The 72,089-nt window shown below is 43.4% G+C and overlaps 1 long non-coding RNA gene across 1 annotated transcript; it reads left to right on the forward strand.

Annotated features, from left to right (window-relative positions):
• Positions 1–19,603: 19,603 nt before the first annotated feature.
• On the forward strand, positions 19,604–56,441 carry LOC149873629 (uncharacterized). Its single transcript, XR_016439868.1, has 3 exons — positions 19,604–19,741; positions 24,749–24,893; positions 56,395–56,441. It is a non-coding gene; the product is annotated as an uncharacterized LOC149873629 (long non-coding RNA).
• The last annotated feature ends 15,648 nt before the right edge of the window (positions 56,442–72,089 follow it).

Consider the following 72,089-nt stretch of genomic DNA (forward strand, 5'->3'; position numbering starts at 1 on the left):
TAGGAAAGGAAAGGACTGGTGAAGCACATCGCTGTCCCTTTGAAAATGATAGGCATGGAGGAAAAATCAGCCCTTTTGTTGACATCTCTATGTTTTGGGGTGACAACATAGATGCTTTAGCCAGGAGGATGATACAATCAGAAAAAGGCTCTGGGGCTGGGTCCACATGAGCGGAGCATACCTTTACAGCAGCACCCTGCGCCCTGTCCAGCCAGGGAGTGGCATGTGGCAGGGGAACAGGCAACACAGGGCAGCGCAGGGCCCAGGCCCGCCTGCTCTTCCATCTCTGTGTGCTGCAAAGCCTCAGCCATCTGCTGCCTGCTCCCCTGTCTCGAGGAGCTGCTCTGCATCTGCCTGGGGTGCAGGGTGCCTCAGCATGGGGGATCTCCAGTGGACCATTCATGTTGAGGCATGAGGAGACAGGGGAGCAGCCAGCCAGCCCAGGGTTGCCTTCTCCTCCATCTTGAGGCACATGCAACCAAGTCAACCAAGGAGCAGCTGGCTGGGGCACAGGGTACCTCAGCATGGGGGATTTTCTGCATTTGTCCTGGTGCTCACCACTTTGACAGGGTTTGCGCCACTTTTTTCCAGGTTTTGGGCGGGGGGGGGGGGTTTGTTACCAGGAAATTTCTCTGTGGCGCTGCTTGCAGTGCCACAAACCACATGTGCCTGCATGTCTGGATCCAGCCTGGGTAGGTTAGATTAATGAGTGGCTATGACAACAAGGTGCAGCCTTTGGAAAAGCAAGAGCCTAGCTACCGTTGTCACTGTAATCTAAGGAAAAAGATAATACATATGATGGGTTTGAGGAAAGTCTCTAAGTGCCAAGCCACATGCTTAGATTTGAATATCATTCCCCCTTTTCCTGAGTTTCAGTTAGTTGCAGCGGGTTCTCCTCAGCCAGAAAAAAGTGCACTGTTTACTGTGTACCCCCCAATGCTTATGTATTGAAATTTCCTGTGGTGGCAGGCACTGCACTTGATTCATGGCATTCACAGAGATTTCCCATTAGAAACATTTGTAATATCCATTGAAACAGCCAGGTCAAGCAGCATTACAGGGTTGGAACTTGGCCCCTCATCAACAGGAAGGAGATAGGATTGCAGTAGCCCTTTACTGCAGTTGCTCTTTTCTGCATTTTGCAACATATCATCATTACACTCCTTCCTATCTATACATCTGATCCCTTTTCTTTCCCCCTTGGCTAATCCAGTCTAGTGTCCACTGTTAATGATTGATCACAGTGACCTGTCAGCTGATGATTATTTCTTAGTAGGACACTAGCTCCCCGGAAATACTCAGCCTCAAGTTATGCATCTAGAGTACAGGACAGAACAGCTGTAAGCACAGCATGATTTTAAATCACAACCAACACATTTATGATGGTTTAAAATTGGCCAGGAGAATCGGGGGGAGGGCAGGAGGAGGCAGGTTATATATCTTCACACTGTCCAGTGTTAATGCAGTAGTCCTTTATCTTTTTGCATTTCAATTAGGGCCTCTGTGTGTGTTGTTTAATAGGAAAGATAGTCACAGTAATGCACTACTAGAAATTATAAAAGGGTAATTGCTGTATGGAAATAAATGTCATTAATGGAGGCTGACAACCAACAATGTAAAACCACAGTGAGCTGTATATTTAGCAGTGTGGGTTCCCTGCTGTGGGGAGAGGTGAAAAGGAAAGAGAAGCATCATATAGAAGAGAACTAAAAAGTATCATTTACTGGTATGTCATTTCTATCCCATTGTTTCCCACTGAGAATATGCTAGTGAGAAAAACAAAACCACTGTGAAAATAACAAATGAATGTATACATGGGCAGATCTCGGATTTTGAGAAAGGGGGTGTAGATGGTGTGGTGCATCATCACGTATAACACAATGCATACTTTTCTCCAGGTAAAAAGGAACTAGAAGCTTTACTAATAATCTAGCCTGGAGCTAGATTATTTGAAGATCTAAGCAAAAAGAAATATAATTTTATTGAAATGTGGGTTAATTTGCTATATCATATATTATGTATAAAAACACAACAGACTAGGCAAAAATAATCATAAGATGTTCTTTCTTTAGTCCTGTTGTCATTAGAATTAAATATACAACTCTTTCAGCTTCATAAAACACAATCTAGCCTTCTTGAGCATCTTGACAGAGCATCCATTGCCTCCCTGAATGTTTTTTCCACACCTGAATTGATGTTCACCTGAGTTAATGTTTCCATACTTTAGTGAATATTTTTAGCTAGAGTTAAAAACTGTCTGCAGGACTGTGACAGGAGCTATTATGTTATCAGGGGCAGCTGAGACAGTGTAGTTGCAAATAGCTTGATTACTGGAACATGAAGACCATTAGCAAAGGAGAAAGAATCACTAACTCCTGAGGAATGACGAGTTTGGAAAGAATCAGGTAGTTTATAATGAGCCATGAAGTCAAGTGACTCCCTCACTGCTGCCTGAATAGAAATGCTGCTGCCACTGCCAGGAAGTTGGTTTTAAATTTTGGATAGACCAGGAATCAAAGGGAAGTGTGTGACTGCACCACTGCACCTTCCCTGGATATATATGGTTTCTGTATATGCAATATACATAATTACACTCTCCCCAACTCAGTGCTCTCCATTTCCAAAGAATATGTATGCAATATATTTACTTTTATTTGTAAGATCTACTGATTAAGTGCCATGAATCATAAATCATAAATAATATAAGGAAAAACAAATCTTATTAGTTATGGAGGTAAATTGTATTCTTGACACTAAGGCCCTAATCATAAATCAAACTTGAGACTGTATTGTAAACTTAAGGAAAAGGCCCTTCTGTGACCATTGACTGCTAGCAGTCTGGGAGCCATTCAAAACACTTAGTTTATAGTTACATTCAGTCACGTGTCAGATGATATGACTTAACATTAAAAGATTATATAGATTTCATAGACATTAGGGCTGGAAGGGACCTTGGAAGATCATTGAGTCCAGCCCCCCGCCCAAAGGGCAGGAAGTCAAAAGCTACGTTAAAAGAACATTACATCTCAAAGTCAAGTATTTAGAAGTTAGGAAATGCCAAAATTAAGGTTCCCTGTGCAGTTGTGACAGGTGCCAAATTGTCTGATGCCTGGAATAAAGGTGAGGCCCGTCAGAGTCAGACATGTTAATCTGTACAGGAGGCTCTGTAGCTAGATACTGTAAAAGGCCCATCTCCTATGTATATAGGGAACTAAATGGGGCACATGACCCACATTAACCACTGGATTTCACTTTCAGTCTTTTTGTGCCTGTTCATTTTGGCCTGCCAAATCATAGTTGTGTAGCGAATGGGTTGTTGCCTATGGGGCCCTGCCTTGTTTGTTGCAGCAATTGCATGATGTTTGATGAATGAAGCAGGAGAATAAAGGACAAGAAAACTACAGGCATCTACCAGAAGACTTGAAAACAACCTAGAGTTGCTACAAACGTTAGCAAGGACCTCATTGTTAACTGGTGAGTTACTGATATGGCCTTTTATATAAATTCGGGAGGGCAAAAAGTTCAGCTGTCCTAACTGAAAACAAGGTAATTCTATTGGGAATGAGCATCTGGGAACAAATGCTACTTAGTTAAAATTATGTTCTGTTATTTAATGGAAATTACAATTAACAATTGTACAAATCACAACTGTAATTTAATTAGAAAATGTCCTTGGGCAAGAGCAGGCTCAGGTACTAATGTTTCTGAATAGTATCAATATATTTTTTCCTATATATTTGTGGCTTATCCTTTCTGAATGTCATGCCACTTTTCTGTCTTCTTTGTGTTGCATAATTTTGTATCTTTCTATCTGATATGAACAACATCACTTCTACTTCTAGTGCCTTTGTGTTTTTCTTGACTTGTGTCTTCTCCCTGAAAAAGGTCTACATTAGCCTTTTTTTAAGTACAGATGTGTCCTTTGATATTACTCAACACATTTTGTCAAAGCACTTATCTTCTGCAATGCTCTTCAGTCCCAAATTGTATGTCTAATATTTCCTAAAGCAGTCTGCTGAATGAGGCAGTGGATGAGGTAATGCTTAATTTCTTTGGTATGTCCATGTTAGTTCGTTTTCCTTTCTCTACTCATCAAAAGATTGAGGGAGAAAGTTGTGAGGAAAAAGTTTGGCAAGATGGAAAGGCTGGAGTATTGAAGTAAGGGAAACATGGTGAATAATTCTGTTCTTGCAACAGGAAGCCCTGCTGTCAATTCCTAAGAATCTACATTAATGTAAGGAGATATTTGTTATTGGTGACAGTCAAGGGTATAAATTTCAGATCTCAAGCTGGTTGTCAAACAATTAGCTGTACTCAGAACAAAATTGATCATTTACACCCATGGTTCTCAACCTTTTCAGACTTGAGGCACCCCTTGAAAAACATTAGCTTGTAGTTTTCAACCTGTATTCTGACTACAGAAAAATAACTGAGCAATTCTTCTGTGAGCAATTCTTCTGTTGGAAACAACTCAGAAAGATCATAACAAGTCAGAATGTTTTTGACACTCTGACCTATCTGAAATCTTTGGCCGCATCCAGACAAACAGGGGCGTGTGCTTGCAGTGAGTGCCACAAGTTGCCTTAGTGCATGCCCCTGCACGTGCGCTTTGTTGTGGGGCAAATTGTCCCAGAATGGGGAAACTGTCCTTGTCCAGCTCTTCCTAGCTTTTCAGCCAGGGAGAACTGAAGGTTGGGTCCAGAACTTGTGCCATTCCCAGCAGTCTTGGCCTGGTAGTATGCTGGGGCAGCACGGAGGCCTGTATATATGTTGTCCTGGATGGCCCAGCGTCCATTTGTTCCAGTGCACTTGTTTTGTTTGCATTGTGCTGATTCTTTCTCTGGGGTATTTTTTACTACTGGGAAATCATGGTAGCAAAATTTACCACCCTGCGTATTTGCAGTGCAGCTCAAATTTGCAGTGCAGTGCACCATTTGCGGTTTGTGGCACCACAAATTGCATGACCCTGTTCATCTGGATGTGGCCTTTGCGTTTGTCTTGTGAAACATACATGGGAGTTTGCATGCCTAACTGCTAATATTGAGTGACACCCCCTGGTACCCTTAAAACTATCAGCCATGGCACCCTGGTTGAGAATCCCTGGTTTACACTGAATGGTGACCTTGATGCCAAATCGAACCTTTGTTCTGTTGATGCTGGCTGTGGAAGAGTCACCTTGATCCCTATGCTGACATGCAGTTTCCAGCAAGAGCTGCTAACTGTGTATCTGTGTTATGAATCCCTATTGTACAATAACATTTCTCCTTCTGGGGCATGGCTATGATGAAATTATAGACAATGATAATGGAGCTTTGCGAATATTGATTGATGACAGGCAGTTGTTGCTGTTCCATCACTTGGCACTCATTTTGCATAATCCCTGTTTGTGCACTGATGTTTATGATAGGAATCTCGAGCAGGCTGCTGAAGAGGTAGCCGAGAACACCTAATCAAATCTATTCATGTAGATGGCTGTCCTCTGGTACAAAGACTCTGTGCATTATAAAGCATTTTGTAGCTCAGCAAAACAGGCCTCATTGTTCTCTCACCAGTTTTTAAGAGCAGGAGGCAAAAATGGACTTCTCAGTTCGGTTGTTTCTGCCAATGAAGCCATCATTTTTTAGAGGACATTATTAATAATGTTGTGATAGTGATGGCCCAGACAAATACTTCTGGAACTGGGCTGGTTTTCATTAGTTTTCAGTCTAACTCACAGTATGATACACTCACTAGGGTGAATGGAGCAGCTTCTTTTGAAGGAGATAAAGATATTATACTTTAGCTTTCCCACCTCATTGTGTTTGTCATTGTACTTCTTGGTTCCAGCTGGGCCTGGAAGTAGCGGAGCTAAAAATAAAAATATGGTACTGCATGCATTTGCAGGCAGCTACTCTTTCAAGAAAACCTCTGGTCATGCCATTTCCAGTCCAGTTTTAGGAACCACTTTGAAGCTTCCTAATTCTGTGGTGTATCTACATGGAGAACCTAATACTCAATCCTTTTGTGTCTTGATATAATGGATAGCAGGAGTGTAAACTTCCAAAAACCCTGAGACACATACAACATGAGTTGACTTTGGAATGGCTTTCACAGAACTCACTAGAGAGTTGACAGGAATCAAAGAAGGTGTATATTGGTTTTTCAAACAAAGTTTTGGGGTCATCCCAGTACTTTGAAGAACATGTTCATATCCTTATACAAATGGATTCTGGTGTGAAAAGAGATGGTCATGTGCTTAAAATACTGAGCCTCAGGAGATCTGAGTCATATTACTGGCCCTATTATAGACTTCATTTTTGACACTGGGCAGTTCTTACTCTGCCTATGCTTCAGTTCTCTATCTATAAAATAGGAATAATAATAACTTGGCATGTTATAAAAACGTATCTATCCCTATCTGTGAGGTGCTTAAATAGTATAGAGAAAAGCACCCAGTAGTAACCTACAATGATAAAAAGCTGGCATTGCTTGTTGCATATTTCAATCATTTGGTGACCTCTTAGATCCACCAGAATTACCCTCCCCTAAATGATTAGAATTGCACTGGATCTGTCCTGTTAAAATTATGAGACTGTCTTCTGTGTAGCTTGAGGAATTTGTAAACATCAAAGTTCCCTTTACTAGGAAGTATAAATAATACTTCCACCATTCCCATTGTAGAATCATACTTTGCCCACAAGATATTATGCACACATGCAAAACCTGTGTAGTGAAACAGTTTAGGCTGTGGTAGAATGCAACATACCTGACACAAAACCACAAAAACAAGGACATGAAAAGTTACTTCCTAACAATAAGTAATCTCCCCTCCATCCTGAGACTTATACCATGCCTACAACTATCGGACACTAGACTGTCCTGCAGCCTAGACCCAGGAAGTGTAGACTCTTCTTTGCCATAAAACCCCAATAAATACAATATGTTATCTCTCACCTTCACTTCTCCCCATGGCCTTCACCTCATTTTTCCCTTCAATCTCTTAGTTGTTTTTATAATAGATTACTGGTATTGCAGAAACCTCACTGCTATGGGACCAGGATCAACTTAGTTCACCCATTTCTTTGTTGTGTTTCAGTCCACCCTTTCTATATAGTCTGCTCCCAATATTCTGCACAGACCACTGCTTCTCATCTTGGTGTTGCCAAATCTTGTGAGGGACATTGTGGTGCTACGAGATATCTCAGGAGATGATCCATGATTTGCTTCTCCTGACAAATGCATTGATCAGTTGCATTGAGGCCCCGTGATTTCACGAGAAAGTTGTATCTGCCAAGACCTACTCTCAGCCTGTACAGGCTCTGCCATGTGCATGGGTGCTAACTCCTCACTGGCTCCATTCAAAAGCTTTGTTGCCTAGTTTTTCCCATTCTTTTTGCCAGTAACATATTGCTTCCATAAGAGCTTTTTTCTTACTGCATCTAAGTTCTCTTCCCACTTCAGAAGAACCTTAATGTGTTTCTTCAGTCATGTAGTAGGACTGATGAGCTCTTTTGGCTCTCAGGAGGCCAGTATCCTGGGTACTATTTGATGTAATGTCTTTCAGGCCTGCTTTCGACATTGAAAAAGTATTTCAAAGTAAAACCTTCTGGCTGCAGATAACTGGGCAGAAAGAGGAGGACAGTTTTTGGGAGGAAGAAACAACAGTGAGCTGGAAAAAAGTGGGTTGTTGAGTTGGGGTAAGATTTAGGGGTTGTAGAAAGAAAGGAACAAGGAGTAAATGGGTATGAAGAGGTGGTGGTGACAATACAGCCTAAGAGGTATTTAGGACCAATTGCCTGTTGTCTTCAATTTTGCTTTAACAAAATAGACCACACCCACAGAGATGTTTTAAGTTTCACAGAAATTCAAAGTATGCCAGATCTTTTACTGTAATGTGTTCATATTTCACATGATTTGGATGATGACCATATCTTGGTCTCTCAGAGATCAGGGCTTTATTGTGCCAGGCACTGTACAGACTGTTTATTAAAAAGACAGGCCCAGCCCTGAAGCAAGACTACAGAGAAACCAGCTGTCACAGCTGGCAGCCACCAGAGAACTATATATGGATTTAAAAATGAAGGCAGAGCAGTACACTCACTGACATCATTATCTGTTGCACAGCAATGATTTCCTGAGGATGTGAGCAGCAGAAGCCATGAAATTGACAGTCTGCCCACGTCATCTCACCTTCAGGACAAACCACACCTGATACAAAGAGCAAAGCTTGCCAATCATACTATTAATAGAAAGTGTTGTAATCCCATATATGACTAAAACACCCTACTGCATATATATCCTTGTGTGTAGAAACATTGTTCCAGGCTGTAAGGTATATTTCATTTTCTTCTTTGATCAAGATGGCTTAGAATACATTTTAGAGTAAAAAACATACATGTCTATAAACCAAGAGTACAAAGCTGTCCTGGCTGCCTGTTAGACATTCAGATGGCACTCATCACCAAATTCATGTTTGACCCTTTGCTGTCAGTGGAGTTGCACCAGGGCTAAATTTGGTCTGCAGTATTTCACCAATGTAGAGATATGGAACCAGATCCTGAGCTGATGTAAATAAGTGAGCCAGTTTAAGCCACTTGATCAATGGGTGCACTGTGCCTGCAATAAATGGGCCCCATTTGATTTTAATGAAGTAGGGCCATCTTAAACCAGTGCTGTTTTTTTCCATGAAATTAGAAAGCAAACTGTGAAATTAGCAGCTGCTACAATGGTTGCTCACTCTACCAGCACAACAGCATTGTATGAAATTAATGTAGGTGTTTCCTGTAGTCTATCATGAGAGATTGTAAACTAGTTTCCATTGAGGTTTAACATTTGGGGTTAGGATTATACAGAACTATGTAAAAATCAGTACCACAGCAAGACCTGAGGTGTGGGCTCCAACATGATCTTTGCAATGGTTCTCTTTAAGTTCAACACTTCTTGTTTTTAAATGCATATTGATTTATTGAAGTAAATAATCTAGCCACTGTTGAATCAAGGCACAGCCATTAGTGAATTAATTGGGCTAGTTCAAAAACTAAGAAGTTTCTCAGTGAAACATTTTTATTGAAAAAAATATTTGTTTTCATCAGATTTTTTTTTTCAGCTAAAGCTTCTGATCAGTTAGCCTAATCAGAATTATTTCTATCCCAATGATACAGATAGGGAAATTGCAGTAGAGAGGGGTATAATTGGTTTTGTCCAAAGTCCCACATCCAATCAATAGCAAAACTGGGAGAGGAAAGTAGGTCTGTTGATTTTGCCACAGCTCATTAAACCGTTCTTCACCCTTCTGATGATAATTATCCCAAACAGTATAGTTTACAACAATTAGAGAAATGTTTGAGCTATTATTATAGAAAAGTATAGAAAAAACAGCTGTTGGAAAAGGGTTTACAGACACCAAATGGAGTTACAAGTCTTATTTTCAAATGCAGTTCACAATTTATATATGAGAAGAAATACTTCTTTGCAATTTGGGGGCATTCCATACAAAAGAATTAATTAGGAACATGTTGCCAGCATTAATGCTTGAATAGTGCTAACTACAGCCATGTTAAAAATTTGCCATGTTTTTCACAAAAGGGGCCAATATTTCACACAGTGGCTTCTCTGTCTCATGTGTAGGGTTTTTGGAATGACTGTGCTATATACCCTTTCCTATGGAATTGTACTATAGATTGTTCCATTACTGCATTGTAAGGGATGAACATAAACTGCCAAACCCTTGTGAAACCCTTTGGAATAGATCTACTGGAGCATAGAGGGCTGAAAACTGCCTTCACACAGCAGTTCAGGATTTCCCCAACCGGGGAAAACCACAACAGGCTTGCAACTACTTAGCTGTAGATCAGCTGTTCCTGGCATCTTGGCATAGTGGACATTCCAGGGTGGGTTTGGATTGGGTTAGGTTGGGGATATCAGTGTGACAGAATGTGGGATTGGAAGAAGGCTGGGTGAGATTTTTCATGCAAATACTTTATTGATTGAAAAATGTGGTTTTCAGTTGCCTGGAACTATTTGCAAATTCAGGTCAAATTTGACAAATAACGTTGGGTGAAAAATGAAAAGAAAAATTGACAAAACTTGAAACATCTTTCCAGCAATTTTAAAGCAATGTTTCTGACTTGTTATTTAAAACGGCGTTTTGCTTAAAAATTTGAGTGAAATTTGAGAATTATATATGCATTGAAAAGTTTGAAAATGAAGGGAAGATTTCATGTGGAATGAAATATTGTGGAATGAAATTATGTGGGTTTTGTGTTTAGGTGAGAAAAAGAAAACATTTTTTTTAGTTTGACTCCTGAACCAAAAAATCAGTTATTTGCACAGCAATAGGATGCCATGTACTCCAAATACTGTGACTGTCAGATTGGCTTTGTAGGAGCCATTATCTGCCAGTGCAAGTCTTCCTTTTGTCCAGCAGCCTCTAGTTCTGAGGAGAATGGACGCTGGAAAATGGGTGGTAGCTGATTTTTTCCAAGATTAGCCTCCTGTGGTTTCTAGGGGGTCTTTGCAGCACAATATAAGGATGATATAATTTTTTTAGACTTTTAATTACTTGAGCATTATGGCCAAGTGTACATTATGTATGTAGGTGGTTGGTAACTAATATTTAATTCTGTGGAATTTCCCAATCATGGGAAACTCCTACATTTGCATTTGCTAGTTTTGAACTGACTATCTAGTCACCCATATGCTACAGAGGAAAGTGTAAATTTTAGTAAGCATATAAATAATAGCTATTGCACTTTTCTGCTTATATTTTCTAGGAACATTTGTAGAGTTTGCCAAATTCCAGCTTTCACGCTAATCCCAGCTGCTCATTTTTCTTTTGCAATTTATCTCAAGCTGGCTCCCAATTCCTGGGATGATCAAGTAGACTCACTTTGTCCCTCTACTGTAGATGCAAGCCATTGACAATTATATAATTAATAACATCCTGTCATCATGTCCTTTTCTTTATGGGGCCTTCAAATCAGAAGTGGTTATTCACATGTGAAAAAGGCTGTGTGCTGTAATTCTAACATTTTTGAGGGGTGACAGCTGAGGAAAAGAAAATTCCAAAAAAAGAAGGAAAAAAACCCAACCCTTCATAATGACAAAAACAAAGCACTGGTGATTTAATCTGATCATGTCACCTCTGATGAGAAATCTCAATTTCTGGAGGTTTTTATTTCCAAGGAAGTTGAAAATTAGTCCGGTGGGAAATGATTCCTTCTCAGTGTAACTATTTAATTGATCTATCTGGAACTCTTTAACAGTGTTACTGCATTCTAATTAGAATTTACTTCTAAGCAGAGTCAGTTTTGATTGTAATTGATTTAACTCAGCCCTATAGTAGCTTTCTTCAAGAACCCTTCCCTACAAAAGACTGCACTATATTGCAGTTTCTTGGCTAATGGAGTTGCACAATCTTTAAAAGTCAATTTGGCCACCTCTGATTTCACAGATGATAAGATATTCTGCAGAATGAGTAGTAGGATGGAGAATAGACTGTATGCGATTTCTGTTTTACCACTACTCAGGCTGACGGATTTTCCATAGGTCCGGAAGGGCCAGTTCTCCTAAGGCTAAATATTAGACTTGAAATGTAGAGACTGTCATATTGGGCATTTCTTGCATTTTCTTATGCTCTAATTATCATGGCTGCAGATTTCCCTGTCCTCTTATGGGAAAGCTCATGGGAGGGAGCAAAGTAGAGAGGAGATATGTAGTTCTTGTATGCAGGATTTTCTCTATAGGTTCTCCACTGTCAATGTCTATAGGACTCTGTCACTATCAACTATCCTTCCTGTCTTCTGTAGAAGGTAGACACTGAATGAATCATTGAAAAAAACTGAAAGTGTCATCCAGGGAGTCTGATGCCCAGTTATGCCTTGCACTAACCTCTAAAAAGAGGGTTTTTCTGATGAGAGACAAAGGGTGTATAGTAAACCAGTGAGAACATATACCAAATTTGTCTCACAAAGATGGACCCTCTTGGACGGGACTGCCACTTTCAAAGAACGAGGGAAAGCCTGTGTAAACTGTACAAAAACATAGGACCTATCTGGAAACCACAAACACTGGAATAGACAAAATGCTTTTGCACAGTATTTTTGCTACTTGCCTCTGACCTTTAGACACTCTACTACAAGTTCTCTAGTATACAAAGATTTGCTAACAATATGGAAACCATTATGCTTCATATATTTCATACAAGCAGAGAAGTCATTTAGGACTTTCAATGAAAAATAAATGTAGCCTTGAAGCAGCATGAGTGCCACATGCAGCACAGGTAGCCTCTGTGTGTGGCATGTGGCAGGTCATACCTCCAGAGTGTCTATGTGCTAGAGGCAATGTGTGCCATAGATTTCTTGGGGAGATTTGCTTGGGATTTAGCTCAGTTGTGCTTCTCTGTGACTTAGAGCTGAGGCCAGTGGACTTACAGTGGTAGAACAGAATCGAGCCCAAAGACAGGAATCATTTCACCCATCACCAAATTGTGTTACTGACAGCATGATCTTTATGTATGCAAACAGGAAGCTGTTTATGTTAAAGTAACAAGGACCCCCTCACCCTGTTACTGCGGGAAGGCTAGGAAGCCAGCAGAACCAGCAAGGGCCCTTTAGGAGAAGAGTTTTTGTGGTCTATGCAAAGGCACCTAGCAGGGCTGGGACTAATGAGCAACCCCTGTACTCAGACCAGCTGACCCAAAGGGGCAGGGCTCAGGGGGTAAATAAGCTTGCCCTTAGGCAGGAGGCCTGAGAACTGAGAGGGTTGGATGATTCCTGCTAGAAGGAAAAGTTTGAATGGACACTAAGTAGATGTGGAAGGTGCCGTTTTCCCTTTTGTTTCTGGCTAGTTTAGAAGCTTGGGTAAAGATTGTGTCTTTACTCCTGAAGCAGGGGCAGAATTTTTCCTGTTTTTTGGAATGAATGCCTGGAGGACCAGGAGTGACTGTGAAGGAAGATGGAGGTTGTTTTGCATATTCCCAGTGTGTTTTCACCCCTTGAGGGTGAGGGGTCATACACAGAGAGAAATAGGTAGGAGGGTCTTAATCCTTTTAAGGCTGGGGGAACTAGAAGGGCCAGAGCCTTATTGTGGAGCCCAGTTCTCAGCTGTGCTGCTACTGCATAACCAGGGTTGGACTAAGCGGGCCCAGGGCTGAAGAAAGCAGCTGGGGTAAATTAGGCTACAGCCAAGAAGGTCAAGCCCTGGACAAGTACGAAAGCAGGAAGCCAAATGGCCCAAAGGAAATGCTCCCCTGCCCAGACTCTGGATGTGCTTGCTTAATCAGTTCCATCAAGACTTGGCAGGAGAGAGAGGGTGATAGATCAGAGGAGCTAGAAGAGGAGAGGGGGCTTGCTAGCTAGCTGCTGGGGTGCACAACCCTCCTCTGCAGGGCTAGGCCTGCCACAGTTAGGACACGAAGATTTCTTTGCCCAGTGAAAAATGCAAAAGGACTTTAAGAAAGGATCTAAAGAAAGCAGAGAATAAAGTTATCCATGTCAACATCTAGCTAGGAGACTTCTGCTTCTGTACAATATGCTCCAGGATCTCTAATGAGTACAGGTGAGTAGCACTTGGGTGTTTCATAGCTCAATTGTCCAATAGTACAGTGACCCCTAACAAATAAAAAGGAACATTGCTACCTAAACTACTTTGCATTGCTGTGGATTTGCTTTATCCACCCAGCAAAGTACTGCCTGCACTTGATTTTGTTAATCTTGTGAGCTGTGATAAGACCTTAGTTCCAAGTGATACTGCGCAGTCAGCGTCACCATGAAGCTGTGCAGGGATGCTACTGTGCAGTAATGCTGGTTATTGCACAGTCATTTAGTACTTCTTGTTACTACTGCGCAATAGCTCGTTACTACTGTGCAGTACCGTCACTTCACGGTTCATGCCCTGCAGTGCTACCACATGGTAGGAATGAGCTACTGTGTAGTCAGCATCACCATGAAGCCATGTTGGAATGCTACTGTGTAGTCATTTAGTACTTGGGTATGCAGGTAGATGTGGCCAGTATCTCCAAAAGCATTGTTGGTTTAAAACAGGTTTGGCATTTTGGTGTCTTTATTTTTTGTCTCTATGCCTTATTCTAAAGTGAGGGCCTGTCTGTCTATACCACAGTGACTGCTATGATTACTATGAAGTATAGACTAGAGATAGAAAAACAAATCTTTTTAAAACAATATTTACATCTTTTAAATGATATAAAGAAGCTTGGACACAGCTGCTGCTGGGAGCTGCACTGGGCTCCCAGAGTCTTCTGACTGAGGGGATGGGGAGAGGAAGCAAGCCTAGCAGACAACATGGCCCATGTGAAGCCCTGGTCTGGGAGGGAGGAAGTACCTGTGAAGGAGCAGCTAATTGCTTAACTAAGATGAGGCTTCAGGCTGCTCCTTGTCTTTGTCTTAGCTATGGGTACTGGTCCTCCTCACCCCTGCCTCCCTACCCTGCTGTCTTCTGATTTCTGCTAGGGCATAGCGCAGCTCTCTTCCCCACTTCCCTGCCAGACTGCTCCAGCCCTGAGTTAAAGGATAACTGGTAAGTTAACTGGTGAAACTAATCACTTCACTTACCAGTGACATGATTAATTGTTTAATCTTTCACATCCCTAGCATAGACACACCTGAGCTAGCTTTAAACTGACTAGCTTGAGTATGTGTCAGAGCAGAGGTGCTTGGAGCAGCAGCTGTAGCGGGGCTGTCAGAGGCAGCACGTGGGCCAGCAGTGTGGGGGTTACTGTTTTTGCACCCCTCTCCCCCAAGCTGGCATTCAGGACTGGTGCCCTGGTTGCCTCTCCCCACCTTGGATATGCTGCTGGCACTAGTACTTGGTGTAGCTGTGGCAGCACAGTCTCAGTGACCTGGCTCCTTGAGTGACTCACATTACTGCAATATAGACATACCAGAAGATTCCTCTACAATGCTGGGAAATGCTCCAAAATGATATGCCTACCATTAATATTACACAAAGGGATTTCAGAAAAAAATGGATGCTTGGGTTTGCTTCTCCAGTGTCAGGGGAAGACTCCCTTTGGCTAAGTACAGACATCCAGAAGCCCAAGCCTGGATTGATTCAAACTTTGCAGGCTAGTTTAACCTGCATAGGCTGAACTGGCAGGCAAATGAATAGACATTCACTTTTGATTCCAGAAATGCAACCACATGCCTGTAGTAGCTCAGGCTAGAAGCTGGAGGGTACTAAAGTAAGCCTTCCTTCCCTTCTGAAGTGGCTGGAAGGCTGGAGCGAAGTTGAGCTGAAGGGGTGAGTGGCTGGGGCCTGGCAGTCTTGGGTACGATTGGGGAGGGGTTTAAACCCCTATCCTGGCCTGCAGGGACCCCAGCTGGGGTGTGCCTGGAGGGGGAGGGGGGAAGTAGCTTTTGCCAGGTTTTTAAGAGGGAGGGAGCATGGCCAGACCCCAGCTCCTGGCTGGCACTGAAGGGTCAAGCAGCAAAAGCAGGGGCATGTCTAGACCTGGACCCTGGGCCTGAGGTGAAATGGTAGAGGGAGAACTAATCACAGAGAAGCAGGGCTGGCAGAGGACTCCAGAGGTCCTCAGGTATCTAGTCCACTTGATCAGAGCCCTGGCCATATCATCCCATACAAGGTTTGCTTGCAGTACCCAGAACTGAGAACATCTGCTGGGGTGCTCTGTACTGCTGGGGGGAAAAAGCCACCAAGTGGTTCCTGTGGCCTGTTTTACACCCCTGCCCCACAGTGTGTCCCATCACTGTGCTCCTACATCCCTGAGCCCAGAGACAGTGTAGTGTGAATCCTACCCCCCTGGCCCCACAGCAGGGGAGGAGGAGAAGGGGGAGAGCCCTGCCTGCTGCAGTGGCTCCATGACAGCCCAGCCTAGCCTGGCCTAGGCATGGGGAGCTGGGATCAAACCAGGTACACAGCTCCCATGGCCCCAGCCTGAACTGCAACTGGCTGGGAGGGGCTTTGCCCCTCTGTGCCTGCCTTCAGCAACACCCATGGGGTGGTCCAACTTAGCCCCACAGACCCAGCCCCAGCCCTGGGTGAGGCAGGCAGATGGCAGGGCTGAGCTAGGATGTGCTGCAGGGGCAGGGCCCTTCCCAGCAAGGCCTGGCCTGGGCATGGGGAGCTGGGAATAATTGAGGTGCACAGCTCCTGTAGCCCCAGCCCAAGCCACAGCCAGCTGGACAGGACCCTGCCCCCATGGCCTGGCCCAGCCCAGCCCCACCATCTGCCTGCCTTGCCTGGGGCTGGGGCTGAGCTGGGCCAGTCTGTGGGTGCTGCTGAGGGTGGGTGCAGTGGGGCTGGGGCTAGGTCAGGCTGGGCCTGGCTCAGGCCATGGGAGGAGGGCCCTTTCCAGCTGGCTGTGGCTCGGGCTGGGGCTGCGGGAGCTCTGCACCTGGCTTTTTCCTGGCTTCCTACACCCAGGCTGGGCCAGGCTGTCATGGAGCTGTTGTGACAGCCAGGACTCTCCCCTCCTCCTCTTCCCCCTCTGTGGGGCGGGGAGGGGAGTTGTGCTACACTGTCAAGGGGCTCAGGGCTGGAGGGATGCAGTGCTGTGCCCCGCTGTGGGGCAGGGGGGAAAACCAGCTGCAGGAAGCCCTTGGTGGCTTTTTTCCCCCAGCAGTACAGACCCCCCTGGTGGATGTTCTTCGTTGTGGGCACTGTGAATAAACCTTGTATAGGAGGGTCTGGCCAGGGCTCAGGCAGGGGCTGGACTAGACACTAGAGGACCTTTGGAGGTCCCTGCCAGCCCTGCTTCTCTGTGATTTCCCCCGTTCACCTTTCCTCCCTTTCTCCCTGCCCTTCACCTCAGGCCCAGGGCCAGGGTCTGGCTAAACCCCTGCTCTCACCGGTCAAGTGGGGAAAGCCAGGCATACCTCAGCTGGGGTCCCACACTGGTGGGAGATGGGAGGGAGGATTAAACCCGACCTTCCCCTCAGGCTACCAGTGTCTGGCTACGCTATCAACTCACCCCATTCCTGCCACTTGAGCAGCAAGGGGGGCACTCTGGAGCAAGGTTTTCCACCCTCATCCCAACCCCCTTCTTGGCCAGCTGGAGCAGTGATAGTGCTCCAGCTAGGGAGACGAGGGGTGGGGCCAACCCTGCTGTGCTGGAGCAAACAGCCCAGCCCAGGTCTACAAAGCATCTTGGGATGCTGAGGGACTGTGATTTAACTTGAACCAGGAAGGAGTCTGGGACAGAAGTTCCATAAACTGGTTTGACCTAAATCAGTTAAGTCTGGTACTACATTCAGCCAGGTTTATCTTAAACCAGTTTTGGCCATTTTACGTGTAACTTCTGTCCCTAGCCTTTGAGTCTAAAAAGCCATAAGGATCTTTGCCTGGCTGTGATACTGTGCAAATGCTCTTCTTTTATTGCTGAAATGGAGTCACTGTAACCACTTGTGGTTCTGTGATGTGACAGTTGTATGTTTTTTGTTTGACTTTGAACTCTTCAACTAAATGGTTTTAGAAAATGTATGAGGACAAAAGAATTCTGGGTATAATTTAACCCTTTCTGTTTAAAAGAAAAAAAATAGAGAGAATGACAGTGTTTATAGAGTACCTTTCTTTACCACATGTCTGGTTAAAGCAACAGGAACACATTAAAACTAAATTTCTCTTTCTGCCCTGACTTTTTAAATCTTCTTTGACTTCAGTGGGCCAGATTATCATTTATATCAGCATAAATCCACCCAACAGTGAAGCTGTTCCAGATTTTAAACCAGCACAACTAGGAGCAGAATTTAGTCCTCTGTTTAAAAAGTGTGTAATAACCTTTGGTCTATATAGTATTATTATTAATATCTTATTAAAGCATAGTGCATTGGCATTTAAAAACCAAATAAAGCTATATTTTAATGTTTAATTTCAATGTTTTTTAATTATGCTTGCCATTGGCAGACTCAAAGAATACTGATTAAACATTAGTCAGATAAGGAGATTTGGGACAGAAAATGAGGTAGACTTTTATCTGAAAAATGATTGCATGATGTATTAGCTAGTAATGAAGGATTATATGCAAAGTATAGAGGTATAATATATTCCCTGTGACAGGCCCACATTTTAAAGTTTAATACGAAGAAATCATTTCAGCAAGCCCATTATTGATTCAAGTGCAATGGATATTAAAATGTCAATCAGTTCCTTTAAGTTATGTCCACAGTTGTCTGGGAGAGCTGCCGATTTCATTATGAGAAGGCTATAACTTATAGCCAGATGAATTAAAAAGAAGCTTGGCATATGAATCTTGTGATCCACAGCTGGGCCAAGGTAAATGCAGATTTGTTATAGTAAAATAGTTCTATAACCTATGTGGCTTATTGGTTCTGTCCTGGACAATTGTATAACAATCATCAATTAAGCATAAGGAACCCAAACTAGAAGTCCTTACTTAGGCAAAACACAGACTGATGTCAGTTTTTAAAATATAAATTCACCCATTTTATTTATGTGTGTGTATATATATTTCTTGTGTTCTTACTTGCATACCCCCCACAGACGCCTATTCCCCAGAAATCAGCCATCTAAAATTGGAGCATACGTTTTAAGGAAGGAAGTTGATCTCCACACTGCAACAGAGGCATGGGGTGATGTAATAGGGGCTGGGGGCTGTGCTGCCTTCCCTCTCAGCCACAGGCAGGAGGGCTCAAGTCTGTTACTCAGAAGTAGGGCTGTGCAAAGATTTGGGTGCTGATTTGATTTGGCCCAATTTGGTGGCCAAATCTCCAAATCAAAACGGGACCAATAAAAAGGTCCAAATTGATTCGAAGCTCTCTGAGCTTCGATGATTCAGGCAGTCCCTACTGGCTGCAGCAGGGAGCTGGAGCCAGACTCGGAGCTGGTAAGTAGGGGGCGAAAGAGTGGGGACTGGAGAAGGGGGGAGGAGAAACATGGGGGGGGGACCCCCGCCAGGCCTCATCCCCTGCCCGCCCCAGCTCTGGCCCTTTAAGTAGGGATTGCCTCCTGCTGGGCAGGAACTGCTGAGTTTAGGGTGGGGAGGGTTTGTTTTTCTTTCTTAAAGGGCCAGAGCTGGGGTGGGTGGGGCAGCCATGGAGGGCTGAGAGAGCGGGCAGGGGCTTGTGCAGAGCCCCCCATGCAGTGTGGGACAGCAGGGATTGCCACCCTGCCTGGCAGCCCCATGAGTTGGGGCTTTTTTTGAAGTGCCGGGGAGCTGGGATGGGCGGGGCAGCCATTGCTGGGGCTGGGAGAGTGGCCGGGGGATGGGCCTGTGTGATTCAGAGATTCAACAGCAGCCGAATCTCTGAATCGGATTTGGCTGAATCGATTTGGGACAGTGATTTGAATCGCTGTCCCCCGAATCGGCCAAATCCAAAGCAAATAACCACTTCACACGGCCCTTCTCAGCAGCACTCGCCCTCCGGGCAAACTCCACAGCTAAAGCTTTATCTCCATCACAGGTGCTGCTGAATTATCAACAGCTTTTGGTCAAGTAGCAAAAAAGTGTGGTAACCATAAGGACTGGAACACACATAATTTTTCTGCTCAGGATTTTTGTTACTAGCTTCCAAACTTTACACACTCCACTACAAATTCTCTAAGTGTACAAAGATTTGCCAATACTGTGGAAACCCATTGTTTCATATATTTCATTCAGGTAGCCCATTTGGCAGCAGCAATATCAAGATTGAAGCCTGAGCTGTGAAGCTGGCAAGGAGAGAGTGAATAGAGGTGATGAGTTGACTTTGTCTCTGCTGTATGTGGCCTTCATTCAGCCATGACTCTGGAAAATCTTTTTTTCATCATTCTGTCCTCCCAAAACAAGGTATAGTGTTATATAGGGACGTATGGTATGCAAGAAAATATGGTGTGTGTGCTTATACTTAAAAAACAAAAAAACCAAACTACTTATCATTTTTTAATATTGGATTGAGGGATGCACAGACACGTTGTCCAGTGCGAGATACAGCCATCTTACCCTCTGCTGCTTTGGAAGACTGATTTTATCATACTCATTCTGCACACTATCGGTGATGATGTTCTGCCTTAGGCAGTGCCTAGCTGCTGATACTTAAGGGGAAGGTGAAAAGGGAATCTATCTTTCTGCAACTTCAAATTCCTGACATTTCATAGAAGATGGGGACAAGACTATGCTGAGCCCCCAGGAGGACAGCATGTGGCCTAAAGCATAAGATCTGATTACGTTTTTCTTATTTTGAATTATTAGTTATCTCATTTATATTTATATTAAAATTCAGCCATTGAATTGGGCAATCCCACTTCTTTCAGCAGTGAATTCCACATGCCAGCAATTTAAGACTAAATGCTATTAACTGGAAGAAAAAGATGGCCTTGTGGTGAAGGCATCAGCTTCAGAGTGTAGTTTGTACTCTGATTCCTAATATAGACTTCCTATGTGACCCTGGGCTTGTCACTTCTGAGCATGTTCATCCTTAAAGGGTGTGTCATTGTTTGTAAAATGCCTCAACATCTTATTTGGAAGAAGGCATATACTGTACTTATTTTCAGCAAGTGACTTACTCACATTACAGGACAGCACAGATTGAACAGTGTTCTTTGTATCTTGCATACCAAAGTTTAAGAAATCCTGATCCCATAATAGTGCATGGGAGGTTTGCCAGAGACTTCAGTGAGTTTAGGATTTAGCTCAGTGCAAGAATTAAAAACTCATCTGACTCCCCTCTGCTGGCAGACTGAGAGAGAAATTTTCCTAAAGCATGTGATTAATTTCTACTGCTTGGCTGGACATAATCTATGCTCATTCTCATTCCAGTGGTCTCAATTCTCTTGTGCTGTGTTGAATGCTTTGACTATTCAGTGGACTTCTCCATTTTCCCACAGAGATCTTCCTCTCTCCCATATGCATTTGGTTTCACTATTTGCTTTGTAAACTACTGATATGAGCAAATACTGAATCATGTAGCAATGGTAATAAAACCATCAATTGTGCTCAATAAAGTTGAATAAATAAAGTAACTTTACTCAATAAAGTAACTTTCAGGTCAACTAAGCTTCCAGTAACTATTCATTTTCACATGCCTGTTACACAGGGTAAATGTGTTGTCATCTCCTCTGTGGGTATAAATAGGTATGCTGCAGGCATTGGTCAAAGTTTAATCAAGCTAGCTCAAATCCTGCTAGCATTATACCAGAAGTAACATGGACTTCAGCAAGAGCTATTTGCCTGAGTATTTACGCATCTTACCAGGTGTTTTTTGCAGAGTTTTTGATATCTCCTTCTCTCTCTCTCTCTGCATCTATTTATGGCTTGATAACAAGGTTCACAAAAATGCATGAGGTGTCCAGTAGAAATTTCTGGCTGGTATACACTAAGGACTTTCTCCTTGAAGAAAGTCTTTTATCCTGGGATACTGTGGACCAAGCAGGCAGGCATGCCACAAATTAGTCCTGTACTCTCCCTAGGTTCCAGTGCAATCCCTTTCCCCTGCCCAATCTATTGCTCGGCTTTGTGGACACCCCTGATACAGACAGGATGGGTCCATTGTCTCACTTTAAGTACCCGTGAAATATGTGAGATAAAATGTGCTATCACTCCCCTGGAACAATAACTATGTAGATCTGTAAGTTAATCACTTGGGGGCAAACCTGTCATCTGTCTGCTTTTGCTGGCTGCCTACTGGCAGAGGAGGGACAGTGCAGTTTGGAAGGGCAATGTGTATAAAGGGCTATGTGGCTCCTCTTCTGTTTGTCGCTTCAGATCACTATGTTACCAGCTCAGGTGTGAGAGGCATCTGAGCTCTAATGGGAGGCATGAGGTACGAGAGGCAGCCAAACTAGCTAGCCTAGAGGAACAGGGTTATAGGCAGTACCTGAGTAAGAGTCTAAGTTATCTCCCGGGATCCTGGTTTTCTCTCTCTTTTTTAAACCAAAAATTTTTGAATACTATATATATAGTAATATAATATGACAGACAGGATCAGTCTATTGTCCCACTTTAAGTACCTATGAGATAATGTGCTAACACTCTCTCCCCCTCCCCCATGAGACAATAACTACTAATATATTAGTAGCATTTCATCACAGAAAAGTGTGGATTGGAGGGGTGGGGGGCTAAACAGAAAATTTTGCTCTTATCAGAGGAAACCAGGATCCCTGGTTATCACAGTAATGAAGAGATTCTTTGGCTTACCTTTTCTCCTCTCTGTCTTTATCACTGATGGGAAAAATTTGAATATAGGCCTTGATTGGAAAAGCTAGCCTGGTGCTAGGTAGATGGTGTGAAGGAATGTGCATGGCATCTTTATTTCTGTAGCAGGAAGCTGAGATAGATGGGAGTAGGGACTGTGGTTGGAATGAATCGGATAGAGAATTCTTTGGGGTAAAATGTTTCTTAATTCTAATTTTCAAATACTATTTTTTCACCTAATTTGAAAAGAAGCAACTGGGGTCCTTTGTTACTTTTGCAAGTCATGTTAGTTTTAGGGAGTGGAAAGAATCTCTTGCCCATCCTGCCCCTGTGTTTAAAACTATTCACAGAGCTTACTTAAAGCTTGTAGGAAATTACTAATGTTGAACAAGGCTGTACTTGGTTCTAACAGACTCCAACCCAAGAGATATGGGAAGGGTTTTTGTTCTTACATCCAGTCCCCAATATATACTAGGCTTGTGTTCTGAAGTGCTCAATAAACAGCAGGCAAAAATTTTGCTGAGATAAGAGGAAGGAGAAAAATTAGCCATATGTTGCTACAAAAGGTTTCATAGTTGCTAGGGTTGGAAGGGACCTGAGCAGATCATCAAGTCCGACCCCCAGCCTTGGCAGGAAAGAGTACTGGGGTCAAACGACCCCAGCAAGGTGTTCATCCAGCCTTTTCTTAAAGACCTCCAGGGTAGGAGCCTGCACCACTTTGCTTGGAAGTTGGTTTCAGATCCTAGCCGCACTGACCGTGAAGTAGCACCTCCTGATGTCTAGTCTGAATCTACCCTCTGCCAGCTTGTGACATTTATTCCTGGTCACTCCTGGCAGTACTCGGGGGAGCAGGGATTCCCCCAGTGCCTGCTGGTCCCCTCTGACTAGTTTGTAACAGGCCACTAGATCCCCTCCCCAGCCTTCTCTTGTGGAGGCTGAACAGGTTCAGGTCTCATAGCCTCCCCTCGTAGGGCCTTCCCTGCTACCCCCTGATCATACGAGTGGCCCTCCTCTGGACCCTCTCCATGCTGTCCACATCCCTCCCGGAGTGCGGCACCCAGAACTGGACACAGTACTCCAGCTGCAGCCTGACCAGTGCCACATAGAGGGGGAGGATCACCTCCTTGGACCTGCTTGAGATGCATCTGTGGATGCATGACAAGGTACAATTGGCCTTCCTGACTGCATCCCCACATTGGCGGCCCATGTTCATCTTGGCATCAGTGTTGACTCCAGGATCCTTTTCTGCCTCTGCAGTGACGAGAAAGTAGTTCCCCAGCCTGTAGGTGTGGTGCTGGTTATTCCTCCCCACGTGCATCATCTTGCACTTGTCAGTGTTGAATCCCATCCTATTCTCATCCGCCCACCCCTGTAACCTGTCTAGGTCTAATTGTAGCCTATTCCTCCCTTCTAGCGTGCCCACATCCCCCCACATCTTAGTGTCATCTGCGAATTTGAACAGGGTGCTTCTTACCCCCCTCATCCAAGTTGCTGGTGAAGATGTGGAACAGTGCGGGTCTGAGGACTGAGCCCTGGGGGACCCCACTGCCCACATCCCTCCAGGTTGAAAATGACTGTCCACTACCACTCTCTGGGTGTGGCCCTCCAGCCAGTTGGTGACCCATTTGACTGGGTCACTAATCAAGCTAGTCACTAGTCAAGGTCTGACTGCATTAATGCTTTCTCAATGAAACCATTCTTGTACAATGGTGGTGCTCAACCTTTTGGCCCTGTGGATTGGATCCAGTCTGTGGGCCTCATCTGGCATGCACCAGATTGGGGCCTGGGCCCACACACCAGATCATCACTTGAGCCCCAGCTTCATTCCATATTGGGCCCAATCCCTCAGTTTAATTGTCACCTTCTTGTCCTCCCCTTCCCCCGCTCCTCCCACTAATCCTACCCCACCAATTTTCCAGACCTTTGTGGGCCAGACTGAACAGCTCTGTGGGCCAGAGGACTGAGCACCCCTGTATACACAGTTTGAATTGGGACTATAGCTATATTTCAGTATGTTTGCAGTGGGTAGAACAGTTAGCACAATAGTAATCTTTAATGAATTGTGCTAAATAAAAATCCCAGAGTGAGCATATTAACTCAGATGACCTGGATAAATACCAAATCCAATTCTGTCAGGATGATATACCCCTTGCAGTCTACTGGATTCCTCATTTCCTGTTCAAATCCAGTGGGTATTATTGTGCGTCACAGATGTTACTGTGTTTCAGCCCAGTTGCCTGCTTTTCAATGATAGATGAAACAATTTCTACATAGTTTCTGTTTCACCTTCGGTTTGAGAGCACTATAGGAATGAGTGGTACTGTACAATTAGGATTATATGTTTGTTTTCCCACATCAGTGAGTCACAGGGACTCCATTTCTCCTTACCGGTCTAATCCCTGCAGCAGCTTTGATATTCTGAGGAGACAGATTTTATCTTTGCTTTGTCATTGGCAGGAGTACAATAATCCTGAGTCCCTCCCAGATTAAAATGAGAGGCAAGCCATATTTGTTCTTTTAGGCTAACTCTTCTTGGCAGAGACATTACCTTAATGTGCTATGCAAGCACCTGGACTTTGGGAACATCATGTGTTCACAAAAGCTTTTAAGTATGTGAAATCCCTGAAGATCTTTAGGTCAAAGCTTCTTTTTTTCTTTTCATAGGCTTACTCTGCAGTTATCTGCTGTGACTTTCAGCTTGGCTGTGTCCTGGATTTGTGCAGAGCTGAGGGATGTTTTCTACATGAATTGCGCTGTATAAATAAACTGATGATGACAATGATGAAAAATGAAGACATTTACAGCAAAGGTGCATTACCCAGTTCTTAAGTAGAAGGTTTCTTTAAGCATAATTGTAAAAAATAATTTGGCCACATGGGCTGACATCAGCAATAGCTTTTTCTATAGGAATAAGATGATTATAAAAATGTTACATGGTATACCCATCAAATGTCTTTTAAACAATTGCCCATTGAAGAGCCCTTCAATTTATGGTATATGCACATCTGTTTTAATTCTTGGTGGTTATGTTTTGTTTTCCTTCGTTTTATAAATGAAGTGAATTTTAGCTGGGTTAGTGACGACCTATTTGAACAATCCCAGGGGAACAGAGATCTTAATTTATCTCTGGAACAAATACAGCATGGTAAGCATCCTCTGAGGGCTCCATCAGCACTATTTGACCCTGAGTCAGAAGCACCTTTTTTGGGGGGGTGATGGGATAAGGTCTCCATATGCATGGGTGTATTCAGGATCATGGTGATGGATGTGCGGCCACACTCCCTTTGGCTGTGTGGCACATGTCCAGAGAAAAGAGCTCATTGCACATGTGCCACATAGCTGAAGGGGTGTGACTGCAACTCCTCCCTGTGATCCTGGATGCCCCTGAGCTCTCGTAGCTCATTGGCATGTCAGGGCTGCTCCTGCTGGGAGCTCCACATGTGCCATAGTCTGTGCAGGGTCCCTGCTTTCAAGCAGCTCCAGAGCCCAGGGGTTAAATGTGGCTGCAATTTTTTTTTTTCCCCTCCCCACCCTGAATTCAGCAGCAAGGGACATGAAGAGGGGGAAAAAGCAACAGTGCACACAGCTCCTCCCGGGCTGCGGAGCTGCAGTAAAAACACAGGCTGAGTGTTGCAGCTGACCACTCGTCCCCTTCTTTTCCCTGCTGCTCAATTCAAGAATGGGTGATGGGAAAGGAAGAGCAAATGGCAGCAGTACTCACCTGCTGGGCTCTGAAGTTATATGAAAGCAGGGACTGAAGGCAGACCCTGTACCAGCAAGCTGGTGAGCTCATATTGCTCCTAGCACATGCAGACCTCCCAGTAGGAGCTCTGCTGACATGCCAGAAAGCTCTGAGAACTCACTGCACCTGTAGTACACAAGGCAAAGGTGTAACCCCACTACTGCTCCCTCCCCCCCCCCCCCCCCCGGGATCCATCTTTGTCTATAGTCTATCCAGGCTTGCCCTGTCAACTGTAAGCTAGGAATCAATTTGTGGTGGTAACTTCTGTGGTATACAAGTAACCATTTTTAGTGAGGTCCCACTTGTATCTCAAGGTTCACTTGGGCTTTCAGTCAATCAGTGACCACAGTTGTTGTGTTTTGTGATGTGTATTATGGTAGTGGCTAGGCAGCCTGATTGTGGACTGAGACCCCTTTATGCTGCGCTAAACACAGAATGAAAAGACAGTCCTTGTCCTCTAGGCTAGGGACAGACATTACACACAAACCATTCTAGGTGATGAGACTCTGGTTTAAACCTGTAACAGAACAGGTGTTTAGTGCACATAAACCAGTTTGAAAATGGCTGAAACTGGTTTGAGATAAATATGGCTGAATGTAGTATCAGACTTAACTGACTTGGCTCAAACCAGTTTATGCAATGTGTAACAGGGACTCGAGGACGAGTCCTGTTACTCCTGAGTGGAAGACTTAGCAGGCGGAGAAGAGAGGATCACACCTGGGATCCATTTTGGCAATCATGCCAGGATAAAAGGGGGATAACCCAGGAGACCTGTTGCCTATGGACATTCATGAGGAAGCAGGAGCCAGGAGCCGAGTCTACGTTCTCTGAGTGAGGAGGCAGACACAGCAGTGGACCAAGGTAATTGAGGGCCTGCTGAGGCCAGCCATTCATGGGATGGACTAGAGAACCCGCTGCAGCTCACTCCTTTGCCCACATCCAAAAGACAGACAAAGAAATGGGCAAGACTCCTGCTCCTTGAGCGGCCAGCAGGGAAAAGCCTGGGATGGTTCAGGTAGACTTCCCTAATCAAATCATCCTTCTGGGGCCTGGCCATGCCCTCCCTCAGCTCAGCACTATGCAAAGGAATGGAGGGCTGCTGTAGTGTCCCCTGGCTTCTAGCCTGAGCCACTACAGGCATGTGCCTGAATTTTCTCAGTTCAGAAAATGCCTGTCTGGTTACGAACTGGTTCAGCCTAGCCAGGTTAGACTAACCTGCAAAGATTGAATCGATTCAGACTCAGGCTTTTTGAATGTTTGTCCCTAGCCCTAAAGAGCCTAAGCCAGTAGTCTAGAAGTGAAAGCCTCCCTATTCCATTCCTTAGCTTCCTGCAGTCTCCAGCTGTCAATATTGTGGTTGATTTTTTGACAGAACAATTACACAGTTTTCCAAGTCATTTGATTGGGCTGGGCCTGATATGGAAGGCTGCTTTATTGCTATCTAAGGCGAAATAACAAGTATCACTCTGTTAAAGGTCAAAAACAGCAGGCAGGAAGGTAATGATTTGAAGTTACCTGACACCCCAGCTGTGCATAAAACACTGCTCTTTTTCACCTCTGTGTGTCTGAGATTTTTTTTTAAAATTTTTTTGCCGCTTGGTGAGAGGTGTTAGTGCCTTGCTTCAGCATCTTGAATCCATACTTCATTAGCACAATCGTACCTAAGGTGCAATAGCTTTCTCTTAAAATCCTCTCACTTGGGCCACTGCAAGGTTTACTAGCTCTGTGGCAGCTGTTAATAACTACATATTTGTCATGTGCTGCTTAATTAGTATACAGCGTGAATCACAATACTGAAAAAAGGGACGAAACTGAGGTAAATGCAGTTGATATATCAATAGCACTGCTGTGAGCATAAAATGCCTCCATGTATTAGCCTTACAATACTAAGGTCCCTATTAATATAATGTATGGCTGTATAAGTTCAGGGGGAGGGAGGCAGCATTAAAGCTGACATTTCCCTGCAGGCATGAAGAATGAAATATTAGTCTGACCGTGGAGTGATGTTTCTCTTTCTCCTGATTTGATACCCACCTGGGTGATGATACCTTTATTTGCTATCAAAAAAGAGCAAATAAAGAGCACATCACCTGTCTTGCCCTAGCCAAATCAAGAACAAAGGTTCCCATGATTATAAAGGACTGGAGTTGGCAGTATTTGAGCCCAGCTGGATCTACTTGTTTAATTTATTTACCATGTGGCTTCCGTAAATGAATGCTATATTTAACATCACCTATATTTTGCTAATATGGACATCACCATTCCTGTATACTGTTTCTCGATATGTTTGTGCCTACACTGTACTAGGTTTTGTATGTATGCCAAATATGAAATGGGGCCCATCTCAAAGAATGACAAAGCAAGTTTTTACCTGCCCTTCTCTACAGCCCATATCAGAGATGTGGAGTGGAAGCACACAGCAATTAATTGATTTGTCACACAGGAAATCGAGGGCAGAGACAGAAATAGAAATGACATCTCTTCAGTTCCAGTCCTGTACCTTAAACACAAGACCAGCCGTCCACTGCACTAAAAACATATAGGAAGGATCAGCTATATGATAGTTTAGGTTGGGATCCAGTAATCGCAGATCTGGACCCTGAGCTGGGGGTGGAGATGGGGGGGGTGGGGATCTCACAAAGATAGATAAGAAGATAGATGAAGAGTGTGCAGGAAAAACAGAAGGGACCATGGACAGGATGGAGAGCCAGGAGGATTACAAACACTTCATCAGTGTGGGCCCTGACTTGTTGGGGGAGGGCCTCTGGTGCAGTGAGGTTCCTATAGACTAGATTGGATCCAAGTGCCTTTTAGTCTCAGTTCCATACTGTATAGCCACGTGACTCTGCAAGTGGAATTTTCCCCCTTCTCTCCTGGAGTCAGCTGTGCCTGTGGGCACTGGTCCCCAACCTGTGGAGGGCTCTCAGGTCAAAGAACTCCTCTTCAAAGGGCAGATTCAGGTTCTGGAGGGCAGCAGTGGGTGAGGAAACTCCAATGGAGTGGGCAAAAGGGAGTGCCAGAGCTGGTACAAGCATTCAGAGGTTTCTCTGTGAATAGCCTGAGTCCATATAAGGTATTCTTATAAATATGCATTTTTACAGCAAACTCTCCTGCTTGTTCCCTTAATGCACTGATCTAGGAAAAAAGACTGATTCCCACGGGGTTTTTCTTCCTCCAGAAAGTGGGGGAGCTTTGGGCTCATCCTACTCAAATACTATGGGAAGGCATAGGCCAGAAGCTAGTCTGCAGCATAGATGATGGAAGTTCAGGGTGCAGTTACCCACTCAGGATAACTATCACGAGAGGAAAGATGGTCTTATAATTAGACAACTAAAATGGGACTCAGCAGATCTGAGAGTCCTAATTCCTTCATAGCTCCACGTCACATCAAGCAATTCACCTAATCTCTCTCCAATAGTGCTAATAATGTTCCTCTGTCTTGTTTATTTAGACGTAAGCTTTCTGAAGTGGACTGTCTCCTGCTCTGTGTTCATGTGTATGTGCGTAGGGCCTAGATGTCAGCTGCAGCTTCTGCACATTACTATCTTGCACGTACAGTCGAATTGTATTTCCCTTGGTGTATCAAAGTGGCAGCCTTCTAACATCTACCACGCCAGGTTTGTGCCTCCTCCCCCTCCAAACACAAATATCTGTGTGTGATCCAATTACAATTATACCCTATTCAAGTCCTGAAAAGCAGTTAATGCAAAAATTGGGCGGGCCCTCCTGCTTGTTCCTTTTTATGACTTAGTCTCGAGGCTTATATGATGGTATGTTACAAAAATAGGTGGATTAATGTTTTTTTCAGGGACTTGAGTTTAGTAGGATCTCTTTAGGTGAGTTCTAAATGATGCTTACCCATGGATTAACCAGGGATGAATTTTATCCCATTAGGGGAGTCTGATGATGCAGGTAATCTTACCTCAATTATATCACCAGAAAGACAGGCTTTGTCTTTGTTAAAAAGCCAAACAAAACTCATTTAATCCAGATTCTATGACTGAGCCTTCTTGTAGCACAAAACATAGCTCTCTACTATGCCATAAAAAGTGTTGGTGGTTAGTGAACACCTTGAGCTCCTGAGCAATTTGATACACACTTACAGAAAGTTAGAGCTGCTCAAAATATTTGTTGCGAACAGTTTATTTGACAGTGTTTAGATCCTTGATTCTGTTCGCAAACTGAGAATAGAAAAGGACAGTAGCTCTTTAAGGGCTGGTAAAATTCTTTCCATGTAGTAATAGAAATCACCTCAAAAATCACCTCCTTATCCAAACCCACTTTGACCTAGCTTTGTGCCACATTTCAGTTGAAACGGTATTATAGTGATTTGGGGTTGGGAGGAGGCAATTTTTAACATCACTTTGTGGGACTTTTGGAAGCCATCATAATATATCCCAAATCTTTCCTAACCATCTTATCAATCAATGAATGTCTTTAGAACCAGAGGCATAACCAGGAGAGTTTGTCCCTGTGCAAGCCACATGGGAATGTGGGGGGAAAGGGGGTGCAGGTGGGGAGAGCGCCAGGGGGTTCCAGGACTGGAAGGTGGGCAGGAGTCTTGCCTATGTTGGGAACTCAAAAATGCTCCCCAGTTGTTGCTGCCACTGCTGTAGCATAGTTTATCTACCCTAGCTATTGCTCTTTAAGGGCTTCTGCTACAAGAGTGATGCTGTGAGGCTGTTCTTGGTGCCAGAGTGAGGGCTCTACAGGGATGAGGGGAACATTCTGACACCCTTTCTAAATTGGTGCCTTGCCGACCCCCTAGTTACACTATGGATTTAGCATTTACCCCTGGCTCTGAACTGCTGAATGTTATTTGTATTGCCTGTGCAATAACTGACCATATAGTTTCATGTATTAGATGGCATCTGTTCCAACTCCCCTGCTCTCTCCCTCTTCCCCCCACCCTTTGCTTCGGCTGAAATCTTGACAGTATATGAAAAACAGACATGGAAGTCCTTAGACTAGTATGACAACAGTATGGCTTGAGATGGGCTCTTATAGGCATAACATCATTGACATAACAAGGCATGGAGTGAAACTCTTTTTAAGCTTAAGGAGGGCAATTCTGGGGAGGGCAGGGCATGCATGCTATGCTGTTTTAGTCATGGTAAACCTTTAGAAAATATTAATTAGAAGTAGCAGACTCTTTCTTTTTCCTATTTGTTGTTGATGTATTTTAAAGATAGGAGTTTCAAAAGCACTGAAGTGGTTGTCATCTTCTCCCACATGGGGGTTTTCACCGCTGACTTCAACAGGAACAAATTTAACCCAAAGCTGAGTGCATTTAGAAAGACCTTCCCTAAAATACATGTAACATATGGTCAAATGATATGGTAAATACAGACCTGTGTTGGTATGCCATACAACTCTCCACAGTAATGCCAAGAACAAATGGTAAAATAAATAAATCCAAGCCTCTAAGTCTAAAACATGGTTTTGTACTGTTATTTCCAAATAATGTGGATAGCATTAGGACCTCTTTTAGGAAAATTTGAGAATAATCCTTTAATACGAGAACAACTGTTTACTATATGTCTACTACACTTCTGACTTCAGTGGGATTATCTTTACTGTGCCACATTGTGGAGGGAAGATAGAGGGGCTTTTCAGACTGAGAAGATTTAGAGTGGGGAACTGAGGAGTATCCACAGCTGGGTAGAAATAATTAGAGGAACTATATGCTAGGTTATTGTTGATGGTATAAAGAAAAATCCAGAAAGGGATGTTATCTTAGATTGACCTCCCTGCATCTCCCCACCTTCCCACACCCACTCCAATGTTTATAGGATGTAGGCTTTCAGTATTTCCTCAGTTAATTTTCTGCATAGACTAATAATCTACTTTAAAAAGCACTGTCCCCCCTGGAAGCAGAAGTGCCTGGTGGTATTGTTACTAATAAAGAAGGAAATTGAAATAAACAGTAGCTCTTATTTACATGTCTAACCAGGGCCCTGTTCCTGTACTGTGTTTCTTCCCTCTTCCTCCTGCAGGTTCACAGCGCCTGTTCTTAGCCTGCATGAGGAAGACCATGTTCCTACGCATGCAGTGTGTCAGCGCGAGCTTGTAACAGTACTACAGGTTAATAATGTGATGTGACTGACGATCTTGTTATTTGACAGCCTGTCAGCAAATACAGGGCATGAGAAATACCATGTCAGAAAGCAGTCTCTTTACCTTCCTAGGTGAACTTACACTGATCCTGACACTACCTTCCCTCCGGCAGTCTCAAACAGTTCACAATAATTCCATCCACACTCCTAACAAGATCATTTTGCTGTGCCGCCAACAGGCTTGTCAGCTCTCTTTCCTACTCCCTCCCTCACTAAGCAGCCAGTACATTTTGCACCCCTAGATGAGTTAGGGGGAGTTTTGAAGTTTCTGGAATAATTAGGACCAGCCCTATCAAGGTTGTGCAGGTTGTAAATCAGGGTGGAACTTCATTCTTTTCTTCCTTTTAGGTCCTAATTTGGAATAGATCTGAAAGTTAGATGGTTTGGACCGCACTGTACTGGCAACCAATGCTAAACACATTGCTGTCTTGCTTCTGGAAGGATTGGAAACTAATGTGCATTCTGTATCACCCTCTATATGCTTGACACAGTAACAGGTGACTTTCTATCTGGCTTAGAGAGTTAGGTCCTGAAAGGAAAAGATTAAGGGAAAGGATTGGAGGTTCTGGGTAGGAGCCTTCCAGATCATGACTGCTTACTTGAAATTATGCCACAATTATTTAGATGGCTGGTAGCCTAAAAAGGCAATAAGCAAGTGGTCTTCCTTCACATCACAGTTGGCACTACTTGACACTTGTGGAGGCAATTTGAATAGAAACTCATTAACCATCTCACCCTAAGCTGGTCGTCCCAAGTCAAGACTGAGGCATGTTCCTGAGCCAGCGTATGGAAGCTTGATAGGAAGGACTTCACTCTTCAGGGCTGTTCATTCAAAATGTTAAACAAATGAGACAGAGAGGGACAGAGATGAGATCTTGTGGAGATTTGTAAAGCTGAAAAACTGATCATTCAGGGGGTTCAGCACCAAGAGAGTGGTAAGATATATATGTTTAATTAGAAAAATGTTGGCTTATTTTTGAGTCTGGGCTATCTCCTTTGGAAAAAAGGTACAAATGCTGGGAGGTCACTCAAATGGTAGCATGGGGTGAAGTTCACACTTTAAATGGCATTATTTATCTCTGAGTACCTGGTGGCCAATAATCATGGTTTTGGATCCTGGTGATCATTAATTGTTGTGGATTTGCTCCCCTCAAAATCAGTTTTAGTGTTTTTGCTTTGAAAACAACAGTTTGCAGCTAAATAACAGTTTTCCCACATGTGACAATGTGATTTATAGTTGCTGGTTTTGACAGCAATAACATTTTTTCCACAGTTTCACTATGATATTATGTGGTGTCTGTGTGGTAAAGAGTAAGGAGTGCAGTAAAACATAAGGAAGGAAAGGGGGTCAGGAAAGACACTGCAAAAAGAGGATTTTTCTACCCACCTGGATAAAAAGGGCCTTTTCTGTCAGTACAAAGTGCTAATGAGCTGTAGAGTCAATGAAAAACAGTGGCAGGTGAAAAATACTTTGCCCCTGCCATGTATAGCCTATTTCCTGTAGTGATCTCCAATAAATCTGTAAATATTACATCTCGCCCAATTCTCTGTGAGGCAGCTGAGCAGTGTAGGATCCTTTTCACAGATGCATGCATTGATTTCCAAAGAGGTTGCAAACCAAATCTTCAATTGGTTTAATTAGCATAGTGCAAGTGAAGTCTATGGAGCTGCACAAACTTAAACCAGGAGAGGATCTGCTCCTAAACTATTTATGCATTGTCATACAGTGATATAGCAGCAGAGCCACAAAACTCATTCCCAGTCCCTATAAACTAGAAACTACCTACTTTCATTATTAATAATAGCAAACAACATTAGGGGAAATAGACATGATGACCTAACAGGGCTTTTCCAATTCTTATGTTTTGCCTTTCACTCAGTTTCACTTGTTGATGAAACTGACAAAGCAAAAGGATCTGCTGTGAGTCAGGATATGCTGTTGTTTCCCAGCAGAGTAAAGGTGCAAGCATGTGTTATCCAAAAGCTGTTTGTCCTAGCTTCGTTAACTAAATGAAGTACCTTTCTTTGTGCTAATATTTATGTTCTCTCTACTGCATTTGCCTCTTCAGTGTAAAACAAGAGTCTATAAACAGAGGTGCAGCTAGTGAGATGTCCACTAATCATGTGCCTTCCAACCCTGAACTATGGCATTAGAGACTGTAGAATGGCCATAGCAGCTATGAAGACTACCATACCCTCCTCACAGAGTCACAGAAGTTTAGGGCTGGAAGGGACCTCGTGAGATCATCAGGTCCAGTTCCCCTGCTCTGGGCAGGAAAGACAGCTGGGGTCAAATAACCCCAGTCCAGTGTGTGTCCAGTCTCCTTTTGAAGATCTCCAGGGTAGGTGCTTGCACCACCCCCGCTGGGAGTCTATTCCAGAATAGTCTGTGCATGCTATGTCTGTGCTTGTAAGCTAAAAATACCTAAGAGAGGAATCCAGTCACTTTCATTTTGAAACTGTTTTGGGAGGCTAGACTTGGTAAATTCTGATCTGTTACAACAACACAGTTCCAGAATATTTCAGCTGAAGTAAGAATCTGGCCTGTAAAGTTGAATGACAACCTTGGACTGGTTGAAGGTTGAATGACAACTTTCTTATCTCAGAGAGGCCATTACTTGGCCTGTCATGATGACTGTCAGATGACCACAGGTACGTTCAGTTATGCCTTTCCTGACAGGATGTGTAATGAGTCATGCAAAGGCTTTGATGGAGCATCACAAAAAGGATAAAGAAGATTTTCTTTCTACAAACAGATGCTAATTACAGTTTCAGATAGGTATCAAGGTCAGCTCAAACCTCAATGAATGAATGACCTGTGTAAGGCGAATTGAAGTCCCATAGAGCCCGTCCTTGGAACCCTTTAACTTCTTTGTGTAGCCTGTGCTATAATGGTTAATTGTCTTGGGACAAATCATTCATTAGTGTTTATTGGTTTACCTGTGCTGTAGTCAATGAAGCTACGTCAGTCTGCAGCAGGTGAGGATCTAGCACACATTTTTTGGGACCACAGTTCATGGGGGGTTGGCTTAGCCACCCTTCTGCTCTGTTAGCATATTCAGAATGGCTCAGAGTCTCCGGAAACATGGCAATATTGCTCCGTGGCTAATAGCATTTGTATACAGCAGCTGTGAAACAGACTAGTGCCACATAATTCAGGATAGATTTTCTTGTGTTATAAAGCACCTATGAGTTTAATCAGCCAAAAGCTGGATGAGCTGAACATTCAAGGCACTCCATTTTTGTGCTGTACCCACCCACTTAGTGGTCTCAGCCCCAGTGATCTGGGGAGGTAAAACACCAGTATTATTATAGGTTCGTAATGCCTTATGCTGATTTTCTTACTGCCCCAGCTCCCAGATGGCTCTTCAAGCAGCTAATAATTTCCTATTCTGTGGAACATATTCAGATTTTAAGTTTTAATTAGAAACGTTTTTTCACCTTCTCATTCCCCTTCCATTCAGCTGTCCTGCTTCCTCCAATCTTTCTACTTTTGCATTGATCCAGTCAGCTTTGTATTTCTGGAAGGTGCAGTTTTGTATTTGCAGCTCCTATCAAAAATGAACTTGTAATACTGCCTTTGGGACTAGTGAAAAATTCATTAAGAAGCAACACATTGGGCCACAGCTCAAGGATTTCAACCCTCAACTTAGAAATCATAACTGTCATACAAGTTTCAGGAGCCTTAGAAGGCCTCTTTTGGGGATTACTGGTTTTAGGACATGTTTCTGCTTGGCCTCAGCCAGGGAGGAAATTTTGAGTCGATCCATAATGTCTTTCAGAATCTCATGGCCTGTTGCCTGCATTGCTTTAGCAAAAACTCAACCAAATAAACAATAGAGGGGCACTAGCTCTGGGTGTCAACTTAGGAAGGTGTTAGAATCATCTTCCACTGTGCAGAGTCTGTGCCCTGGTGGCAAGAGCAGCCCCATGGGGCACATCCAGACAAGCACAAACATACGGCCTGCAGCACTGCACACTGCGTATGCAGGTGCTCCCTGTGCTGATAATTTGTAACATGGGTGGGTTTTTTGACACTGGAAGATCCTGGTGTCAAAAACTCCCCGTGTCTTAAAAAAGTGGGGTGGCACATGTGGTGGCAGCATGTGCCGCCAGAAACCAGAGCCTGGCTGGCAAGAGCCAGCTGCCAGCCAAGTTCTGTGCTGCCGGTTTGCCATGGCTGCAGTCCCTGGAGGCCCCCAGGACCTCAGATAAGGCTGCTGAAGCCAGCCTGGCCCCAGCTTACCTTACCTCACCTGGGGCAACATGCCACGTGCCGGAGCACATGTGTCTGGGCATTTCCTGGGGACAAGAAGTAGTAGCACATATTATGCCACTGCTGTTTTTTCGCCAGGGAAGGGCATGTTCCTGTTCATGGGGACGCACCTATGGTGATTCAGAAAGAGCTGCTTTAAGAATAAGAGCCAGGTGGGGCAGAGCATATGGCAGTGGGATCAGCAGCAGATCCTGGTATGGGTAAAACTCTTGCCCTCTCCCCCACTCTCAGAACCACAAGTTCCCCTGCACTCAAAATGACATGCCCTCCGAGCTCTTCAAACTGTACCCCTTCATGCTTGCAACCCATGTGTTCCCTCCTCCTCTGAACTGTTCCCCCTGCCATTTCTTGGTAACGTGTGAACCCCCACAGGCTCTTGGAACCATGTCTCATCCTGCTTTCCCACAGGGCTTGCCCAGGGCACAAACTCAGCTTGTTACACGTCTGCAAAATGACATTGTTTTGAAAAGGCTAACTATGTGCTGAACAATTCAGCTCCTAAGAACTGATCTCCAGACCACACAATAGTTGGGATGTTTAAAAATTCATCTTTTCCCTCTTGTTCCCCCTTGTGCAAAATACTAGGAGAATCATGGGGTTGTTGTTTTACCAGCTAACTTGGCAGCAGATTTTCATGAGGGGAGCATGTGCGCACGTGCATTCTCTCTCTCTCTTACATCTTTATACAACCATACTGTGGCTACCTGGATCTTAGATCCAGCTGCTGGGGGATTCTTGAGCTGGATTATATGCTTGCTCCACATCCATGCCAGTCAGTAGAACCAGGTGTTAGCACCAAAGGGGGATATCATGCCCTAAAAAGAGACAGAGGGCTGGAAGTAACCACTCTAAACTCCTGTGTCTAAGTCAACCCTGACAGATGCCTATCCAGTCTTCACTGGTATTAAGTACTTACTATTTTTTATTGATTGCCAGTGGTGTGCTTCATGCTGTATAGGATTCTTCACAGTAGTTCTGCAAGGTATCATTATTTCAGAACTAGGGAAACGTGGAATGAGAGATGGAGAGACTTGCCCAAGGCTACAGAAGGAACCTATGTCAGGTTAGAATCTAGGCCCATGTGATATTGTCATGTGTGCTGTCCACTAGACCTGGCTCCCCTGCCTTTCTTCCTTTAGCACCTCTTCTTCAGTGTTCACTGGTGCATACTTTCTTAAAAGCTTTCTTTCTAAGCGACTTCTCCATGACAAACAAAGCATGAAAAATGCAGCATGAATAATAGAAAACTCCCTTTCTCCTGAAAGAGATAGAGACACACACACAGTGTGCATCTGGTTCTATCCTGAGTACACAGTAGGGAAGGGAAAACTAAAGGGGATTATAAACCACCCACACACTTGCCTAATTCTGGCTTTGGCTGCAGGCCTCACTGACAAAATTTACAGTGGCACAATGGTTGCTGTAATTTGTATCAGTTTGTACTCCACCAGCACAGTGAAGTAAGTCATGGAGTGTAATAGCACACCTTCCATGCCTGTCTACAAAAGATGGCATCATACAGCTGTTATATGAGATGTAAGCTAAGAGGGAAACTCAGGATGAAGTATTCTGCAGCGCTAGGGTTGAGTAGTGTTTGACTCTTGGAGCGGGTCCCCATGTGCAGGGGTGTGTGGTTTGTGGTGCCACAAACTGCATGTGGAGAATGTGAAAACATGCGCCACATTGCAAAATTTGGCCAGCAATGCTCTGGTTGCTGGCTGTGCTCCATGCTACAGGATATGTACCCCCGCTACACCAGAACTATACCAGGTAATACTGCTGGGGCCGCCATAGTTGCTGGCCCCAGCCTCCTCTACACCTACTTGGGACAACTTGCTGCACACAGAAGTGCACATATGGGGGCATGTGATAGGGCTCAAAGCAGCTGCACAAATTTGTGCCACTGCTATCTATGACTCTACAAGCACACACCCCTGAGATGCTAGTTTACTTTTAGCTGCAGTGTAGATGCATGGACAGGTTCTTGTTTGAATTTTGGAAAGCTCCTCCAAGGCTTGAATGAGCATATTGAAACTCTGTACCTAACTCTCCCTGTAAAACTGGCTGCCTATCCATTCCTGGTTAGAAAATTCTTTAAAAGCTCATTTCTGCACTTTGTCTCCTTACTCTGTTTGCCTGCCAAAAACAAAGACTAACTTCCTAGCTTGGCAGCTGCTTAGTGTGTGATGTCATTTTAAAACTGCCCTGCAGTTTGCTTCAGTATTTGAACTATCTAGCCCCGATTCAGTGTTTATGACTGCATCAACCCATGAGGAATATCATCTCAAAGAATTGGGCCTCTGTTGGCACAACAATAAAAGCAAAACATTCTCAATCAGGGAAGGAGCTGTGCCAGGAGACCCATCCCGGAATTACCTGCTGAGTTTCCTAATCTACACTGGCAGGATATCAAGTCCCAAAAGCAAGAGAATGACCCATCATGTTCTTCATTCACATAGTTGGACCACAGACAATTATTATTTTCCCAGGGGTGTGTGAGCCAAAACCCCATTGCTATTTTTAGTAGTTAGACTGTAACACTTTTCTGGAGGAGATGCTTTTTGTTCCACTGCACAGTACCTACCACAACCAGGTCCTGACTAGTAACTGGAACTCCTAGATGTCACCATTGTGCTGTTATTGATTACTGATCGCACTGTTAGTTCTGTCAAATTAACTAAATTCAGAGAGATTTCCAAAGGTGTCTGAGGGATTAGGAGCTCAGGTATCCCTAATAGTTACCCTTCCCACTTGTTATTACTCAGAATTTTCCACTATAAAATATTCTACTATTTTCTTGGGCTGTGGGCAGCAGCCCTTCCAGGATTCCCTATATGTATCGTGGCTCAGAGGGCTAAGTGGATGCCATGTTTGTAAAGCCCAGTAATTTTGCGATGCATCATAAAAATCAAGTTTAATAAAGGCTCTCATGCATAACCTGTGCTGTAGGGATCAGCTGCAATGAAAGGAAAACATGTTATGGAGACTGCTGGCCATGGGCTGACCCTGTGGTTTTCTCTGTCCCCCATGCTGACTAAATAATGTCTGAGCTTCCCAGTGCCACTGTAAGAGGGGCTGGATTCAGTTCTAATTGTCACTGAAGTTAGACACTGCTAACTCCATTATCTCCAGAGGAATTAGTCCTCATTGACATCAGTGTAACTGAAATTAGAATCCAGCCTCAAGCATCCTTAAGTCCAAGACTAACCTAAGTGGCCATTGAAAGGACTTGTATATATTACTCTCTGCTGAGGAACTGCACATAGAAATCACTGGCCTATTTATGGGTCATATATGTAGAGAAAGAAAAGAAGATGGCATGAGTGAAGTTCTGCAGATGCACAACAAAGGCACGTCTAACATAGTAAGGCATGATGGTCATAATGTGATGTAAGACTGGAATCTCATCTCATTGGTGCAAGTCAGGAATAATTCCACTTAAACCTGTGCCGTTACTCTCATGTAACATCTACAGAAGTGATAGCAGAATCAGGTCTATTGACTCAAGGAGCTGATGAGCTAAACATTTGTTTAGTTATTAATATCCCAGAGCACAACGATTCAGTAGTTCATGGCTTACCTTAAAACTTCAGCACATTCCATCATGCAGTCAGGAAATGTTGGGATTTACAATTTATTTGGACAAATTCCTTTCCACAACATAGGCAGTTTGCTTAAATATATCTGGTACCCTTTCTTTGTATGCAAATATATTCATACACAAACGCTGGGATTTGCATATGCAAGCAAAGCTAAAGATGTCTTTCAAACATGGTTTGAGGTCACTTTGAAAACCCAGCTCTGTGTAATCAATGCAGCTCCTAGCAAAACATTTATTGGATAAGCCTTTTATTTTTTTGTATTGATTCAACACATCCTGGCACAAAGATTAATGAGCACTTGGCACTTGAGTGGCTTTGTTTTGTTTTTTAGCATGGTATGCTTGATGTTTTGGAGAGCAACTTTGTATGTTATAGGCCAGGATTACCGGTTGGTGGCCTGGGGGTTGCATGCACTGTGAGGAATTAATTTGTGGCCCCCAGGCTCCCACCCAGCTGCTACTCCCCCCATTGCTCCAGTTGCAATGTGAGCTGGGGGCCCTGGGCTCCCCCTCTCTCCTCCAGCACCCACTTCTGGGGGTGGACAGAACGGGGCATGGCAGCACAGTGCAGCCCATGGTTGCAGCAGCCTGTGGCCTGTGACACCCACGTGATGCAGTGCAATGGGGGAGCTGAGGGTGAGGCTAGGGGGCCCCCACATACAGTGCAAAAGTTTTGTTGAAAAACATGACATAAGAAGCTTCTTTCAAGCTATAAAAGGCATCCACAGGCCACATTCCAATTGCCCAGCCTCCTTGCAATCTCAGGATGGCTCTACCCTTCTCACGGACAATGTACCCAACAAACAACGCTGGAAAGAGCACTTCAAGACTCTACTTAACCTCAGCTGAGGCCTCTGTTGCCACCATTGAGTCTGTCCTTCAACACCCAGTAATAGAACCTCTTGTTGATCCCCCATCCTTCAAGAAAGCCTGGCATGCTATCAATCAGACCAAAACAATAAGGTGCCAGGCTCAGATGGCATCCCCGCAGAGGTCTTTAAAGCTAGTGGAACAGCACTAATGCAAAAATTTCACCAACTTCTCATCACAATATGGGTTAATGAGGAATTTCCATCTAACTTAAAGAATGCCAACATTGTGACTATCTTCAAGAAAGGGGACAACTCCATGTGTGGGAACTGCCGAGGCATCGCCCTCCTCTCTGTTGCTGGGAAGATTCTCACTCACATCCTTCTGAATCGCCTCATCTGCCTTGCCAAATATGTCTTTCCAGAATTCCATTGTGGTTTTAGACCGTCTTGGTGTACCATTGATGTGATTTTTGTTGCATTACAGATCCAGGAGAAGTGTAGAGAGCAGCACCAGGAGATGTTTATGGCATTCATTGACCTACCCAAGGCCTTTGACTTCATCAAACGTGAAGCCTTGTAGAAGGTGCTGACTAAGTTTAGCTGTCTACTGAAGTTCATCGGTGTCCTCAAGCTACTCCATGATGGAATGACCACCACAGTCCTTTGCAATGAATCAGAGACAGACCCGTTTTCCATCTGTACTGGTGTCAGGCAGGGCTGTGTCATTGCCCCAACCCTTTTTTCCATCTATCTTGCTGTGATTTTGATTCTCATCCATGACTGCCTTCCTCCTGGAACTGGGGTTGAATATCAAATGGATGGTGAGCTTTTCAACCTGCGGCACCTTCATAGCAAAACAGAAGTTACCAAGACAAGCATCACTAACCTTCAGTATGCTGATAATTGTGTTGGTTTCAGTGTGCATGAGGATAATCTGCAGTCTACCCTTGACCTTTTCTCAGGTGCCTATCATAGTCTGGGATTCTCCCTTAACTTTGGAAAGACCAAGGTGCTCCATCAGCCTGCCCCAGCACAAGGTGCCCCACTCCCTCCACAAATTACCATTGGTGGAGAGCCCCTGGAAATGTCAAGCATTTCCCATACCTTGGCAGTCACCTTTCTCAGTGGGTCAGTCTCGATGTAGAAATCAAACATAGGATTCACTGTGCCAGTGTATCCTTTAGAAAGTTGCTTTGCTGTATCTTTGCTGACCAAGATCTGCAGATGAAAACTAAGATCCTGGTCTACTATGCAGTGGTTATTCCCACACTCCTGCATGGATGTGAGATGTGGGTGACGTACTGAAGTCATCTTAAGCACCTGGAATGGTTTAATTAGCATTGCCTCAGGAGAATCCTTCGCATTAGATGGGAAGACCACTGCACCAATGTCAGCATCCTCTCTGCAGCTAATATAACCAGCATTGAGGCAAAGATCATGAAACATCAACCCCGCTGTGGTGGCCACTGTGTATAGATGGTTGACACTCATCTCCCAAAGCAAGTCCTCTTCTCTCAACTTAATCGTGGTAAGAGGACCCACGGAGGACAAAGGAAATGCTACAAGAACACCCTGAAAGCATAACTTAAGAAGGGTGGCATCAATCTTACAAAGTTGGAAGTGCTGGCTGATAACAGGTCTTACTGCTGCTGTACCATACATCAAGTTACAACCCACTTTGAAGAGAACCGTTTTGCTCAGGAAGCTGAGAAATGGTAGAGGAAGGAAAGTGCACATCCTGGCCAACAGTTTTGTCCCCATCAAAGCACCACTTCTTGTATCTGTGGAAAAACTTGCAGGCATGGATTAGATTCCTCAACCACCTTAAAACTCACCAGTAATCCCCACCCCGCCCTGCCCCGGAAGACATCATCCTTGTATTGGGGGATAGCCAATGATGCCATACAGTGCAGTAGGAGAATGGGGGGCATTACCTCACTTCCAGTGAAGCGGGGTGGGCGGAACCCTGTGGCATGCAGCTTGGAAGCCCATGGTTCATGCTGCTGTGGCTTGCAGGATGTGCAACTCCCAGCAGTCCTGTTATAGGCTCTGGGTCTGATCCAGAAGTCAATAGGAGGACATCCATTAAAATATCAGTAGACTTTGCACTGCATTGTATTAAATTCCCATTAAGTTTCTTGACAAAAGTAAATGCAGAGGGTAAAATCTTGCTGGTTAATATGTCCCCAGTGGCTGAATAATATATCCTGTAAAAAGCAGGAATCTGACCAGAGAATTACAGGACCAAATTCTGAAAGGCATTCTAGTGCTTTTACAGCTTTGATGAGGGAACAAGTAGATTTCCTGAAGCATGTGGTTCTAAGAATCTACCAAACTCTAAGGGAAGTTACCAATTCAACATTTTTCAGCTTGAGTTGGCGAAACTCCTTTTAGGTGATAAATATTTTCCTGTTCCCATTTACACCATTGGCCTCAGAAATGATTCAGTTTCTAAAGAACAGTAACAATGCACCCAGCACTCCTGACCCAAACTCAGGGACAAACAATACCGCCTTCTCCTCTCCCCTCCTCCCCCACCACGAAAAAAGAGCACTTCTTTTTTTCTAGCTATACAGAGAGGCCTGTGCTAAGTGGACCTGATGTGAAACTCACTGAAATAAATGGGAAGACTCATGCTGACTTCAACAGGCTTGGGGTCAAGCTGGTGGAAGGATGTTTTTTCCAGGGAAAGGCTAGCACAATGAGTAGTGTCTGAAGAACTTCTCTCCCTTTTCCTTGTAGAGCCTGTTCATATTAGGTTTACCAAAAGGAAGTAGATGAACATCTATCATCAATGGTACTTCATGATTCTGAGGTGCATAGCTTCAGACAGAGCACCTACTGCTGGACAAAGGGAAAGAGAGGGAAGGTCCTACAAAGGAAAGAAGACCAATGGAGCAAGGAGAGTCTGGTAACAAATAGTAGTTAGTAGTAAATTATGAATCAGTGAGTCTACCTTGTAGACTATCCTTCCACCTACAGAAATGCTAATTAACTTGTTTTTGATGACATTACCTCGGTGTATGTATGTGTATATGTGAAAATGCCTTCTCACCCAGATAGTTATGTTTAAATAAAAGTAAATTGAAATCTCTTTCAATAATTAAACACGTTTAAGAAACTCTTATTTTTTTTCCTGATTAACCTAGCTTATCAGCATCCTTTGTCATGGGTGCTTTGAACAATAGTTGCATCCTAGATTCAAAATCTCATGTTGATAATATCCCTTCATAATTATCAAGAAATTCCCATCAAACTGCAGTTATGATCAGATTGAGAAAGATATTGTTGTTCTCGTTGCTGGGTTGGGGTTTGTTTTTTTTTTTACTTTATATTTATGAGACTATGGCCAGATTCTTCATTAATGTAAATTGGCACAGCTGTACTGATTTTCATGATGCAATATCCATTTATACCAATGGTTGATCTTGACCCATGTATTTTATGATGATATGGTTATGCTGAAATGTAATTTAAGAGTAACTAAATGATACTCATAATCATAATTAATAAGCCTTTGTCACAATCAGAAACAGAAATAGGAACAAATAGTACAATGGCTCCAAAATGGGACTCCATAGGTCATTTGCTGACAGTCCATGAAGAGCTAGCTGGGTGGCCTCATGCTGGCTGCTAGCTTGCCTGATTGTTTCCAATTGCTAAACATCATTTAAAGAACAGGTTTAAAAAAATCACTGTTTTCCTACTGTTTCTTTTCATGTAAGTAACTGCTGTCATTATCATTGAAAAGTTGTAGATGATGCAAAGATTGACTGAGTCCTAAACAGAGCTGTGCAAAGGAAGGTAATACCTGTTTCATAGTTTCATAGTAGCTAGAGTCGGAAGGGACCTAGGTAGATCATCTAGTCCGACCCCCTGCCTTGGCAGGAAAGAGCACCGGGGTCAGATGACCCCGGCAAGGTGCTCATCTAACTTCCTTTTAAAAATCCCCAGGCTAGGAGCCTGCACCACTTCCCCTGGAAGCCGGTTCCAGGCCCTAGCCGCCCTGACTGTGAAGTAGCGCCTCCTAATATCTAATCTAAACCTACCCTCCGGCAGCTTGTGACCGTTATTCCTGGTCACTCCTGGCAGCACACGGGGGAACAGGGACTCCCCCAATACCTGCTGATCCCCCCTGACCAGTTTGTAGCAGGCCACAAGGTCCCCCCTTAACCTTCTCTTGTGGAGGCTAAACAGGTTCAGGTCCCGTAGCCTCTCCTCATAAGGCCTGCCCTGCTGACCCCTGATCATACGAGTGGCCCTCCTCTGGACTCTTTCCATATCGTCCACGTCCCTCTTGAAGTGTGGCGCCCAGAACTGGACGCAGTACTCCAGCTGCGGCCTGACCAGTGCCACATAGAGGGGGAGGATCACCTCCCTGGACCTGCTCGAGATGCATCTGTGGATGCATGACAGGGTACGGTTGGCCTTCTTGACTGCCTCCCCACACTGCTGGCCCATGTTCATCATGGAGTCAATGACGACTCCAAGATCCTTTTCCGTCTCCGTGCTGGCAAGAGGGGAGTTCCCCAACCTGTAAGTGTGGTGCCGGTTCTTCCTCCCCATGTGCAACACCTTGCACTTATCAGTGTTAAACCCCATCCTATTCTCATCCGCCCACCGTTGCAACCTGTCAAGGTCAGCTTGTAGCCTATTGCACCCTTCTAGTGCACCCACATCCCCCCACATCTTAGTGTCATCAGCAAACTTGAACAGGGTGCTTTCTACCCCCTCATCCAAGTCACTGATGAAGATGTTGAACAGTGCGGGCCCGAGGACCGAGCCCTGCGGAACCCCACTGCCCACGTCCTTCCAGGTCGAGAAGAACCCATCCACTACCACCCTCTGGGTGCGGCCCTCCAACCAGTTGGCGACCCATTTGACCGTGTGGGCATCGACACCACAGTCTCCCAGCTTTTTGATGAGGACAGGGTGAGAGACAGTGTCGAAAGCCTTCCGGAAGTCCAAAAAGACTACATCCACAGCAACCCCTGCGTCTAATGATTTGGTGACCTGATCGTAAAAGGCCACCAGGTTGGTCTGACAAGACCTGCCACTGATGAACCCATGTTGGTTGCCCCTGAGCATGCATTCCCCCGCAAGGCCCTCCTGGATGTGTGCCAGGATAATTTTTTCAAAGAGCTTACCCGGGATTGAGGTAAGACTAACTGGCCTGTAATTTCCCGGGTCCTCTTTTTTTCCCTTTTTGAAGATAGGGACCACATTGGCCCTCTTCCAGTCCTCCGGCACCTCACCAGAGCACCACGAGTGCTCATAGAGCCGCGCCAGGGGTCCCGCAATGACCTCGGCCAGTTCCTGTAGAACCCTAGGGTGAAGATCGTCCGGACCAGCGGACTTGAACACGTCCAGCCTCTCCAGAAGTACCCTAACTACCTCCTCGCTAACCCCTGGCCCAGGAGTGTCTCTCCCGGGGCCCGAGGGAGGCCCAGCAGGGAGGTGGCTGAACTGGTCCCTACTTAGGAAGACAGAGGCAAAGAAATCGTTAAATATGTTAGCTTTGTCATCTGGCGTGACGACTAAATTGCCCATCGTGTCCTGCAGGGGCCCCACATTACCCGGGACCCTCTTTTTACCCACTATGTATTTGAAGAAGGACTTCTTATTGTCCTTAATCCGGGAAGCTAGTCCTATCTCCATCTCTGCCTTGGCCTTCCTGACTGCCCCCCTACATCCTCGGGCGACTGTAACATAGTCCTTCTTGGTGATGACCCCATCCCTCCATTGGGTGTATGCCTCCCTTTTAGCAAGGAGACATTCCCGGATGCTCCTAGTGAGCCATGGGGGTTTATGTGCCCTCCTGCTCCCTTTGACCCTTATTGGGATTACCTCCCTTTGGGCATGGAGGTTCGTCTCCTTAAGGAGCAACCACTCACCTTGGACATCTGGCTCCCTTCCCCTCTGGGTCCTCAGCGCTTCCCCAGCGATCCTCCTTAGCTTGTTGAAGTCAGCCCTCCTAAAGTCTAGGGCTGTTGGCTTGCTGCAGCCCTTTGCCACCTTACGCTGGATGGTGAATTCCAGCAAGCGATGATCACTGTCTCCCAGGTGGCCCATCACCCGCAGCCCCCTCACCAGGTCATCACCCGTGGCCAGCACCAGGTCCAACAAGGCATCTCCCCTGGTGGGGCTGTGCAGCTCCTGGGTTAGATGGAGGTCCTGCACTCTGGCTAAGAACCGACGTGAGCGGTCAGACTTGGCTGACTGCTCTTCCCAGCAGATGTCTGGGAAGTTCAGGTCCCCCATGATGACCACATCCTTAGCCCTCACTGCCTCTGTGAGCTGACCTAAGAATTCCTGGTCGAGCTCTTCTCCCTGGTTGGGAGGTCTATAGTAGACTCCCACCGTTAAGTCTCTATCCCCTGGACTGCCTTTTACTCTAACCCAGAGCACCTCAGAGTGCCACCAAGGATTTTGATATTTCATAATCTGGTTTTAGTCCAGTATGGCATCCTGTACTTTAGAAATTCTCCATGAAACTAAAGAATTCTGCACATCTTGAAACCTCACTTTTTATGCAGTCTGCTTAGGTTCCATTGAAACATCACTGAAATTAAACCATTTCCATGGAACATTTCAGTTTTGCCAATGCAGAAAAATGATCTGTTGAAATATTTCTGACCAGCTCTAGTAAATAATCGTAAGGGCAGAACCATTGTACAGAGAGATCTGGATCACTGATCCCATTGAAACAGAATACATTTTACAGTCAAAATATAATTTACCATATCTAGAAACAAGAAATGTAAAGGACTGTTTCGTAGAAAGAAATAACTCTTAAATGGATTTAGGTTCTGAGCAGACAAACACTAAATATTACTTCCTAGCTCAGTATTGTGGCTAAAGATACCAATGTGATACGTCTATGTAGTGGATGTACAGGTTTCCCTTGATTTATGCGGGTTCTTTATATGCAAATTTGCTCTTACACAATGAGCATATTTAGACCCATAATTCGTTATATGCAAGGTAAAGTCACTCTTATGTGATCAGCATAGATGCCCTCCCACCTAAGCAGGTAAGTCTGTGGAGGGAGGGGAAAGGGCCGTAGCCCCACTCACCCCAGCCCCAGCTGCAGCGGCTCTGGGAGCAGCAGACACCAGTTGCCTGCACCAGGGCACAGCGCAGCCCAGAGGTGAGTGGGGACAGGTGGAGCATGGTGAAACCCAGCAACTGCAGGCAGCTGGCGCTGGCTGCTCCCAGGGCTGCTGCAGCTGGGGCTGGGGCTGCGGTGAGTGCCACTCTGTTCCCTCTGCTTTGCAGCTTTGTGCAGGCCTGGGAGCAGCACCTCTTCCCCACCACTACCCTAGTCCCAGGCTCCCTCCCTCACCACCATGGCAACCTATCCCTATTTGTTACATTGTAAAGTGGGTTTGCTTTATGTGAATTCAATTTATGCACTGTTCTCCGGGAATGCATGTACAGCATAAATCGAGGGAAACCTGTAGTTAACAGGCATAGAGGAGAGATTTTATGGGACTGGTGAGATCAGTACTGGAATATCGCAGGCAGTTCTGTTGTCCACACTGTTAAATGAATGCCAAAAATGTAAGTATGTAGAGGAAAGGGCCGCAAGATTATCTGAGGGCTGGAGAAAATGCTTGGCAGTGAGAGCAATGAAAAGCTCTCTCTGTTTTCAGGTTACCAAAACTCTATCTCAAGAGCCCCCAAGAATGATGCTGGAGTGAATGATCAGGACTCTCTCCCACAAACCCACTACTCTCTTAAAGCAATTTTGGGCACTTGCAGAACAGGAGAAAGTGGGTGGGGCTTGATTCTTGGTAGTCGTCCTGGGCTCAGCAAGGAGAAATGCTTGTAGGATTCTAAGTGTCTTATGCATTCCTGAAAACATGGGCAGATCTAGTAATACGCTAGGGATCAAAGAGAAAACAAATGTGATTATTGGAATGTGTATTAATTTTCTAGATTGTATATAAAGTTTTAAAAAATAGGCAACAATAGTCAAAATAGTTACAAGATGTATCATTAATCCAGTAGTTAGTCATTATAGTTAAATGTTCATCTCATTCAGATTCATAAAACAAAATCTAGCCTTCTTGAACATCTTGACAGCCCCTCCAATACTTCACTGTCAGTCATTTTAGTTACTGCACCTGAGTTAAGGTTTTTAGCTAGAGCTAAGAAGTCTGCGAGGCTGTGAAATAGAAGAGAGACATTTCCAGGGATGGCTAGCAGACAGCAACACTGCAGATTAAAGGACAGTTTGAATAGTGTGACTCAAGATCATTAAAAAGGATAGAGGGTCATTAACACCTGTGGTGTGGAAAAGATCAGCAGGAATCCAGGAGATAATAATGACCCATGAAGTCATTTGAGTCTCTCATCACTGCCTCAGTAGAAATACCCCTGCCTGTCTCAGATTGTTGGTTTTTAACTTTGGATGAAGCAAGTATCCAAGCGGGGTACAACTTCACCCCACTGCACAAGATCTTCCCCTGTTTGAAAAAGTTACCTATTATGACAAGATAACAGGGATGAAGGTGCTCAGTGCTCTTCAGTATCAAATATTTCCTAATAGTGTGCCATTGTGAATTTATGAGTTCATTTATAAATTACATCTTTTTGTGGAACCTCATGACCCATGCAGAAAAAAGTCAGCCACATTTTATTAGCAAGCCCTCACCACCTGATCGCCATGGCAGATTGAGGTTAAATAGCAACCAGCGACACTTGTTTAGCCACAGTGACCTTGGGATTCATAAGCATGCTAAAGCTGGGCAAAGGGCTTGCATGCTATTGCGCTGTGCCTCTTGGTGAGTTGCCAATGAATGCTATTAACATCGGCTTCACACAAAGGTCGATCAATCAATCAATTGATCTGCATATTTGCAACGTGCCCTTCACAAGAAGTGCCTCCCAGCACTTTCCAAAAATACAGTTGCTCCTCTGAAATATTTGAGAGGACTCATGGCAGAGTCAATATAGAATCATGGGATGTAAATGTAAACTTAAAGGTGACAATAGAACAAGTCTGAGGGAAGATCATTCTCAAAATACAGGACTATACAGCTTCACAGCTCTACCTTCAGTGGTCTTTGCAATCACTCCAGTTGACAGAAGGGCACTTGTAAATCTCAGGGTTTTACTATGTCAGCCAAACATATGAGGGATCAGGTACTGCAGATTTACTGATAGGTGCCCAGGGAGGTAGCTTAAAGCATCATGCTGCCTCCTCTCATCTAGAGCAGAATTATTATCCATCTGTAACTGAGGGAAAATGTTATCTGACTCAACCAGCAAAAATTATAATCACTCTGGTAATAAGAAAATGATGAACTAGCTTAGAAAGGAAACAAGATAACATTCTTAAAGGTAAAAAAATGGATCTAGTTACAGTTAGATCCTTGTTACTAAATTCACCCAGAAGAGTCCTCCAGCTCCATCCCTAAAATTAGCTGGGAAATATGTAGTTGCTATAACCCTAGCAAAAGGAACTGTTCCATACTCAAGCCTGCCCTCCTTGCAGAGAGATCTAGCACCTAACCCTACTAAAACAGCCTCAGTTTAGGAAGCCCCAGAATGCATCCCACCTACCAATAGCCTGTAAAGCCCTATCAGTTTGAATGCTTATTCTGGCTTGGGAAGCCCTAGCAGGTCAAATTATAAACATGCCTCTGAACCTTGACCAGTCTTTAACCCTAATCCTACCTTGGGTTAGAATATAGTTCTCTCATGTCACATGGAAATCCGTGATCATTCACATCTATATCCTTGAAATGGGTAACATGCAATACTTGAATCATATGTAATATAAGCAGGGAACTAGATAATATGTTCTGTGCTCAGTCACCTATACTTTAGTTTCTGTCTGAGTTTCACTTGTAGCAATTCAGAACAACTAAGATTGGAATCCAGACGCACACAAAAAACAGAACCTGATTTGCATCAAGAATTAGGTATTAGTCATGAGAATGGCAATTCAAACTGTTATTACAAAAGGAGAAACTAGGACTTAGTCTTAAAACATATGTTCTGAAAAGTGTAGGACCAAAAATTAAATCCTCAGTGTTTCCAGCATGAAGGAATTAAAGGAGTATCAATTACCAATGACACTAGTAAATCAACACTAGTTTATTGAATAGGTAGAGAATTAAACTCAGGCTTTACAATAGACTGGACATTTTTTTAAAGATTTTCATTTAGGACATGCCAACACACAGAAGGTGCATCTACACATGCAATTAATTCAGAGCAATAGAATTCAGAGCAGTTTGAGCCACAGTATACTACTGCCTGGTGCAGCATCTCTATGTGCACCTGGAACAGCAGCAATTTGAGCTGGGATGGAACAGTTTACACCAGGGCTGGGAGCACGAGGGTCAGCCCTCAACTCCTGGTGGTAGTGGGTGGTGGCAGGTTACGGGGGAGGGGGGGTCACAAGCATGCTAAAAGTGTAGAGCTGTGTGGCTAGGTGGCAGGCTGGAGTCTGGCCCCCTGCTGACTGGGCTGACAGGGCTCAATTTACATCTGTGGTCACTGTTTACACATGTTTAATTGCAGTTGATTACCCTGCTGTAAGATAGTACTGTACCTGACAGTACTATCTTACAGCAGTGTTAATTAATTTACCGTGGCCTAATTATGCTGCATATGTAGTGGTGACACTTTACTCGACAGCTAATTAGTCTACTGCACAGTTATGTGTACATGTAGCTGTGGCCAGAGTGTCTAAAACCTGTGCTTCCTGGAACCCCATGCCAGTGCCAACTAAAATTGACATTCTTGAGAGCTAAACAGCTTAAGGAGACATCTGGCCTGGAGCCTGAGGCCCCTGGGTCTCCTGTCATGGTTGGTCTGCATGGCAGTGCTGCCTGGAGCCATAGAACATAGAAGTCCATCTGCCTGGAAGACACCCAGTTACATACAGGTATCCTGGAAGCTTTGAGTTTCTTGACTAGAACAGGGTCTCCCATGGCTTCTAGAATTGCCTAGGGACCTAGAAAGAGAAAAAAATCTTGTCACTGAAGAGCATGGAAGATGATAGGACTGCCCCTAGAGTGTTAGAACCTGAAAAGTAGGGGTGTGCAAAGCGGGCCCTATTTGATTCGGATTCGGCCCGAATCGGGGACAGTGATTCGATTAGTTGATTTGGATCACTGTCCCATATTTGATTCATTTGTCTGAATTCTCTGAATTTCTCCAAATTGATTTGGAGGGTTCCGATTTGCTTTGGAGAGATTAAAGGGTCCTCAGATTCAATGTGGATTTGAAGATTCGGCCACCAAATCAGGCTGAATCTCCGCAAATTGAATAAGGGACCAAAGCTTTGCACAGCCGTACTGAAAAGCTGAGAACCCCTCGTTGCAAAACAGTTCACATAGCAGGACTGTTCATGAGTCATGTACCATAGAAGCTCAGAGGTCCCCAAAAGTTCATCAGGATATTAGGCAGATTTCTTTTGAAAACATACCTGTGATTCATTAGAAGAAAATCCAGCCATCTGCTACTGAGAAGTAGACACAAATATAGCTGAAATTATATTATAACAAAATATAACCATGCCCAGCACTGACCTCTGTTTCCCATATTGGACTGACAGAAAGCAGGGCTGGGTGGTACATGGGAGACTAACTTGTTCAGAGAGGCATGAACCTGGTGTGTCCATTCATTCTTTCATGTAGAAACTACTCCATCTATTCAATGTAAACAGCAAATGAACTCTGTAAGCAGGTGATGGCACATATGGCATTCGTAGAGGAACAGGTAAATGAAAAATGGATCCTATAATCCATATTGTTTGATTCAGTGCTATTATGGTATGCATTAATGACTCATGAGATGCAGCTGGCATCTGTGTCAATAGCAAGGTCTTGTGTTTTGGTGAAAATAAGAGTTAAATAGTTTGTTGCTGGAGAGACATCATTTTTGGTTAGGCATGAGGACAGTTTTGTCCCCGAGACTGCCTTGAGATAGTCGTCATTTTCTAGGAGGACTTAGTTGGATGGTACTTAATCTTACCCCTTCACCACATTTAATAGGTGGAAGGTAGAGGCAACCTCTCCTCTTTACAATAGTGCTGTAAGGAGAGGCACCAGTGATTGGGGGTAGCAGGACTTGTTTGTCAATTTTCTTTTTTTCCTAAATTGTATACCCTTGGCCATGTGTAGACAAAATGAGGGGCATGTGTGCACAACACTTTAAAGTGGGTTAAATGCTATTGCACTGCTTTAATGGTGTTGGTGTTTGCACGCGCCAGCAGCATATTGCACAGTAATTCCAGCTGCTGTAGCAAATTCAGCGGCATAATGTGCCTTAAATGATTTGGGGTGCAACAAACTAAAACTCCTCCAAGGAGTTTTAGTTACTGCCCTACAGCCGCTGAGCAGAGCACTGGACTCCATGCAGCTCAGGGGCTCTGCAGAAAGCCCATGCAGGCAGCCTGGCAGCAGCCGGGGAAGGCAGGCTCTGCCCAAGGTCTTTCTTTTATTTTTCCCTGGAGCCCACCTGCTTGCCTGAGCTGTGCAGGGGCCTGGTGCTTCCCTCTGTGGCTGTGATGCCCCCTGGGACCGCCTGAGCTGGGTGCAGCAGGTGGCTGCCATCTGGTGAGGGGCTGCTGCTGCCACGGAGGGATGCACCAGCCCCTACCCCTCACAGCTCAGGGACCGCTCCACCCACTGACAGCTGGCCTTCCCTTGCCCGCCACCAGATAGGCAGGTAAGTTCAGGTGTGTGCATGACATGGAGGTTTAAAAGGCCCTAAACTGAAGCAGTGTTTTTAAAAACCCACCACTTCAATTTAGGGCCCCCGTTTCATCTACACACAACCCACGTTACCAGAAGTGTATCTTTAAGTATGGTTTCAGTGGTGAGCATGCTAGTTTAGAGAAGTGGCCACTGGTCTTTTGACCTGTCTAAATTTTACACAGAAAGATTAAACTGTGGTTGTACTCTTATCAGTGAAACTGCTCCTGTGGTAGTAATGGTAGGAATTTTTTAGGGAAAAATGTTAGTAGAAACACAGTCCATTGCTCCAGCTTTTGTTACTTCCACTCCACTTCTGGGTCTGCCACTGAGCGTGTTGGGGATCACAACCCATGATTCCATGGGATGCTGCATCCCACCATCTCAGTGTTTGTGAGCCATGCCTGGTACCTCAAAGTACGTAGAAAAAGCATATAAAGCTGTGTCTATGGCTGAATCACTGATTCTCTGAATCAGAATGGAATCTTCAGAATCAGATTCATCTGAATCAAATTGGGACAGTGATCCGAATCAGCGAATTGAATCACTGTCCCCCAAACTGGGCCAAATCCAAATTGAATACTGCCTGCTTTGCACACCCCTAGTGCTCAATGCTTTGTGACACAACACTCTGGAATAACACCTACTGGCCATCTCTTCAGAGGTGTTTCCAGGTCAATCCTTGAATAATCCAATAATTTTATCCTGTAATTGAAGGTAGTTTAACTAATTAATTATTTTTAACTTTTGTTGTTTATTGTCTAGTCATCAGGTGTCTTACTGCTTCTGAATGAGTTCTCAAAAATCATCCTGAGTTTAGTTTTAATGCAAAGTAGATTGTTTCAGGTTGAGCCACGTAAGAGACTGTGTTACTTTTGAAGAGCTATGATCGTTTATTCATTCATTCGTTCATTCATTCATTCATTCTCACATCTCCTGAATGTTGCCAAGCAACTGTAGTATACTGTAAGTGCCTGTGTCTTGTTTCAATTCAATATATGCATCTCTTTTTCATATGAAGGAAATGCATTGCTCAATGAAACATCTTTGTGTTTAGAGCATGGCAAATTCCTCTGAGTGTTTTAATTCTGCACCATATCTTTCTCTTTCAAGTACCTGTTGAATCGCAGTATCTGCTGACAGACATTCAGACGCACATAATGAGATTCTATGCCAGTCTCCTTTAGATAAAACTCAGTGGGGTAGATCCAGATTGCTCCCTTGGAGACTTAAACTATCTGCAAAGCAATTACCTTAAGTGGCAGAAAAAACGTTTCTATAAAAATCCTATTTAAATGAGATTTTACATGCAAGACTATATTACTTATAGGTGAAACTCACTAAGTTATGAGTCTGAAGAAGCACTCCGAAATAGAGATGCTTATCCAAGAGACCCAACTCTTGGCTACCTTATACTATATATGAATTAATGGGAGAGCAGTTCTCTTCTGCTTTTGGACAGAGACAGGAAAGCAGAGATACATGGAGGTGAAAAATAATGTCAAGCTTCTTTGAAACTCAGAAAAGTGTGAGACTTATTTTTCTGCATTAGCTCTCCCACCACAAATATAGTACAGTCCAAGCAAAAAATAAATAATAAAATAAAATAACAATAAAAAACCCACCTTACATCCTTACCATAGACTTAAAGTCATTCAAGAGCAAAACCCACCAAAACAATAGCTATATATCTAGGAAATCACTAGCTTTGTCAACATTTCCATCTACCCTGACCTCAGCTCTCATACCTCACTGCGTGTTGTTAACAAAAAAACCCTCAAATTTTTAACATGTAACCACTCAGCATGTTTTGGCCTATAATATACAGTGTCAATTCCTGGTAGTCATACTCAAATGCAAAACCTTAACTTTGACTTCAAACTTTTTAAAGCCCATATAACATGATATAAACATTATGGCTGCAAGCACATCTCCCTCCAGGATTTGGTTAATCTCAGAGAGGTCAGAGTTGAAAGGCACAGACAGAAGCAACAATTTTTGCCTGATCTGGCCCCTGAAAGCACTCTACAGCTGTGACCAAACACAAGTGCATGCCTGCAAAGTGCTTTGAAAGGTCCCAATCCTGCAAAAATCTGAACTCTCGTTACAGGACTGAGCTGCCCTGCCCTGCCCCGGTGCTGTTTGTAGAATGGGAATGGGGAAAACGAATGGAGGTAGCTTGTTTTGGGGACTGCCCAGCTGGCAGTAGAGGGTGGGGTGGGTAGACTGGATCCCCACTCTGAGATGGGGTACCAATCCACCTGCCCCCCCCACTCCAACATGAATGGGAAACCCCTAGAATGAGCTCCCTCCCCTGCCTTCTCCCCCGCTCCCATCCAGACATAGCACTGCAACTGCAAGGGCGGGGGGTGGAGCTAGAGGAGAGACTCTGCAGAAATGCAGCCTCTGCAGAGATGCAGCTTCAAATTGGAGCCAATCATCCAACCCTCCCGACCCAACAGGTAACATCTTTGGGTCAGGAGATTTGGTCTAACTCATGGACTGGGGAGCTGCATTTCTGTCTGTAGCTGAAGTTCAGTTTGAGCATTGTGCAGTGTTGTCCCAATTCCCTCTTCATATGTCTGCCTGTTGTACTAAAAGCTGTGGCACATTGGAAATTAAAAATACGGGGACACCATAAAATGACCTAAAATTAACAAAAGATAACTATAATGTCTTCTATATTTTCATATTTCAATAATTAATTAAAAAAACTTGTGTTTAACTGAAGTGACAATTTCTGGTGTTCTGCACTAGTATGCTACAGAGCCTGTTCGAGCATGCTACAGTTTGGCTAAACTTGGTTAAAAGAGACATAATATTGTAAGAACAAGCTCTTAAGTCAGGAAATTTTAGAACTGAAAGTTCACTTGGCAATATTCCCTCTGCCACAATACACATCCTGCATACTGTAATTTGCAGTATACATTTTTAACACAAAACAGTAGGCTAAGCTTTACATCTAACTATGAAAATAAGAATAGAAATTCCTATGTGGTACATGGACTAATTTTGTTTGTGGACTTTGACAACTGTTTTCCTTGCAGAGTTCCTGAGATGTATCTACTCTTCAGAGAGACTGCGGTTAATACATCTTACTGTGAGTTCAAGTCCCAGTTAAACTGATGCTAAAGGCTACAGTCAGTAGACTCAGTTATAAATGGGTATCTGGTCATTTTAAACTGAGGAATCAAAGGAAGCTGGATGTAATTCCACTGTGCTATTTGCTACAGAAAACAACATGCCTTAACCCCAGTAGCCTGATGGACTGGTAGGGTGAGGAAAATTGTCCTAGGTCTACTCCATATTATGTGAATCATCATAGACCCTTAATTTAAAAAGGGCATCTAAAGGTATGTTTCTAAAGGCATGAGCCATCCACTTCAGTGAGCTTTGGATCAGGCTTCCAGGTCTTTATTTAAATATCTAATTAAATTATCTGTTTCTCAAACATAAGGAGAACCAGAACTCCCCAAAAATTCATTGAACCTTGATCAAGCTCTAATTACCTCTGCCTGTTTAAAATGAGGGGAAAATGGGGTAAAATTGAATTTTTTTTACCCCTTTCCAAATCAATGATGTCTTAATGGATTTCCCCCCAAATTCACCTATGGTAAAGAACATGTGTGGAAAAAATGGAGACCAAAAAGTTAGCATATGATAAAATTATGGTCATATAAACAAAGGGTGTGACTGTGTTAGTCCTGTAAGCTCAGACATTCCCTACCTGGCTGTTACAGGTCTTGGTCCTTTAAGGCTCACAATTACGGGGGATATAAACCTGAGACACTGAGCGATGTGGTCTCAAGGGGCATGTGACTGATCATACATGTCAAACAGGAAATAAAGACAGTACCTGTTGATAACCTGCAGGGAGATTGTGGATGGGGAAGAGTGTCCTCTTCCTTTCTGCCTACAGAGGGGGAGCTGGGGTCAGAAGGCCTTGACAAAGAGATGAGAGAAGATGTACTACAGAGGGGCTGAGAAGTGCCTACAGACACGAGTAAAAGGCAGGACACTTTTATTCAATAACATGTTCAAATAACATGCCAAAAATGAGATTTTAATGCAACCCCCTGGTTTTGTGGCATGGGTGTGTATCCCAGCTTTATGGAAGGAATGGAGCATGAAATAGTAGTGTCTGCTCAGGGACTAGGAGTAGGTATTATAGCAGTGACCACTAAAATGTTTGCCATCTTATCTGTAGGGGGTGGAATCTAACAACCAGAAGAGTATTCCAGCAAAAACACACTTGCCATGAAATAGAAAATCAGAATGGGAATGGTATTTGAACCGTTGATAGGTAAGCCCCTTTACAACCACAGGCATCATGTAAGTTTGAAAAATGTGTGTGTTCCATGCTTGTTCTCCATTTCTATTTATGAGGAACCTCCCCCTATTGTGACTTCACCACCTCCTTAATTGAATTCTTGCATTATTACAGGAGATGCCATTATCCCTGCCTGGAATTAGGAACAAATAAAAATAAAAATGCCAATAACGAACTGTTATTACTGTGACCATTTAAAGTAGCTTTCAGGTGGATGAAGAAAGAACTTTCCTGAAACTTACTATTTTTACTAATTGACTGTCGTTTATTTTTTTGCAAGAAACTCCTGAGAAAAGGTTGGTAATGGAATATTCCAGCTTTACTGAATATCATCATATATTATTGAAAGTCTTGTTTGGGAATGCTGGAACTCTGTGTCCTAAAGTTGAAAAACAATGTGTGTTATACGCAGTGATAGTAAAGCCTATTTAAGTTTCATTAGTTACTGCTTTGTTTCTTGAAGAAAGATAATAAACATACCAATTTATTAAAGAGACTAACCAGTTGTCCATCAGGAATGACGGGGGGTGGGGGAGGAGCAGGGATAGAGTACGGCCACCCACTACCTGCACCATTGCTGTCTCCCAGGAGCGGGCGGGGGGACAGGGAGCTAGCCCCACTGTGCCCTCCATCCCTCTCAGCCAGTACCCTGTGCTGCTGCTGCCTACAGGGAGCAGGGCCGGGGCGGGGAGGGGCAAGGCCAGCAGCACTGGCCTTCCCCCCCACTCCGGCTGCTCCATCCCTGCCATCATGGCGGTGCTACGCCTCACTGCTGCCACCGTTGCCACCACCTCCTATCCAGAATGCTCTTGGAGAACTCTGATTAGCTGTTTGAGACTACCAATCAGAGTGCAAATAAAGCATTACAGACAGATTGGCAGACAGACTAAGGCCTCTATAATATTAGAGATTATAATCCTGTTACTAGTATCCTAGAAAAGGTCCACACTAGTACCTAAAGCAACCCCTGGAGAGCCAGGACTCTTTGTGTTTACTCCCTGTAAATCTATTGATTTGCTCTGTAAGTTTGTATAAATTACATTATCACTCTTTGCCTCAAATTATCCTTAGCTAAAGTGGGCAAATAGTATTTACCCAGGGGTAAATTAATTTCATAGGAGTTTGGAAGAGTTTTTAGTTAGTTGTTAGTGCAAAGCACTTGGAGACCGTTAAGTGGAAAGTGCAATCTAAGAACAAATATTCTGCTGTATTGTACTTTTGGTCCACTTCAGAGGTGTATAGTACATTTCAAATGTCCACATCCAGAACTTCTTATATACCTCCTTGTTAAGCAAGGGGCCAGTAGAAATACTGAAAGATATGTTACCATTTGCTTTTTTTCTGTAGGAAATGTTGTTTGGAACCTTGACACCATCCCTATTCCTGGCCTGTTACCACAGAAGCAAAGAATATGCTGTACCACTTACAGTTTAGCTATGATTCATCTGCAAGAAGGGAATGCTCACTACAGTCATAGTGCACTAGATATACCCAGCCAGACAGCTAACTAAGCAGACAAACAGGCAGATAGATATGAAGAATGTAACTGTAGATAAATCTGAGAATAGCACATGTGAAGGAAAAAGTGTAAAGAACCCTACCTCTGTCCTAGAGATGCAGTTGGGAGAAGAGGAAGTAACATAAGATAAGTAGGTAGTGGTGATAGGTGAATTTGTGTAGTCATTGTAACCCCTTTTTTGTTTGCCTACAGTTCCATTTCTAGAGGTAGCATGTCAACATAGGGTTTGTGAAAAATACCCTGTTCAAAAAAGGCTGACTGTTTAAATGATCAAGCCAACCAAGACAGTCTTACTGCAATGCGACATTTGCAGTGGATGTAGCTGGGTGTGGATGCAATTCTTCTATGGAACCCATCATCAGCCAGCCAGAGGGGTCACTGGAGCGTGGCATGGAATGTTTCCTTCTTAATGAACTGAGACTGCTGTTTCTACTAAGTACTAAGACTTCATTGGCCTAGAAAACTCGAGACTAAGCTTAGGACCCACCCTCAAATATGTATGGCAGCACCCTGGGACCACAGCTAGAATTCAAAGACACAGTGGGCTATGGTATCAGCAGAATTCTGGTTCTGCTGAAGTCAATCAAAAGTTTTCAGGGAAAACGTTCTTGCTGCTGCTTAAATAATAAAAGAAAATGTGCATGCTGAGTTTACTCTCATTTTCACAAGGGCCCATCCAGATTGACTCCACTCTAGTTTAACAGAGGTTTTGGATTTTCCCTTGTACATAGGACAGCTGAATTTGGGCTACCAAGAATTTTTTTTTAACAAGGAAACTGTCTACTTGCTGTGAATTCACTGATACCATGCTTGATAAAACAGCAACCTACGCTTTCTTGCTCTGTACTTGCAGGAAAGGAAGTGGGTTTCTAGTCTAAAATGTGATACCACAAAAACTCAATTTTTCCATGCCTGCATTATGCAATGGTCTTTGTAACTAGATTCTTGGCAGCCATTGAACAGCTATATTTGTAAAGGCTTATAAGCAGACAGATAGCACCCAGCTACTAAATATGATACATTTCCTGAGTCTAGTTACCAAACATGACGCCACCTTCATCTTGATGAGACCATCCTTCATCTTAGTTGCAACAGTGACCTTGCTTCCCCATATGAAATGTACAGCATTTTTCATGCCTTGATTTTAACTCCTGATATACTACAATAGAAAAGTCATAATATTAGTGGCAACATTCACTATATTTATCTTTATTTTTCTCTGCCTCAAGGACTTTTGTTATACAGACAAATTCTCTGCTGGTATACATAAATGTTAGGCACTCCATAAATTTATACCAGTGGAGCACTTGGTCCTAATAGTTTTCCTTTTGCTTAGTGGGCTATTGGTGAGTTTTGTATGGTGAAATTATTGAACTTGTGAACCATATGATATACCTCACTAATAAATATACGTATATATATGTGGGTGTGGCATTTCATTTTAATCATGGAAAAATGTGGATTTGGGGTTACTTTCTTAAATCTGAAAATTGAGGAATTTTTTTTTTTTTAACCAGAGAAAACCAGGATCCCTGCTTATCAGTCAGTTCAGTGTAAGCAGCCTTTTTGGACATGAAGCTTGATACCCAAAAAATCATGGAGTACAGAAAAAACTATAATGGGAATGCAGATGGGGAGATGGCAAATGTCCTTTTCACTCATTTGGACTAGCCAAAGGAAAGAGTGGGTAGTAGCTTCAAAATACATTAATTGTGGTGTAAGATATGTAGAGTGGTGAATGACTACAACTGTGAGCACAGCAACCCAAAGAAATGAATTCCTTTTCCCAGCACTTACAGTAATATATTTGAATACTTATAGTAAAGTCTTTGCTTGCCAATATCTGTGAATGAGATTCTTCTGCAAACATTTTAGTGGTTATTACTGCACCTGTACTGAAGGGTCTGTAATGTTGTTCTACTTTCTGATGCTGAGTGTGCTTTACAGAGAACATCAATTGGTGTCAAATATTTTATTAAGTTTTGTAAATCTATTTAGCCTGATTTTCATTTGTATCATGGTCTCATTATCTCACTCTGAAAATGTAAAGGCACCTAGGTTGGATGAAAATTATATTTTTGTCCCTATTTAAAGGTTTACGCTGTGGGGGAACCCCACTCAATACATTCTGCTAACTAGAGATGGAGCCATTGATGACTACTCATTGACTATAATGATTCAACCAGTTATGTATACCTTACAGTCTAGTCTGTTATGTATCCACCTTTCTTCTAGTCTGTACTTCCTTAGCTTGTTTATGAGAATGTCATGATAGACAACTGCTCTCCCCCATGTACACAGCCCATTACCTTATCACAGAAGGAAATCAGGTTGATCAGGCATGAGTTACTCTTGGTGATTCCATGCTGGTTGTTCCTGATCACCTTGTTCTCTTCTTGGTGCTTCACAATGGATTCTTTGACGACTTGCACCATGATCTTTCCAAGTATAGTGGTCAGGGTGATTGGTCTTTAGTTCCCCAGATCCTTCTTCTTCCCTTTCTTAAAGATAAACACTATATTTGCCCTTTTCCAGTAAGTCAGGACCTCATCCAACCTCCATAAGTTGTCAAAGAGGATAGCCAAAAGGGCTGTGCAAAATTTTGCTGGTCGTTTTGTTTCGACACTGTTTTGACTCTTTTCAAGTTTGAAACAGCAAAATTGAAATGAAACAAAGGCTGTAAAAATAGCCTTGAAACAAAATAAGGGTAGTCGAAACATTTCAAAAGTTGAAATGTTTTGACCATATCTCTGGGGATGGGAAGTCAGGCCAGCTGGGCTGACTTCCCATCCTGTCCAAGATCCGGCAGGGGATGGGAAGTCATCCCAGCTGGGTTGACTCCCCATTCCCATGCTAGATCATGCTGGGAGCAATCTAGTGTGGCAGCCCAATCTAGAGATCCCCTGGTGCAATCTGTTGTGGCAGCCCAGCTGGGCTGCTTTTCTACCCCCCAGTGAAACACTGAAACAGCATTGAAACAGCCTTTCTGTTTCAACAGAACAGAATGGAACAGCTGTTTTGAATCAAAATAAAATTCGGAACGGAACACTGTTCTGAAGAACTGTTGAAACTCAAGGCGAAACAGAACGGTGCCATTTCACACAGCCCTAATAACCAGTGGTTCCAAAATTACCTCAGCCAATTCCTTCAGTACCCTATGGTGTTTCCCATCTGGCCCTGCTGACCTTAAAGCATCTAGCTTCTCTAAGTAATCCCTAACCTGTTACAATAGGCTCTTTGTCTCCTTCCCTATCTTTGTTGCCAACTACACTCATCATCTGGTAGCTGCCCCTCTATTTGTAAAGTCCAAAATAAAGAAGGGCACTAAATACCTTCTTTGTATCATCCATAACTAAATAGCCTTCCTTGTTCAGTAAAGGAATTATGGTTTCTCTGGTCTTCCTCTTACTTCTGATGTACTTATAGAATCTCTTTTTATTGCCTTTCATGTCCCTTGCCAGATGCATCTCTCTTTATGCCTTGGCTTTCCTAATTTTCTCCTTGCATGCCCAAATCATGTTTTTCAGAAGCATGTCTATTTGTGGAGCAGAATCAAAGTTTCCAGAAGAATGCGTTTATCTTTGAAAAGTTTTAGTATGTTTGTTTAAAGACAAAAATTGGAAGAGGTATAGAAACTTCTGAAAGCAAAAAAAAAATAAACATCATTGCCCAGGATTCCCAGATTCCATTTCTCAGATGTACCAGATGTATACAATGCCCTTGGGCTGGGCAAAGCCATCTTACAAGGTTTCTGTGGGATTTTGTTAATATTTCAAAGCTTCTTGAGATTCAGGTGCAAGGTGCTACATAGGTGTGATATATTGTTACTAGAGGTTTTTGTCAAGATTTGAACTTGCTCTATATGTTGGTGCTGAGAAGCAAGGGAATGAATGATGCAACCTTACTTGCCTGCACTGGATGCCTATATTATTAGTGGTACTGTGGGGGGAAGAACAGCTTTTTTGGGACAACCACTTGCCTTCCCATGCTTGTAGGCAAAGGCAGGCACTGGGTGGAGATTTAGTTCCCCATTCATAGGTGCCAGATAGCCCAATAAAGGGTGAAGAATGCTTTTCCAGCCTCAAGCTTTCAGGAAGTACTATGTACCATAGAGGAATTGGAGAATGGGGGATCAGACTGAATAATGGCAACCTGGTTTATGGTATACTCCTGCAAATAGATGCTGTGTCTTTGTTTCAAAGCTGCCACTGAATCCCTTAATGGAAAGTTGTGAGCTTTAGGTAAGCATTTCAGTATTACACCTTCCTTGCAATAAAACTGGGGATGGGGAGAGGTTCCAAATTCAAGCCCAAATTTTGAGGACATGTCTCTTGTAAAAAAAATGTACTGTGCTAGATGAGACAGGCTGGATTTGATTCCAACCAAATTGATTTAAATCATGTTTTAAGTCACTGGTCAGGAAACCTCGATTTAATCATCATTTTCTACAAAAAGTGCATTCTTGTTGTTTGATATAACCGTCATTAAAATATTCCCAAGCAGGGACTCTTTTATGGCCTGGCAAGCCTGCTGCCATGATAGGTTTTCCCTTCTACTATAATTTCCCTCACTAGATCTCAAATCAATGGAGAGGCTATCCTCAGAAATGTATCCCTCAATACTTCTGGAATGTATCCCTCAATACTTCTGCTCAAAATGTTTCTCTTTTGTTTCTATTGCCCTTCCCACCTTGTATTTATCTCCAGACTTTTCCTCCCTGCCCAGATCTACTCAAGCCCCAATAATCCTCTCTTCATTTAAATTCTTGAAACTTTGCACTTTTAGAGAGAGGTACGGGGTTGACTGTATCTACAAAAACTTGCAGAGAGACAATAGGGCTATATTCTGCTGTTAACAAGGGTGTTATCTCTGGAGACACAAATCCACAGTTTGAGAACTGAAACTAAGCATCACAGAGATGCTTAATGGGATCTTCTAGACTGAGCACTGAGTCCCACTGGGTAGAGTGGTTTTCTTTAATTGTTACTGATCTATAGAGGAACCTCTGGGAGCCACATAGGATTGGGCCCCTTTATATAACCCATGGGCTGTTTGAGCTACTTATAAAACTTTTCTAAAAACGTTACATGAATATATTGTGTCAAATAGTATATATTTAGATGTTATAATTCTTATTCCATGATGGTATCTTTGAGCTCTAACATATCTTAAATTAAAACTATCTTTATAGAGGGGTCTTTTTAAGGCATTTTAACAAAAATATGATTCAATAAAAAACATCTGATTTAAGTAAAAATTTAATTTAATTTTTTAATCATTGATTTTTTTATCCACTCTGAGATGAGGATAGCTTGAGGCATTGACCCCATACAGTAAAATATGATCCTCAAACTTAACTGAGAAATGACACAGAGGTGAATGGAGATACAAAGCTAATGAGAATTGTTACTTGTATTATGTCCTTTTAGAGTCCAGAGCTCCTGGGATTGGTACAACCAAGAGAATTAAGATGTACTAAATGTGTCTTGATTTCATTGCTGTTTGCAGGACAATCAGAAAAGAGCTATACTCTAGGGATATTGCTTGCTTGTCCTGCCCAACATGTAGTTATTAACAGGTATTCAAAGTGCAGGCACTTAAGGTTTTACATTTAGTCTGTTCTCATTTTGCGAGGATTCAGATGACTGCACAAGGTTCTGAAGTGTGGAGAATGAGACTTCACTTCCTTGCTAGAAAATAATAGACACAGTTTTAAGATTTAGGCTTTTAGGCTTAGGTCCCCATTAGGGTTAACCACAGCTATCTAATACGTATTTAAACATGACTTTCATTGCCCATAATTAAGACAGTAATTTAGATAAGGTCTGTAGAGAGCACTGGGCCTTGAGTATGAAAGCATGTCTCAGTGGGAGCTGTAGTAAAAGGTGTTACACCCTGATCTAGATCTTGCCTCAGGATGAACATCACCTCTTGTGAGTAAATCAGCCACCAGCCTTGTGCAGTGCCTATATTCTTCTTAGTCCTTTGGTTCTTAAAAAACTGGAGTAATGCTTCTAGCTCAGGGGCTCTCAGGCACAGACCCCACTGACTTCAATTGTAGCTCAGTACTTCTGCAGAATCTGACACAAGGTACTTAACGTCAGGCATCTGGAAAAATGAAGAGAAGAAGGATCCTACATAACAGAAAGCAGTAGTCTAGCTCCCAAAGCCCTGAATCAGTACCCAGTCCTTCTAACCCCCTTGTTGCTTTATATTTCCCTCAATAACAAAGTCAATCTGAACAGACAAAATGGCAGGCAAGGAAGGAATACGAGCTTAACTAAGGCATTTCTTAATCATGGGCATTTTACTCCTAAACAGCACTAGAAATTTAGGTCTTATTTATATAGGAACCAGCTCTTCTGGAACATCCATTTTGTGACTACTCTTCTCCTCTGATAAGTGTATCTTGTTCCAGTCTAGCTTAGTGCAGTCACAGAACAAGAGCATTTACATGTGGAGTTATTCAGAGATAGCTGCTCCTGAATAACTTCACAGACAGTCCTTACTAGAATTGGTTGGGAAACTTTTTATGAAACATTGTTTTTTGGAAGATGCCAGTTAATCAAAACTGAATATTTTTATGGAATATTAGAAAAGAAAAATGTTGAACTCATGGCTATAAACTGGATTTATGGAATTATAAACTTCATTGCTGAAAAACAAAGACAGATTTTTACACCTCCCTGCCTTCTTTGCCAACTGACACTGCCAGAGAAGAAATCCTGCTTTATCTTCACATCAAAGAGCAAATGTTTTCGATCCGAGCCTTCAAGAGGCCGAGAAGCGAATTACACAAATGAATAGTCATGGACCCAGAGAAATGGACATTCACCTTCAGCTTCCTCTGTGCAAAATGAATTTTACCATCTTTAATTTTCCCTCAGCCTGAAGAAGGTTGCTTGTGCTAAAAGTTTGCAATATTTTTTTTGCAGTTTCTTAGTTGATCTAATAAAAGTTATCATCTCTGAACCAAGAGTTTTAGAGTTTTGCAGACCTCATGGTTAGGCACTTGAATACTGACATGGAAAATCAAATAATATCCCAGCACCCTATTCCAAAGTTCTCTTGTGACTCTGGTCAAGTCAGTTAAGACAAATTTTTCATAGGCTAAAAACAGAGATTGCATTTGTCCCTGGACAAGTTTTGCCTGTGTTTGTCTTGGAAGAGAAACATCCTAGGATTGGCATGTTCATATATTGTCCTTCCAATGATGGTTTAGTGAGTGGCTGTATGCGCTGTCACTTTTCTGCCATTGATTTAGTGACACAATCCCAAAATAACCATTCAGACCCACTTTGCAATGTCCTAGGATAAACTGTTAGTACTCCTTATCCCATGAACCTTTTTAGGATTTATCCTAGGACAACAGACATGGATGTCTGCATGACTGCAGACTGAGATAAAATGGTTTATCCTAGGATAAATGTGATGCCTATTTATAGCCAAAGATAACCACTAATTGTGTTCTCTCCATTTTCCAGGTGCCTGATGTGAGAGCCTGGTGTCATATTTTGCAGAAGTGCTGAGCATTCATCATTACAACTGAAGTCGATGGGAATGCATGAAGTGGTATACAAAGTAGTTTGTAAAATCAGGTTTTAGTGTTTCAAATTGGACACCCAAGATTAATGGCTGCTTCTGATGCCAGTCTCTCTCTGCCTCAATTTCTGGTTGTAAAATGGGCTAATACCTTTTCCTCATTTTCAGGTGTTGAAAATCTGTGAAGTATGCAACACTGACACAGAAAAGCCTGCAAAGCAATTAACAATTTTATCTTCAGAGCATTAAATATGGTATGGGAGGATCACACATTGAACAAATCAAATGGATTAAACAAAATACATAGCCCCTCACTCAGTGTTGTCCACCTGTGCCTGGAATGAGACTTGGCTTCTTTGAGAAAAAAGGTATGTGTGTAATTGAAGTTTGTTGCATGTATCCAAAGGGGCCTGAATTAATGTTGTCTGGTCAGCTCATTGTAGATCCGACCATTCTTTTAATTTCTAATTTTTGAGTGCTTGGCTCTGTAATTATAACTTTATTTTTTTAATATGAAATGATTTTTAGTGTGTAATATGCCATACGTGTATATAGTATAGAGGAATTATTTTACCATTGAAGATTAGCTCTTGTCTGGAGTGGAATCTGATCACTGTGTAACAGTCAATACAAATACATCCCAGTTTGTGTGGGGGAATTATTCTTCAGTCATTTGCAACTGCAGAGGAAACCTGAAGGAACTAGCATAATACCCATTTAGGGGTTGATTTCCCCTTGGTGCTCAAAGGAGACCTATTCTAACTCTTATTGAATTTAATGACAGTCTTTCCACTGATTTTAATGGGAGATGGATTGGGTCCATGAACACTAACTTCCATTTGTTACCATTAACAAAGTGTGTTTATGCACATCAAGTGAGAAAACACTAAATAGGACTTTTTGTTTGTAGTGCTCAATTTCTTTCAACCCAGGAATGCTGAGGTAGAATAGCAAGGAAATAATTTAGACTATTAAACTTGTTCTTCCTTCTGATATGTCAATACATTTTGTTAGAAACAGTCAGTTAGTTATAAATCATATGGAACAGCTGCAGTTTCCCTCTTAGCCTAGCACACAGTACTATTATAAATAGATTGTCATTTTCTTTTTGCGGTGCTAAAATGCTTTCTGCATTCCCTCTCTCCAGATAGATTGTTTGACTTGGGAAATCTGCTGTTTTGGTTGGGCTCCAAAAAAAAGGAGGGAGGTGTGTGTGGGGGGGGGAGGGGCTGAGGGTGGAACAGGGGGAGCAGGGGAATCACTTATTCTGTGGCTGCTGCCAAAACCTTCTAAGGAGGGCACCAGTGAAAAGTCAGTATTTAACCATAGTTACCATACAGTGGTATCTGATATGACAGTTGTTTCGTGCTCTGTGACGCTTTTCCATATACAAACAGTATTGGATAGTTTCAGTTAGAGTGGCTTTTATATTTACTTAGCAGACCAACAGAACAAGATAGAATAAAACTGAAGTCTACAGATGAACATTTCATCTCTGACAATTTGCACTGAAGTCAGCACAAAATGGCTGTCTGTCTCTATAGACAACACAGTCATTACAGATTTAAAGATGCAGTATACAGAAACCAAAGACATAACTGTCACAGCTGAACAGCCCACACATAATATGAGAGAAAACTGCAGTGCCTGCTCATTTCAAGTCGATGTGGTAACCACTGTAACTTCTCATGTACATTTGGGACATTAATCATGTTATTAGTTTGTGGTACAGGTAGGAACACAAAAAATATAACTTAATTAAACATTACTTGGACGTGGCCCAAGAATCACCACTACTTCTGAGTATGGTAAGACCTACAGCTTTATTAACCTGGTCCAAAGCCCTTTGAAGTAAATGGAAAGATTCTCATTTATTTTGGATCAGTTCCTATTCCTTTAAGAAGCTTCTAGGAAAATGTACTTTATACCTGCCTCCATTGAGTAGAACACTTGGTGCTTCACGGCTCTTAATGATGTGATGTTGTTACATTTTAATAATGTCCTTTTAGTCTTTGGTCTGGAGCAGAACTAGTTTGGAAAAACATTCTCATTTGTTACATACACTTACAACTTACATTCACTTTGTTCACAAGAGTTATAAAACTATGTGTGACCACCGGGCTTCCACCAGCTGCTCTTGGGCGGCCCTGATCTCCTTGCAGTTGTCCCTGCCCCTTCCGGGCTGGTTCGTTGCCAACTCCATTCTCACCTGCCATGTCTTGAAGTTCTTCAGTAGGTGGGGCTAGTTAGTGGGTCCCTCAGTGTCCCAGGCTAGGCCCGACGGTTGCTCATGGGGCTTCACCACCCCTACACCCTGGCCTCATGCCACCTTTGATGCACCGCTCTGTAGTTATCTGTGGTCTTCCCTGCCGGCCTTGGCCGCCGCTCTGTGTCTTGGAGCCAATAACGGGACACTCTACTAGCCCTGGCAATGCTACATGCCCTAACCGTGTCACGTGAGGGACCTTCCACTGTAGCCTCTATTGAGGTTTCCCAATGAGCCCCACCATGGGGCACACCCCTGGTCTCCGTTCCCCTAGCTCAGGGACTCTGGAATCCTTATTGTACCACCACCGACCCACCACCTACTCCCCGTCCCTGGACCCTTAAAAGAGAGGGAGGGCACTCCCCTCTATCTGCCGCTTCCCGACCGGTTCAGACCCCTCATTCAATGTCCTAGGTCCTGGCGGCGATCCTGCCCTGATTACCTTCCTGAAGGGTTGTCCTCGACTCTTCACCTCTCAGCTCGTCGTCCTCCAAGCCCACCTTCCCGGCACTCACTTTTGAATCCCGCGGCACTTCTGGGGTTGCTTCTGCCTTCCCTCACTTGGTCACCCAGTCACTCCTCTGGTGATCAGCCACGGTCTTCATTGTGGTGCCTCCCTCCTTGGCCACCAACACCTCCTGCTCGCTGGCTCCCCGGAGGCTTGCCTGCGGAGCCCACTCTGCCGCTGGTGTCGGCTGCAGCTTGTTCTCCGGGCTATCCGCCCCCTCTGCAGCAGCGGCCACCATTTTTAACTCTGCCAGCTGGCATCTGACGCTGATGTCACTGGCCAGCCACAGCTATACAAAGAGTCGGCTAACAAGCCGTGCAGGTTCCTCCCTCTGCTCCGCAGGTGTTTTATCCCGGGCTGCAGGTAAGTGTCCCAGATTACTTCGGCTCCTGGGACACTATGATTCAACAAGGGGTGTGATAGAGGACTGGTTGCCCATCATAGAGCAATACTCAGATTTTACATAGGGCTTTTCATCCATCTATCTGTACTTCACAGTAGAAAGTAAATTTCACTATTTTTTTCCACATGGAGAAACTGAAACAAAGACTGTTGATGGGTGAGATTTTCAAAGGTATTTGGGCATTGGAAAATGTTGAGAGCACTTCATGGAAAATTAGAAAAAAAGATTAAGGCAGTTAGGAGCCTAATCTCTTCATGATTTCAAAATGTTAGGAACCTCATATCGTTAGGGAGTGTTGACAATCCCACCAAGCAGTTATATCCATTTTAAGATGCCTTCAAGCCAGGGTTGCCGACCCAAGAACATAGTTTTTACTTACAATCTGCAAACTTTTTACTAACAACCACATTTTTTGACTGATATGTGTTTTTTTACTGGCGTATATTTTATATGATGTCAATCTAATCCTTCTGCCAGGCCCTGGATGTCAGTAACAAGTTCTACTCACTCCTACAGTCTTCTACTCCCTACCACATCCCATACCATACTGCCCCTACCCAGCCCAACCCACTCCACAGTCTTAACCCCACTCTCCCCACTTCCCCCATCCTGACAAGGATCCCCACCTACCACCCATCCCTTCTCCAAGCTCCTCGGCTCCATTCCAGCCACACTGCCCCCCTCATCTAGTGTCTAAGATTTCTGGGGTCATGCAACCCTGCCTGTATTCTAGGTGAGTGAGTAGTCATTGCAGGCAGGGGATAGCTGAAACAAAGTGGCAGCAAGTGGCTGAGGGAGATGGGGTGGGAGCTATGCAGGCTCCTTTAGGCCACAAAGCCCTGACAGAGTTCCCTGGGGGGCACCCCGCTGCACTCCTACTCAGACACAAGAGGGCCCTGTTTTGCTCTATCAACACTGACATCCAGCTTCAATCAAGCTCACACTTTCTTAGTTTTTTACAGACATCTCAGTTTAAGGACTTTATTATGGATGAGCAGTTTTAGCCTTGTTTTTTAAGAAAAACACTGCTTCATAATTTGGAAAATATGACCCAAAATGACATGGCCAAGACCAAACTGCAAGTTTGTAACAGAACCCAGCTTCCCTGATTCCCAGTTTAGTGTTCTCTGCATTAGCTCATGCAGGCACCCATTTAGCTGCAATCTACGTTTTTGATCAGTTAAATTAGAAAGTAGATTTTGATTTACATTTTAGTAGGAGATCAGAGATAATAACTTATTTAATTAGGATAATGCTTTGGCACTAAAGAGAGGTCAAACCATGTATCAACATTTCACACAGTCATTGAATAACTGTCTTAACAGACTCAAATTAATAATGAGTCTAGATTTCACAGATTGTTATTATATTTTAATCAGTGTACCCACTGATTATTAATGCATTTCATAACATTTATCACCTAGGTAATGGAAAACTATTTAGTTGTTATTTTTCTATAAATATGTTGCCTAATTACAAGCCCCCTTTGGTTAATATTTAAACACTATATCCTGAAATCTAAAGAGCCAAATTAAGTAGGACAATTATTTTACATACAGAAATAGCACTGGCTCATCAAAAACAGCTGGCTAGTAAGTACTGTCAATTCAGCAGAAATGGCAACTTTTTAGCATTTTCAGCCAGAGCTAGCTAGGCAAGGACCAAGAGAGTATAAAGCAAGAGCTATCCTAGAGGTTATTGCAAACCTTTATAGCATCTATTGTATCCTCTGTTGAATTATTGTAATACTTCATTACCAAGCAGTAAAGTTGTATCAACATTTCTTTTTGTCATTGTACATTTAAGACATGTACAGATACTTATAAAATACCTAAAAAGACATCAGCCCAAAGGAGGATAGATATCCAGCTCCAGATCATGATAACTGTTTACAATCCAAATGCTTGAAGCTGGATCTGCGCTTACCAAAACCTGTGCAACTGAATACCTCAATTACAGAGTTTTGTTAACTGAAGTATGAAAGTTAACTGATTTGTAACTGGCTTTTTCCTAGTAGTAAAACCTGCACCAGACCACATGTAGTTCAAAATAAATAATAATTAAAAGCCAGTCATGCCAAGTAAGTGTGCTGAACAATTTTAGTTTACCTACAAATACAGTACAGTGGGGAAATATACCAGTCATGAAACCATATTCCTTATATTTTACATTCA

This window comes from Crocodylus siamensis, chromosome 1 (genome assembly GCF_052110815.1).
Source record: "Crocodylus siamensis isolate JL-2025a chromosome 1, ASM5211081v1, whole genome shotgun sequence".
NCBI lineage: Eukaryota > Metazoa > Chordata > Crocodylia > Crocodylidae > Crocodylus > Crocodylus siamensis.